The following is a 72089-nucleotide window of genomic DNA, read 5'->3' as shown; positions in this document are numbered from 1 at the left end:
TCTGGGAAGAAGTAGAGGCTGCCCTATTAGGCCTGGCTCTTGGCAAAGCTATGGGGCCTGATAGTATTCCACTCGAATGTTATCGTACCTTCAGGAAAGTACTTAAAAATGAGTTAACAGAAGTATGCCAACAATCTTTCCTGGGTATATCTCCAGATTCATGGTCAGAAGCATTTATTGTCATCTTCAAGAAAAAAGGGAAAAAGGATACTGAAATGGGGTCTTATAGACCTATTTCTCTGCTTAATACAGATAGCCAGATTTATTCAAAGATAATCGCCAATAGGTTGAATGATCTCATGCCAAGTTTAGTTTCCAAAAGACAGCATGGGTTCATTAAGAATAGAGGTACGACAGACCATGTTAAAAGAATCGTTTCCATGCTGGACTGGTCACAGGTTACTGATTACCCTGTCGCGGTGGCCCTGTTAGATGCAGAAAGAGCATTTGACAGGGTTTCCTGGAGGTTTTTGTGGTCAGTCCTAGCATGGAAGGGATTTGCTCTGGATTTCATTAAGGCTAAACAGGCATTATATGTTCAGCCAAGAGCCTCAATACGTATTTCGGGTAGACTCTCAGGGAATATAGCAATAACAAGGGGGACGAGACAAGGTTGTCCTTGTTCCCCCCTGTTATTTGCCCTTTATATTGAGACTTTTTTAAATACCCTAGAAAATAATGCCGAAATTAAACCAGTAGTGATACATAATTGTGCGTGCAAGGTATTTGCGTACGCAGACGATACTGCAATTGTAACGTCTGATATCAGCATCGCCCTACCTAAGATTGTAGAAGCAGCTGACAAATTTGGGAGGTATTCGGGCTATAAATTAAATGTCACTAAGACACAACTGATCCACTCAGAAGCAGGTCGCCCAACTGTTATAAATTTTGAATCAGAAGCTATATACCTAGGTATTAAAATCTCAGCTAAAAGAGAGGATATTGTTCGCCTAAATTTGGATCCACTTATAGTTTCTGCAAATAAGACGCTAGAAAGGATCAACAATCTTCACTTATCCTTATACTGACGTAGCAATTTTTTAAAAATACTTATTTTTCCTAAGTTTTTATACATATTTCGGACAATCCCCCTACTCATCTCAACTCCTTTCTTTTCCCGAATTGACAGAATGTGTTCTAGGTTCCTGTGGAGTTATCGTCGGTCTAGGAGAGCTCTCAAATGGTGCATGCTACCTAGATCTAGAGGAGGATGGGGGATACCTAATTTCCGTTTATATCATTGGATAGCTTTATTGCAACATATGGGTGTGTTGCTTCTACAGGAGGATGTCACGGAAGAATTCGCTAGCCTGTCAATATATGAGATGTTATTGGGCGGAGAGCCCCGACAACGTTTAGTGCGTATACTCGAACCCAGTTATTATAAGAAAACAAAATTTAAAGTTATCTTGACTGCTTTTGAAATTTGGAGGAAAACAAAAAAGAGAATTGGCCTTTATTCTAAGTAAAATTTCTATACCCGCTTAAAAATTGCCCTCTATTGTCAAAGGTTTTTAGAGATCAGGTCTTAGCTAGATGGTATCGAGCCAGAATTTGTCAAGTGGGAGATTTATTTCAGGGGAACCAGTTAGCGTTGTTTCATTTTCTGCAACAGAAATGTAATCATAATTCTTTAAATATCTCCAGCTCCGTAGCTTTTTGGAACAGTAAATAACTCAAAACTTTATTATAACTAATAGGATTAAGGTTATAGAAGCAATCCGATTAAGATCCAGAATGGGTCCTCTATACCAACTATTTATTGAAAAATCGGGGGATGATCTCTCGGTCTGGGAGGCAAAATGGCAAAATAAATTAGGGATATATAAAATCAATATAGAGAAAATAATTGCATTATCTACATTTTATTCAATGGCCCTCTAAAGAGCCAACATTTCATGTCTATTTTTGATTCATATTATACCCCTCAAAAATTGGCAAAGTGGACTTCTATAAGAGGGAAGAAATGTAATCGATGCGGGGTAAATGCAGCAGATGCGTCTCACATGTTTTTTCAGTGTCCTAAACTTAGTCACTTTATTAAGGATGTGGAATATTTTTGGAATCATAGTTTAGATATCCGACTGCAATTATCCGCGGAATTGGTGATTTTTGGTCTACAAGAAAATGTGGACAGACTTAGGACTGAAGCCGAAGAAGGGTTTATTTTTATCTGTATGTCTATCTTTCGATTATGTATAACTACTCAATGGCTTGATGCAGAACCACCAATTTTTCATAGCTGGAAATCCAGATTATTGTCTACATATCATTTAGAGAACGCGGTCTACAAATCTAAGGGCAAAAGAAGGAAAATGCTGGGTCTGCAGCTGTGGTCACCTTTATCCAAATGGATATGAACACATGAACTTCTGCTGTACTGTATTTAAATGATATTATGTTGCCACAATGCGAGATTTGGTCATAGCGGTACAAATAAGATGGACTGTGTTCTATGATTGCTTATTTATATTGACTGTTTGCTGATACAAAATTTAATAAATAAATATTTTAAAAAAATTAATAAAATAGTAAATCCCAGGTTTCCAGTGGTCCCTAAAATTACTACTCCTTTGATAATGATTCCTTCCCACAGGTGATGTATTGGTGCAGTATGTTGACAACCTCCTTGTCACTTTAGATACTAAAGAGGGTTGTAGAGACAGTACTGTTAAATTGTTGTTGCATTTGGCCTAACATGGACATAAAGTGTCTCATTCTAAATGTCAGTATTGTTGGCAGGCGGCGAACTACTTAGGTCACCTATTGTTGAAGGAGGGTAGGAGACTGACCCTGAGCGCATTAGTACCACTGTTAAAATTCCCATCCCACAGACTCAGAAGGATGTGCGTGGATTCATGTGTATCACTTCCTCCTGTCGGCAGTGGAAACCTAACTACTTCTTTCTTATCAAATCCTTGCTTGCATTAACCACTAAAGACGTGCATGAACCTCTGCCTTGGAATACTGAATGTCAGAAGTCTTTTGAGCACTTGAAAACTGCGGTTTGTTCAGTACTTGGCACCTCTTACTTTAACAAACCATTTGTGTTGTTTGTCCATGTGATGGCTGGTTGCGCAATTTCTGTTTTAACACAAAAATTAGGAGATGAGCAACGTCCATGTTCTTATTTCTCTGCTGTTCTTGACCCTGTAGCAAGAGCCCTCCCGAGCTGTCTAAGAGCAGTCACAGCTGTGGCTGCCTGGATAGGACAATCGGCTGGACTTGTATTTGATACTGATCTCACAGTCATGTTACCCGATGCTGTGGATACCCTTTTAAATAAGACTAAGACACAGCACCTCGCCAGTGCACATCTGACTGGCTATGAATTAAAATTGTTTGCTAAACACATCACAATCAAACTATGTGCCAATCTGAATCCAAAGCAAACAAAAGGAGATGATGGACAGAGGGCTGAAACTTTTCAGATATTCAGCCCTACTCACAGATCTGGGATGAATCCATCATCATTCTTTAGCTCACTTTGCCCCTCATTACAGACCCAGCTATAAGCAAATCAGTCTTGACTCTGTGCCTCATAGGACCAGTCCAGCCTGAACTGCCAAGCCAGGTTTTCCCTGAACCGGAAACAAGTATAATGGGACTGGTTTCTGGGTAACACCCTTCATCAGGCAGGCTAGTTTGAAACCAGTGGCAAAGTAAGCAAGGGACCCATGTTGGGGCATTCACTGCCAACTTCAGGCGAACAAAGCATACAGAAGGATATGATGGACAGAGCGCTGAAACTTTTCAGACACTCACCCCCAGTCACAGATCTGGATTGAATCCATCATCATTTTTTAGCTCACTCCGCCACCTCAGTTCAGACCCAGCTATATAGAAATCAGTCTTGCCCCTGTGCCTCATGGAAACAGTCCAGCCTGAACTGCCAAGCCAGGTTTTCCCTGAACCGGAAACAAGTATCCTGGTACTGGTTTCTGGTTAACACCTTCATCAGCCAGGCTAGTTTGAAACCAGTGGCAAAGTAAGCAAGGGACCCACGTCTGGGCATACCCTGCCAACTTAGGCCAAACAAAGCAAACACAAGGAGATGATGGACGGACACATGACAATACATTTGTGCCATTCTGCACGTATGTACTCGTGCTAATGAAGATCGTTAAGATCCTTTTTAAATACTAATCAGCCAAGCATGTTTACAATTGTGGCAATTTAGTAAAACAAATGCTCCAGAAGGTGCTCAATGAGCAAAAATGTACAATTTGATAGTAGTTTGTCTCTCACTTTAATTTAACCCACACATTTCAAATCACTTGTTTGTTTTGAAGGGCAAAGTCGATTACAGTTGTTTTGCAGAGGTGGAGATGCTGTACAGCTGTCTCCTGCACAGTGTCTTCAACACGTTGCCAATGTAAAGATCACACATGGTTAAAGAATTACTGTAATGTGACTGGGCACACAATCAGAAATAGTTCACACTATTCTTGGTAGTCTGGAGGATAATGAAGCCTGTTTGAGATGTGCTCAATAGAAGCGACTGAATTTGGAAGTGGGACAAACTGGAGTCTTCAGTTGAATATATGAAATTGCTTTAAGTTCTGGTAGTTAAAATGAACTTTGTGTTAGTATATTTGGTAAAGGTATATTCAAGGCTGAGTGAAAAGTTGTTTCTAGAAGTGTATATTTGGTAATATAGCTTCTGAGTGGTAGAGATTTAAATGCAGAGAAATATCACAGTTTTGTATGTTGTATTAAAAAATGAAATGCTAAATTTGTACGTAATTCTAAGAAAAAGTGGCAGTGTATCTGAAATTACAGAAGAGAAAATCAGTCAAGACAAGGCCTAGTGAATTTCGGAACATAAGAGTACAAATATTTTACCTCTATGAGATGTTTGAGAAGAGCTATATAAACACTGTCCTCACTGTTAAAAAAGATGTGTAAAGAGGAATGTGTTTGTTTACAAACTGTTATTTAACCATATTTGAAGTCATGTTATAATTTAATGGATAGAAAATGTAGTGTAGGGTGTTACATTTTTTTAAAAAGGAATATAAAGTTAGTGGTACAGTACATATACATATGTTATTGCGGATAAAAAAGGTAGAAATCTTCAAAAGGTATAATGATGTATCTCTGTTATCAATTATTGATCAGTATGTAACTTTACATGTTTTGATTTTTTTTAGTATTAAATCTTTTATTGGAAAATTTCACAGCACATACGATAATTATACATACCTGTGGGACCTTCGTATCTTTGAACAAAGCTAAAGCCAGGACTCGAAAAGACAAGCTAAGATTATCAGTACTAGAACAGGCTTGTATCACAGCAAAGAAGCAATGCATTCGCTGTAAATATCTAAATAGAACAAAACCCCAAGAAAACCCCCTGCACCCTACCCTACCGCCCCCACCCCCCACCCGTGTGCCAAGTCCCCCACCCGTGTTCCAAGTCCACCACCCTTACTATCTAGGCCATTCGTGCCCGCTAGCCTTATGTCATCTGTTCCGTGTTAGAGAGACGCACTAAGCGGAGATAACGAGGGCAAGTGACTTCCCGGAATTTAGAGGCCAACAGGGACAAGAAGGGCTGCCACTGCTCAACATACTTAGATCCCTCCCACGCCAGAGTCAGTGTACGTTTTTCCATACCAAGCACCTGCCACTGACAGTGGAGCCAGCCATTGAATGTCGGGACGTGGTTTGTCCGCCAATGTCTTAGTATATTCTGCGACCCTGAGCCCAGCGCCATTGCTATCAGGCGGCCTCAGCGGGAGCACAATGGATAGGTTAAAGGATTTGGGGTCCATTGTGTGGATACGTTCAGGAGTGTAGTATCAGTAGGTTGCAATCTTTTTGAGGGTGCAGAATGTCGCTCCCTATCGTATATTCCTTCCCACTCTTTATGACTGAGTGTCCTGCCCAGCTCCCTTTCCCAGAGTGCCCTCCCGGAGCTGTAGGTGTGAACAAATCTGACCTGCAGCATCTTGTATAAACCGGATATCAGCTTTTTGTCTGTCTTGCGTGTGATAAGCCAGCGTTCATAGGGAAGGAGGTGTCTATCAGCAACAGGCTGGACCTGGTCACTAAGTGCCCAGTGTCGCGCTTGCAAATATCATAGTCTGTCTGACTCAGGCATCCCGTATTCTTGCCTGAATTGGGCAAAAGGGATAACTCCTGCCATGGTATACATGTGATAGAGGAATCGGCAGCCAGCGAGCCGCCACCTCTCAAAAGCCGTTGTGTCTGTACCCGGGGTAATATCCGGGTTGTCCAAAAATGGAGTGAGTGGAGACGGGAAGGTGGGAAGTTTGTGTTTAATATTCGTTTATTCCCAAATCTCCATGCGGACCCTTGTGATACGTAAAGCGTATAAGTTAGGGGGTCTGTGTTGTTTGCGAAGAAAAGGGATTTCCTGCAAAGGTCTGCCTGCCACCGCCTGGTCCTGGAATAGCCAGTGCTTCTCCGACTCCCAGCGGCTCCACTCCACCAGGAGACGCAGATGAGCAGCTGGGAAATATAGTTTGGTAACCCAAGTCCTCCACTCTCCGGGGAAGCGTTGCTAGCCTCTTTTGCAGACGTGGTTTCCGACCGTTCTATATGAACTGAGCCAAGTCTGATTGTGTTTGCTGAATCCAGCCTGCGGGTGGTCTCAGAGGGATGGTACGAAAAAGGTACAAGATCTTTGGGAGAATAGTCATCTTGACCGCGGCCACTTTGCCTAACCACAATAGAGGGTAATGTTTCCAACGCCCCAGTTCCTGCCCCTTTTTTGCCGTAGTAGGGCGTAGTTAGTGACTACTGTTTCCGTGAGGGAGGGGGCTAACTGGATCCCCAAATATGGTATTGTACTCGCCGCCCATTGAATAGGGAGCAAACTCTGTAGATATTCCAGAGTGGGTATCTCTAACGACAAGTCCAGAGCCACCGACTTGTCCATATTCACCTTGAACCCTGAAGCTCGTGCAAAAAAGTTGAGATCCTCTAGGCATGCTGGCAGCGTGCGTCGCGGGCTAGATAACGAGATCAAACGTCATCAGTGTAAAGGCTAATCGTATGGACATAACCGCCAAATTTAATCCCCGTAACCAATAGGTTGAGTCACAACCTCTGAACCAATGGCTCCAAATAAAGAGCGAAAAGGAGGGGTGATAAAGGGCACCCTTGTCTGGTACCTCTTTCAATTGTGAACCGTGGAGATGTAAATTCGTTAACTCGGACCGTGGCCCTTGGAAATTTGTAGCAATTTAACACATATGTGCGAAATTTCATGCCCATCCCCACCCTTTCCAGGACGATTTCCAGGTAAGGCCAGTGAACTCGGTCAAACGCCTTTTCGGCGTCAATAGCCAGCATCATGTATTCTCCCCATGTGCGTGTGGCTTTTTCAATGAGATGCAAAGCGTGCTTAGTGTTGTCAGAGGTTTGGCGTTCCGGGATGAAACCTGCTTGGTCCGGATCAACTAGGCCAGGCATGTGCGGTGCGAGACGGGAAGCCAAAATTATTATTATTATTAATCTTTATTTCGGCACATTACGGCCATAAAAGATACATAAAAAGAGAATGCATTTCACATTGCAAAGGGACAATTTACATGATGATGAAATGGGTTTTGCAGAGTACAATAAAAACCTTAAATTAGTTAAAAAGGCATATATAAACAATATATAAAACAGTTGTGCATAACCATACAATTGATTACTAGGAGCATTTCATTAGTACAAAAAATAAACATATGGATACAAAACAACCTTTCCCATCATGGGTATATAAACACAGATCTAACCAATTATAGATCGAAGGCCATTTTTTTTCGAGTATAACATACCGACAGTAGAAATCTGCTTACACAGAAAACAACCATTTGTCTAGAGTCGGTTTTGATAATCCTGTATGCTTCGACATAGGAACAAACACCATTAAAATTAAACAATGGTCTTATCCATTTTTTCCTTGCCAATAAATACGCACTGCAGAAAAGTAAGATATGGACATCATCCTCTTTTAAGCTGGACGAACAACACGTACAGCTCGTGTTTTTTGGAGGCATCATCATAGACGACCAGCTAGCAATCATTACATTAGTTTTGAGTATTCCATATCTGAATTTCAAATAACGAATTTTTGCAAGTGAAGGTTGAACCTCATCAAGGAAATCCTCAAAGTATGGTAAGTCCTTAAATACTAAAAAGTTCCTAGTGATGGAGCCCCCTGTATGGCTATTTGGGAGATTTTGTACTATATATGCCCAAAATTTGGTTTTGACCACTTTTTTGCAACTATATGAGAGGCATTGAGGTTCCTCCCAGTAGTGTGACAACCCAATCCTACATAGCCAGGTTTGAACGTGCTTTAACCAAGGATTCGAGTTATAGTGGTCCAGCCTCTTTAATTCAAGGAGTCCATCTCTATAATCACCAAGATCTTCTGTGCACCAAAGTCTCACCCAGTAAGAAAGTGGATGTAAGAGCACAAAGGGATCTGTACGTTTTACACTTAGATCTAACAATAGTGGTAAAAGTGGGGTACGTTTGGGTAGTCATAGTAAACTTCTGTAAAAATTGTTTTCACTCTTTACCAAAAGGTTCCCAGCTTTCGGACCCCAAATTTCAGCCCCAAAAAGAGCTGCAGACTGGGTCTTAAATTGAAATACTTCTAGTGCTGGTGATATAGATTTGTTGAGGCTCGCCCCATGTTTCTTTAAAATTGGTAGGGTGTTCTGTGTTAAGATGGTTTTACTTTTTTCGGTTTGAGTAGTCCATGAATTTTTTGTATCTAAGGAAACTCCCAGGTAAGTAAAATTGGACACAAGTTCTAGTTTTTTGTTGTTCAATAAAAAGTTCCCCGAAAATGATTTGTGGGGTTTTAGGGCCATACATTTGGTTTTTTTCACATTTATCTCGAGCCCTTTCTCATTACAATACAATTGAAATGTGCTTAAAAGGGTTTGAAGACTTTTGGGCGTCTGCGAGATCAGAATGGTATCGTCCGCAAATAAGAGTGCGGGGACCCTTATGCCATTCAGTTTTGGTGAATCGTTGTTACAATCATCCAGATAAGCTGGTATGTCATTGACGAATAGAGAAAAGAGTGTCGGCGCCAGCACGCAACCTTGGCGTACTCCCCGCTTAATGGGTATGTCCTTTCCTTAATAAAACATATTTCCAATAAAGACAACAAAATCTAAAAACTTGGTCAATTGTGCTAATATTGTACCTGAACCCAGCCTGAAACTTTGTAAGGATAGCATTATCAACCAACCAGGAGTTCAAACGCGTTAAAATATGCCATGCAAATAATTTTTGTAAAATATCCATTAAAATTGTCGGACGATAGTTAGATGGATCATTTCTGGTGCCCTTTTTAAAAATTAAAATAATCTCCGCACCCCTCCAGCTACCAGGTAAATCTGCCCCGTTTGCTAGAAAGTTAAAAAGCCGATTTATGTATGGTGACCAGACTTGGAACTCATGTTTATAGAGATCGCCAGGGATTTTATCTGGGCCTGGAGCTTTATCGTTTTTGACTAGGTTGATAGCTAGCTCTGTTTCCTCTAGAGAGAACATTAGGTCTTCTGCACTGTTTGTATACCGGGAATACTCTAATACATTCCCCTCAATAGTATCAGGAATTTCATATAGGTGGGTAAAGTGTTTGACCCAGGCCTGTTCGTCAATGAACACATCCTGGGCCAATCTTCCTGCATGGTTCCCATTGGCTACTAGTCTCCAGAATCCTACGTTATCCTTGGCCTTTGCTGCCAATAACATGTACTCCCAGCATTCCTCATCCCAATTGGCTCTTGCTGTCGCCTGGATTTTCTTGTAGTCCTAATTGCTTCAAGAATTTTGGTTTTAATTGCCTCGACCAATAGATCCTTACTTATATGACAGTCTTGATTTTACTTGGGATCCTTTTTTTTGGCATTTTAGACACACAGGGCAATAAGGATCTGAAAAACCCCTTGTGTAAATCAATAAAATCATTGCCAACTGCCAATTTACTTGTATCACTGGCAAACGTGTCAGCAAACAGCTTATAGATACCCATTATTAATTCCCTATTGTCTAATAAGTGGGCCCATTTTAAAGAGCGTCTATTATTGCTTTCTAGTGGTAGATCATTAGTGCCAATGGCCAGAGAACAACGCTCCTTCTCTAGGCCATCACTAAGCAACAAACTATGATCTATTGATAGTTTGAGCGGATGATGATCGCTTTCAATCCGGGGCATAATCTCAAGATCAACTATATGAGGCCAGACGTCAAAGGATGCTAGAATATAGTCTATCCTGCTTTTGCCATTGTTATTGACGAAGGTTACAGCTTTAGGAGAGTCGGATGGAAGACAACCGTTACAGACCCTCAACCCAAATGTGGTGGTCAACTTCAGTATTTGAAGTGCTAGGGTAGTACAACGGACTGTTTCCGTATAGCTCAGAGATGGTATGTTATTTGCCATGTCCTTGTCACCAAAGACACCTTCAAATACAATGATGGGCTCGAAATTGCAATTCAAGTCCCCTCCTATTATCATGCTTGGAGATTCGTCCTCGTTATTTAAAAAAGACCCAGTTTTTCCAGGATAGGGGACTCTTTCGAAGAGCTACCTGGACAGTTATATACATTGAATAGAAGTAGACACCTCCCATACTTCGTTTTTACCTTCAGCCCTAGTATGTCAACTGAATCAATAACTAGTTGGGTGACAGTGATTTCCAGTGATACTTTTACCCATACAGTTAAGCCTCCTGATGGTCTATCTCTAACTGAGGGAACAGCCTCTATATTAAAAGTCTTATATCCAACTCTATATGGCGTTTCTAAGGCCCATGTTTCTTGTAGCAAGCAAATATCGCATGTATCTATGAATCTTGACCAATCAGGGTCACAAAGGTTTTTAAGCAATCCCGCGATATTTCAAGATATCAGAGTTAGATTAGTTGGAATATACCCATTGCTACCAGCTTGCGTACCCGCCAAAGAAGCACCATGGTTGCCAACCCTGTGAACAGAAGTTGGCCCCACAGAAAAATCACTAACAGCCCCCGGCCTGGAGTAATTTTACATCCCACCTGGGTATCCGGCCTCCCCAAACTTGGTCCGTCTGGCAACTTCGCCTGAGGATCCTTTCTCAAAAATGAGATTAGACCAGCTACCTCATTCGCAACATCCAAAAGTGGTGTGAATGGCATTCGTACCTCAGTGCTCGTATGGCAAGTGCTTGGGTTTAATGAATTAATGTAGCCCCGTGGCAATCCAACAATTGCAGCCCTCGACTGTTCCCAATAGTGCATAGCAAAACGGCCCCTAGGTATCGAAATGGGGAGTCAATCAACTCCCTCCAGACCAGAAAAGGCAGCATAGCGATTGTAGGTGGGGATGTTAAAGCTAGGGCCTTCTGTGTGACACATATACGGTATCCGGGGCTTTAAAGGGGTTGACAGCAGAGCCCGGGGACAGAAGTAACTTAGGTCATGTGCCATGATTCCACCCCTACCTCTCTCTGCATACCAGTCGACAATATGTGTGGTTGCCCTGCAGTCCCTAAAATGAATAATAATTATGTCCCCCTGGGTGTCCTAAGGTCTATTGCCCACCCAACCAAGGCGTCCTACATGAAGGATTTCCCCATTGATGTAAGGGGGAAGTGGCCTATTGTGTTTTAACCAGTATACAACTTTGTTCTTAAGGTCATGGTAGCCTTCTGTTTTCCCATCCCCTAGTTCCGGGACTCCAGTAAGTACTACCACGTACGGAGCCGCCTCTGGGGGCAGATCTATTTGCTGTCTGTTTCCCCTTGAGGACTTACCCAGGGCGTATGTATTAGCAGTAGTGGCCTGAATACTGTTGGAATTGTGTAGTTGCCCTCATACCCCTTCCCCCCTGTGATCTATCTTCATTTTATCTTTTAACTGGGGTGCCAAAATATTACCATTGGGTACGATAAAAAGGGGTCCCTGTTATCCACTGTATTAGTTGGGTTTGCCTCTGTGGTTAAATCTGGTTCTAGTGGAATAACACTAGCAGAAGGTTGTATACTATTGGTGGACAGTTCTTTGACTAAGTCAGTATTATTTGCAACGGCTTTTTCAAGAGACCCCAATTGTTCAGCTACTCTTTTCACCCTCTCAATAAGTGGTAGTAGGAGAGATCTGACTAATTGCTCTATACTCCCCAGTAAGTCCTTAGTTGATTGGTCTTTTGGGGCATAATCAATTTTCTTAGACGTTGTACTAAGGTCATATAGAGGACTCAAGGAGGTTTCGGATGTTTTGGCACGTTTACCATTGTGACTGGTCCCCCGCACTTTCTTTTTTTTGTTGTGGGTCCTTGGGCTGCTTTTGCAACATGGGGCTTCTGTGTTGGCGTTTGGGGGAGCGCTACTGTCGGTGTGTGGTTCCCTAAGCTAACTTCCAATAATGAGGCTGGATTTGTATTGTCAGTGATAGAGTTAATAAGTAACTTAATTGATGATATAATGTCTTGTAACAGTAAAGGAATACTATTATCACCTGTGGACTCATTGTCGGGGCAAACCGTTCGAGGTGTGGTGGCTAACTGGATAGAACCCAGAGACGAGCGCTTTTATAAAGGTGCTCAGCAGACAAACGCCGCTCCGTAATAGCGATTTCCCTTTCTAGTACGGAGACAGCCCTAGTGAAAAAGTTATCCAGAGTCCCTCTAGCTGACCCTTCCACTAGGGAGCTTGTGCCTTTAGTAATGCGAGAGACCATATTAGATAGATTATATTTCAAAGAGCAAAAACCAGCACAGCATGAAAATCAAAAGGAGCGCAAATAGTTGAAGGCAGTATGCCTGAGTCCTGCTAATATTAATGTAATAAGTAATAGCACCAATGGAGTGGCAGTTTCTTACTGAATATGTCCGAGTCAGCAAACTAAGGGGACATAGCCCAGCCCAGCCTGGGCTAGCCCCGGACGGACACAAACGGTCCCGCCCTTGTCCCGGGCTTATCCCACGCGCGTCCTGCGACGCGGAGGAAGTGACGATGGTTTTGGCGCCTCCAGGCGTGGAAGTGGGCGTGGGTGGGCGGGGCAAGAGTCTCCAGGAATTCTGGGGGTTGTAGTCCCCCCACTCGGCGGCTGCTTCAAGTGGGAACTACGATGCTCTGCTCCCTGGCTACTCACGACCCGCCCACTGTTACCAGGCCTCTCGACTCGGCCTCAGTGGTGCATCTGGGCTCCGTCACACTGTCTGGGGGATACTTCAGTCCGTTCTTTCCCTCTGCTCGCAGATGACCTCTCTGCAATGTCAGGCGGGAATCCCACGCTGGCTACCGGCTGACAGTGGCTTAAGAAAGCTAAGGAGCAGTGCTTTGACAGGCCATCGGCAGGAGCTCCAGAACTGTATGTCTGCTCACGCCGCTATCTTGGCCACGCCCCCTGATCTTTTTTTTAAAGAAAATGGAGAACAGAAGCTCTGAAAATCAGACTTCCAATGTCACAAGATATATAGAGGAGGAAAACAAAAATTGTTTACTTTGGAAGATGGAGGGACCAGTGAATGTGTGGAAAGTCAGGAAAAAAGTCATATTGAACAACTGGTGTTTTTCTTACTGCCTACTGACATGTGTACCTTTAGAGAAAAGCCTGCCCTGTGTAGCTCTACTTGTTTATCATGACAAAATGATATGCTTACTAAAACAGCAAAAAAATGGCTCAATTTAAAAAAGGAGGGTTATTATCAGCTTGAGGAGTATGTATACAGGACAAGGTGGTATCTGGCAGTTTAAAGAACACACAGGGAGCTAAGGAACAGTCAAGTTTGGCTGCACAAGCTAAGTTTGTCTTTGCTATCCTCTCAGTATGACTTCATCAACAATACTTCTACATTCCTGCAATGAATGTAAAACACACTGGTTGTTTCTTTATTCCCAGCAGAACTTATTTTTGCAAATTTTGTAAAACTACAATTTTGCATAGACTATTTTGCCATCCAGTCTGCACAAAAAAGACTATTAAAGGAGATTTTGTTTGGCAGGTTAAGGTGGGGGAAAGAAAGGACAGATCCAGTAGTCAAATAAAGCAAAAGGGGAGGAGATGTTGGTGCCTGCTGATGAGACTGTTGAAAATGTTTAATACATTAGTAAAGTTTCTTGTTTTGATTGTTTTTCAGTTGTTGATGTTAGTTTGTTAATGTATTTTTGTTTGTATTGTTAAGTTGTTTTTTAATAACAAGTTTAAAGTTACTACTGATTTCTTTCCCTAACAGCGTTTACAAATTTGAATATTGTTACAGTGTTGCAATGGAGACTTATTGTGGCAGTTCCATCTTCAAGACCTCTAACTGTGCTGCTGCATGTCTATGTAAGTGCACATTACTATAGACAGATGTGTGCTTCTTCACATTGTAGTATAAATATTTTTATACAGGAGATAGATTTTGGCACAGAAGTGACTGCATCATCATGGTATACTGTGCACTGCTGTAAGCTGGGACAATGGCAGTTCTTTTCCACATATTATTATATATGCTTGGTACTTTGGAGAGATATTTCAGCATAAATGTCTGTTTCTGTGTAACCCTTACTACACATGATTGTCTCCATAAGGAGATGAAGGTTAGTGTGTGTTTACAATCAAATATGCACAGCTGTTGTCCAAGACACCGTTGTCAACAGAGAGGATACTACATTTTATACTTTACTATTAGTATTCATCATCATGAAGAGAGGTATGAGCAGGGAGAGCAGTTTCCATCCATAACCTACTCTGGGTAGATGTATAAGCTGACTTAGCAGTCTATCTATATGCTAGACTGTATGCCTATCATCCTACAAAAACGTCTCAACATAGAGCTTATTTACGACCACACCATAGTTGTAGATCTATTATTCAAGAGACATGTCTCAGCAGAGAGGCCAGTCCATCTCCATACCATTGTACACATGCCCATTATCCAAGAGCGAGATCTAAGGATAGGGGTAAGTGATTTACTACACCATATATCACGCAGCTGTCATCCACGAGAGGTCTCAGTAGAGAGACCAGTGCCTCCCCACACCATAAAAAACATACCTGTAATATGATAGTCAGATGTCATGGAGAGGACAGTTCCTCCCTACATCCTACAAAAGACACCCTACAACAACACTGTGTCATCAGCGACAGAGACATTGGAAAAACAGGCCTCCTTTTCTCCCCACAATCTTCTATTCACACATGCCAACAGAGACAGTGGTCTCAGTGGAGAGGCTTGTCCCTATCCACATCCTATTATGACTCAGAGTCATGCAAGTGAGAGATGTTACCAAAGAGAGCAGTTTGTATGTATTTGTTAGCAGAGTGATCCATCAGCCCAGTGGGACATTTTGCAGAGAGGCCAGTGTCTCCCCATACCCTACGATGCAAGAGAGGGCTGTTGGCAGAGAGACCACTCCTTGCCAATACTGTACTGCACATCCATGTTGTCTTGCAGATAGGTGTTAGTGGAGAGGTGAATATTTCCCTACACACTACTGTACATGTCCTTCATCCTGGGGAGAGCTGTGACTGTACAGTGAAATCAATTCCCCCACCTGATATATATGGTTAGTATCCCTGAGGAGGGGGTCTCAGTGGAAAGGCCAGTAATTCTGTGCTTACTATGGTATAGTAAGGTCTTAAATGTGAGGTGTGCACCCTCCCCACCCTACTACACACATTACTGAGGCTGGGGAAAAGTGTGAGTGGAGAGGTGTTTCCTTATACCCTATAGTGCACTGTTGTCATACTGTGAAAAAGTTTAATTTGAGAGTCTAATTTATCCCCACATTCTACTAATGGGTACTATAAAGCATATGTACTGTAACAAAGAAAAGTGTAAATTCTTCCTCTAAAAAGAAATGTACAACCTTGCAAGACTCTTGTGAGATCATAAAAGAAGTAGATATTGAACGTTCGAACTAGGAAGCAGTCCCCCCTGTGTCTGCCTTGTGAGAGCCTAGTGAGAGGTTCGGAGAAGGGAAAAAAAGGAAACATAGCACAAGCAACACAGATCATGAAACTATAGGGTATCTCTGAAAAGAGCTATTTTTGTTTATAGTTTTAAACAACCATAAAACAATTTTTGTGTTTTCAAACATCAATATTTTGGGGTATTTGATTCTTTTTTAAAAGGGTAGGGAAAAACATAAAAATTGAGGTGTTGGACAAACATGCACAGCATCTCCTTAAAAAACATGGAGAAACACTACTGCCTACTATGGCACTTGAGCTCTTAGGTAACCTTGTCAGGGGCTTCCATGCTTGTCTCAGATGAAAAAAATGATCTGCTCACATAAGCAGAAAAACAGTGCTTTATTTAAAGAAAAGCCACATTATTGTCCATCTGTGCAGTTAGATCCTGTGAAGACACAGCACCTTTTTGGCCCCCTGCTCTCATTTTGATGAATTACCACACCAAGGATTCTTTGGGTGACTGTGGTGGCTGAAGTTGAGGAGAAGCACCTGGCTGTTCATGCACATTAGATGAAGACATCTTGATGCTCAAAGAGAAACAGGGTCAGAGAGCAAGCCAAACATGTCTGCTCTATCCAAAATCTAATGATGATAGAAAGCAAAAATGGTGTGATCTTCTTGTAAAAAAATACATCCTTATAAATCAATCACAATCCTTCATTAAGGTGTGGTTCTCCCACGAGCATCTCTCGAGATCGTAAAAATATTATTGCTTTATAAATTTTATGTTCAAATTCATAATCAATTTTTCCAAGTTAATCAACATCTCCAATGTATTAATTTGTTCAGAATTACAAGAAACCAATGTTATTAATCTAATCCCAAATGTACGATTTTGTGGGTACATAGCGAGAGATGGACAGGAAGTACATCCCCCTCGGAGTCCACGCAGAGGATTGTTTGTTCAACTCCCATGAACCTCTCGTAAAATAGTAAAAATATTATTGCTTTATATATTCAATTGAGCAAATCATAATTAATTTTATTGACATAATCAACCTCTGCAATCTGTTACTTTGTTCAGAATTACTGGAAAACACTTTTCTTAACTTAATCCTAAAGGTATGAGCTCGCAAGAGGGTTGTCAGAGGGAATTGATTGTTCAACTCACGTGAGCGTCTCGCGAAAGTCTGTGCCTTTTGATAAAAACATTATGTTACAACTAGTTTACGGAATCTGGGCAGAGTTCCTGAATTACACCTTCCAGGTGCGAAACTGAGGTTTTTTTTTATTCATGCTTGAGATTTGTTTATATTTTTGGGCTGCAAGCATGTGTGTGGGAGACTTCACTCCTGCTCATGGTCACGCACCACTTGAGTAGCTTTTGTGCGCAAGAGGAAGCTAATGAAGTGTTGGAGTTGTTTTTTTGTGCGAGAAGCTTGTTTTAAAAATATTTTTTTTCAAACCGGAAGTAGTGCCCCAGAGACTCCAACTTCCTGTTCCTGTCTAGCAGACTGCCCATCATGTTCCTCCAAGTGATTTGTCTACCTCCTGGTCACTTTTGATTTGGATTTGGAGCTGGAAGGATTACTCTCCTTGTCTACTGCATATATACCATTAGATTTAAAGACTTTGTATTTGAGATTTCATAAGCAAGTTAAAAAAACTCGTGTATAAGGGTGTTGTTTGTTTGCTAGAGGGCATTCATCAGTATTTATTTTTTACTTTCTTCAAATTTTCAAAGTTATTGTGGTGGGTGACCTGCTTCTTCAATAGGGGCCTAATTATATTATTGCATTTAATTGTTCATCTTTTACAAAGGAACAATGTTACCCAGTTTAGTAAATTTGCTCCATTTTAATATGTGTCCTAATCTACCATCTGCCATTTATACAAACATACCACAGGATGAAGCACTGCTGGTGATGGAACTAGTATTAGATCAGAGAAGTAGGCCACACCAGGTACCGACCAAATTCATCCTGGACCTGGCAAGACTTTGTCTAAAAAATAGTTTCTTTTCTTTCAAAGGGGTGCTATACTTACAACTTAAGGGGGTAGAAATGGGGTGTTGCTTTGCCCCCGAGATAGCTAACCTCGTTATGGACCAATTTGAGGGGAGATATGCCTTCGGTGAGGCGAACCCATTTTGGCAATACTTGTCGAGGTGGGTTCGTTTCATCGATGACATATTCCTAATTTGGGACGGCAATAGTGAAGAACTGGACCGTTTTCACGGATGGCTTAACACATGTACGCCTGATCTAAAGTTCACGATCAACTTTAGAAAAGATAAAATCAATTTTCTAGATCTTTGGATCTTTAATACCAATGGCCATTTGGAGGTGAGCCTCTTTACCAAACCGACCGATAGAAATACTCTATTTACCCGCGGCCACCCGAGGAGCCTCAAAGAGAACCTGCCCTCTGGGCAGTTTCTGCGAATCCGTTGTAACTGTTCAAACAAGTATGACTACTTCGACAAAGCAGAAATCCTCTTGAATAAATTATGCTCCAGAGGCTACCCCAGGAAATTGGTTAAAGCATCCCTAAAAAGAGCTTGGTACACGCCCCGTGAAACCTTGCTGACCCCGAAAGAAGAAAAAAATGAAAATACTTTAATGACTTGCGTTCTGACTTTTAATCCAAAAGCAAATAAAGTTAAGCAGATAATCCTAACAAATTGGAGGCTTATTGAGCACCTGAATATCGCCAAACCACTCTTTGCTTTTCGTAAAGGAAAAAACATAAAACAACATCTAGTTAGAGCGAGTAGAGAACCAGCAGTCAAAAAAGATACCAGGAGCCTGTTAGGCCTGCCAGCATTGATAGGGCATTACCGTTGCATGATTTGTGCGGTGTGTCCGAATTAAAAAGATTTGAAGAGCATTGTGATCAATGGCCAGACCCAGACGATGCATGCTTTTTCCAACTGCAACACAAAAAATGTTGTGTATGTAGTGCTTTGCCCCTGCAATTCAGCCTACATAGGCCAGACGACGCAAGCAGTTAAAATGCCGATTGGCCAACATAAGTCGCGCATTAGGTGCAAGACCATCAGGCCCCACTTGTACAAAATTACATTGATGCTGGGCATAGCGAGGATGACTTGACTTGGTCAGTACTGGTGGTAGTTGTGGCTAAGAATAAAGGATACCTAGAAATTAAATTGAACCACACAGAGGCTAGGCTAATTGTGAGCTACCACACCACCATGAATGGATTAAATGATCGTGATGAATTGTGGGCATTGATTTAGCTGACAGGATGACTACTTATCTCTGAAGAGTAGCCTTGGCTGGATGGATTTTTGTAACTAAGCTAACTGACAGGATGATTTCTTAGCTGCGAGGAGCAGCTTTGGATGGAAGTATTTAACGATAGGTTCCATGATTCATTGTTCCCTATTTTGGTGCTGAATTTTTATATCTTATGGGTATATTACTTTCTTTGAACCCGTGGGTGAGCCCCTTCACAGGTTGCTGTCCACTGTAGTAGAATACCCCCTTGGGTGTTAGGATATTGCTCTATAATATAAATAGAGGTGGGCAATTATGTATCCGACTGCCAGACCGTTCATCGTATGTTCTAAAAATACTGACAACAGAGTGTGAATCTAGATGTGAATATGCAGTGCCTTTAATAACTGTTTGCGCCGGTGTGGTGATGGGAGACTTTATTTCGTTTTTTCTTTTCTTTGTATCTCTTTCCCTATAAAAATAATCGGATTGTTTCTTTTTGTGTTATTGCAATTTATTATTGTTGCGATGTTGGGATATTTGTTGTGGGAGTGTAATTTCCCTTTACCTGTGGTTCTCTATGCACTTCGAATTAGACGCAGCGGTGAATTTGTCTGCTCCACTGGTCAGTTAACTGCAGAAGAAGTCCTTCCTCTGTTTCTTTGACTATGATTTGCATAGTCCTGTTGTAGTTCAGGCTAGTAGTCCTTTGTCTACCTCGTTCACCTGAGACGCACCACGTGTGACCTCACCGCGCTCTTAATGGAGCACCGAGTGAATCTAGTTTCACTCGACTACGCGGATGTTTGCTGCTGCGAGTGGACAGAGATGGAGTTTTGATTAGCCCTGACCCAAGAATAAGGTACTTTGTGAGCCTGGTTTATTGTTTAGTCATGGTGTATACCACTGGTCCTTGGGCCTCCGTGACTAATAGGGGTCCCCCTGTGTTGTTGTTTCTTTTCTTTCTTTGGCGACACCAGGAGTTTACAGGAGTTAATAAGTAGTGACTTTTTCGCCCTCTGCATCCCGACTACCAAGCGTACCTCTGGACATTTAAGTGGGCACCCTTATTATTTGAGGTATGTGGTATTGATGGCCCACCAGTCTATCTTGTGTGTCTTTGGAGGTGACTGGCTTTTATTAAGGATATCTTCACGTTTGCTTTTTCCCGAGGGCACGCCAAGTGTGCACCAGACGAGGAAGCTGTCTCGTCCCTTAGGAGTGTTTTATCCTTTGTGGTTTAATTTCTAAGGTACTTTTGTGATCTTTGGACATGAATTTTGGGAATTTTGGTTTTTCTTTAGTTCTTCTTGAGATTGCCTCTGCACAGTTCGTGTTCGGGTTGTTTAAACTACTGCATGTTGGAAGTACAAGTCACCTAGGGTTGTCTTTTGGGTGTGGTTACTTTTCTACCCCCTTTTTTTGCATTCCTTGAGTGGACTCTGAGATAACCAGCACTTGGTCCCTTTGTGTGGGCTCTATTGGCGCATGGAACTGCATTATCACAGACGGGTGAGCGTTGAGCCGGCATTTGTATTTTGTTTTAGTATATTTTTTGTTTTTAATATTATTTCAGTACCCTTGTCTGATGAAGCCAAAAGAGACAACTGGCGGAAACGCGACTGCATCTACACCATTGTGATAAGGAGTCCCAATAAATTGGCATTTTGCGTTTGATTTCAGGCGCCCAGATAAATATATTTTGTTTAAGAGAATCTAAAGCTCAGGCGCTGCGAGGATTCCTTTTTTGGATGTATATCGCTCTGAGGGGCCTATTACGATTGTGGATTTCCCGCATCCTCCGGGCCGGCGGAAGCCACCGCCGGCCCGGAGGATGCGGGAAAACCGCCGCGGAGGCTTGAAAGACCCACCGCCAAATTAGGATGGCTGGTAGGTCTTGCAATCTGTCCTCCGCTTTTCCGCCGCGGTCGCCTTCCGACCGCGGCGGAAAAGAATTAACATGGCTGGCGGTGTCTATCAGACACCGCCAGCCATATTAGGATGGAGTAGAAAGTATGCTTTTCCACGGCGGCTTTTCCGCCTTGGAAAAGCATACGGACATTCACTTCGGGGGCCCGTTGCGGGCCCCCTAGGTGAAGGGGTGGTGGAGGGTGCACATGGGGGGTACCTATGGTACCCCCTGCATTTGCGTGAACAAAGTGACAGGCACCGCGCAGTGCCTGCAGCTTTGTGCACGCAAATGCCGTGCATGCATTTTTAACATTGCGGCGGGTGCAGCTTGAAGCTGCACCCGCCGCAATGTTAAAGATAGAGGATGTGACCGCCACCCTGGCGGTCACATCCTAATCTGCACGGAGGGACCGCCGCTGCCCCTGCGGATGGTCCTTCTTACTCTATGGTGGCAGACGGACTCAGGTCCGTCCGCCATCATAATCGGCCCCTAAGTTAGGAGTGGATATTGTGAGAAGTTTATCTTTATTTTTCGTAGGGTACACTGTTGTATATGTAGTGTATATATTGTAAATGTGTGATGTATATACATTACATGTTTTATAATTCCATATAACTTTGTTCTTGTGTGCCACCCCAACCTGTGATGCGTATACATGTCCTTACAACTTGTGAAATTTGTTTCCATTGCAAATATTTGTAAATAACAGGATAATTAAATATATCTTGTTTAAGAATTAAATGTTGAATTGATCCCTCAGTACCTCTTTTTTCTACTTTTTCATCTTTTTGATGTCTCTTCCTCAGGTATGGGAGGGTGATTTGGGCGGAACCCCTTCATAATTTTCTAGCTAATCTGCCATGGGGCCATCCAGCTAATAGGTCCAGGCAAGTGTTAGTCATGAGTGCATGAAACCACTGTTTCTGTGGCACATGTTGTTTTAAAACACCATTTAGACCTTGGATGGAATTGGACTAAATTGAAAATGTGTTCCACTCATTTAATTGTTCTTTTTTTCATCGCCTAGAAGTGCTGCACCAGATGATTTAATCTACAAGACTGCCAAATTCCAAACTGTTGCTTGCATCAAGAGGATGCTTGGATTGGAACAGGTAATTATTGCACCAATGAGTGAAATATTATGGAGCGACTGTGATTGATGATTGATGATTCATGTGGTGGCAGACACTGAGAGAGGGCATTCAGTTGTAGTGTTCTAAACTTGATTGAGAAGATTTGGAATGTTTGGGGCCCGAATACTGGGAAATCATTTCTCCTGTAGGTGATTGGCCCTTTTACACATTCCTAGATTTACTTGCGGAGTCCACTCCTTCTTTTCTGGTTATTTAGAGCCCAAACAAATCACTTTAGTTAACAAACAACAACCTATACAAAATACTGCAATTCTGGTTTGTTTACTTGATCTTCAACTGCAGAGCACTACTCGTCTATCTTGCTCAGGTCAGGACTGGAAAGGAGGTACTTGGAGTCAGTAGGAGGATGGAAGTACTCAGGGCGGGACTACTTCATCAACAGCTAGAAAAGAGAAGCCTTGTACTCAGCTATGTGGAATGGAGAGAGGTGTGTTGATTTGGGAAATGCTACTGAGTGTATGTGTTGCACTGGTTGGAAAAGCAAAACTCCGAGTCCACTTGTTTTTTGTTTTGCCTTGGAGTCTTCTTGGTACACTCCTCTTGCAGCTTACATTCTTTCTTTCCTTAACCTAGACTCTACCATGCATTTTCTGTTTTACAGCCGTCAGGCCTTCTTATATCATGCATGAACGAAAGGCGAAAACTGAGCTCAACAGTCCTGTTTACCTACCGAACCAGTACAGATATGGACACATGAGGGATGGATATTCTCGAGGAGAATGCAGATGAACCACCCAATTTGTCTACATGGTATAATTTTTCTTTTAACAAGCATATTTTTAGAAATGGGCAGGTTCACTCCTCCACAATTTAATTTTTTCAAACCAAGAAGACAGAACATTTAGATAATTCGTAACTTGAGTCACAGGGGCAGAAGGACTGTTGCAATGCATTTAACCATACTGTGTCATACTCATTCCTTTGTTTCATTCCATAACAGATTGATGACGACGATGTGCTGTTCATTGCCAATACGAATATTGTCCTTGTGTAATGTTTGTGTTTGTCACGTCTTTCCCTAAATCCCCTTTCCCATCCATTCATCAAACCATTAACCCTCTTCACCCGGGCTGTGTGATTTATTGAGGTGTGTGACTTAATTTGCACCATTAATGGATCACACACTTTTTACTAAATAGTTGGCCCATCTTTTATACCTCTGGAACATATTTTCATGACTTAAGAATTCCTGTCTCAAGTTTGTCGACATTTCTATGTGCAAAATGAGACAATTAAAATCATTCACTCAAGATCAGCATCTTATTCTAGGAGCTCTCTGGGATCTGACACACCTTTCGTATCATATATCTTATGCATTTTGGAGGCCCTATCATCTATACTCCAAAAACAATTTCCAAACTAGCGTCACTTTCCATATTGATTATTATATATCTTAAAATGTAAAATATTTCAACTAACAAAAGAGCAAATAAAGACCCTCTATGTCTTTGAAATCCCTGCTCCTTGTTTGAATGGAATTGTTACTAACAAATGTTAGGGCACTCACGCTGTTCATGGAGAAGGCTAACAAACCTTGAACAAGAAATGGACTTTCATTTATAATAGAGTCAGTGGGGTGGAAAATCATGTTAATGATCTCCAGAACTCGAATTATAACATTTTCCAACTGCAATCAGAAATTTTGTTGCTGAAAAAACAGTCTGAAAATCTTGAAAACAGAAGGAGAATAAACAATCTTTGCATATATGGTATACTGGAAAGGTCAGAACACTCAAACCTGGTTTCTTTCTTTCAATCCTGCATTCCTAAAGTGCTGGGGACACCAGAGTTGATCTCATTAAGCATTCAGCGAGCTCATGGACTTGGAAACAGTCCATGTCCATGTCTACTTAGCAAAAACTCAGAGTTGTAATGCTCCTTTTTCAGGAATTTACAGATGTACTTTAAGTTCTTAAAATAGCAAAGACTAAAGGTTGCAATTTTTGGACAGGTAAAACTTTGTGTTTTCCAGGATCTTGCAAAATCTACTGTGGATGAACTAAAGATGATTTTGGATATTCACCGAACACTTCACAATCTCATTGCTTGATATGGACTTTTCTAGCTCTATGTATTTAAGTGCTCCTAGAAAAATAAGACTTCAAGTTATGGAGATCCAGTTGTATTGAATGAATACTTGGACAACTGCAGGGAGTAGGAGATGGACACATCATAATTCTATAATCTTTGATTGTCCAGTTGTTACTTTTATCTTATATATAGGTTGTGAAATATAAATTGTTGTCTCGTTAAACATTAAAATCCATTTAATGAATGCTACTCATCATATGATATACTAATTTCTATTTGCTCTCTCCTCTTTTGATCTTCTTTAATAGTCCCAAAAATGCAGTTGTTGTTATGTCCATAATCACCTCTGTTGTTCATCATCCCTATAAGTCCTGACCTGGAGTCCAATTGTGTTGTTTTCTCATTCTCCCTCTCTTGTATTCCATTATTTCGCTCTTGCATATTGTTATATCTGGCACATTTTCATGCCCTCCTTTATATTTCTCCTTCTGATGTGAGAAAGTTTAATATTGTACATTAATTCTTGGCCCAACTCTATTTCCATCTTGGTCTTGGGATCGTAAAAGCAATTTCCCATTGGTCTTTGCTGCATTTCAGTGTGCCAACCATGGAGAGATTTTGTGGTGGAAACATTACCCTAAACAAAAGAAGAATTAAACACCGAGAAGATGTGGTTCCAGGAGTGGATGTGAGAATGATGGAGCTTATTGAACATAGAGCTACTAGAGAGGATGTTACAATGGAAATTCTTCTTGGAACAGAAAGGTGGGCACTTGAAGATAAGCACTCTTTCGAAAAGCAAACCTTCAAAGAGATCTCAGAATCCCTTAACCCCTTCCATGCTAATGACAAGGTCAGCTCGTCATGCAGTGCACTGGAGCTGTGCTTATGACGAGCTGACCTTGTCATGAACAATGGAGTTTTCAATAAATCAGCACAGGAGGGGAAAAGCCTTAGCAGCCAAGGTGTTAAAAGAATAATTTGCAGCAGTACCTGAGGCAATTTTTGGCTCTGATAGGGGAAGACATTTTTTTTACTGAGTGTATGATTTTATTTTGGAAATGTATATGCAAATTTGCTTAGGCATTATAGGAATAAAGGTATGTGAATAACTGTGAGTGGGAGAACTTCTTGGGTTCTCCAACTCTTGAAGGTTTTAGTCCTTAGTTGTAATGGCTTCTGCTATAATTCAACATAATCCTGCTATTTTATATATATGACAAAAATGCATGTAACAATGTAATGTGTTTACAAAATTCTAATGACACCTTCTTTCTTATGAGTCACATTTATGACTAGATGACCAGATTCACTCCAAGTTCACAACAGCGAGTCTGACAAACACCAAAATATCTCTGAAAGTAAGCAGATCCCTGGGAACTTGTGGTACACCTATAACAATGTTTATATAATCCTCTTCCCTTTTTTCCCCATGTAATTCGTGCTGTTCAAGCTTTTCCTACCTTGATAGCTGTCTTCAAGAAGGGTATATGTAAGATCCAGTATTAGACAGCCTTATTTACTAGCTGGAATTATTGGCTAAGCATTTTGGAATGTTATTGTTACTATGCCAAAAGACTGGGTGGAAGAGAAAGGGCTCACATTAGTTAAAAAACATTTTTTGTCCTGTGGTGCATCCCACAGTTTCAAAGTTGAAAGAACTTTTATGTTTGCTTTATTGACTTATGCCCAGCATTCTACACAGTGGACCCTAGCGCTTTTGCCGATTCAGTTGGCCCTGAAAATTGAGTTTACAAAATAATAGCCATTAGAAGAAAAATTGACAAATTGCCTTAAACTCTCATCAATTGTGATGAGCTGTGTGATCATAATTTCAGCCTAGTACAAAATGAATGTTTTTAACAATGTTGTCGTGTATGGCATCACAAATGACAGAATTACATACATCACTGGTGATATCATATATAATTATAACATTCATGCAAGCTACCATATGGAAATTTCTTAAGTGTGGGCACTTGCACAGAATCTGGTTGCAAAAACAATACACATGGGGTATGGTTTTCCAGACTGAAGAAGAGGGCGGTGGATGATTTAGCTCTGTTTCAGTGTGGAGCTACTTTAATTTCTATAAGCCAATTCTTGCGTGCAACATTGCCCTAGTATTGCGTTGGAGGAGGCTATGCTTTGTCCATGCAGAGTTTTGAGTTGTTTTAAAGCAGTATTGGGGCATCATCTTGATCCTGGTGCTGCTGCTGTGAATCTCTGCCAGAAGCGAGCGGTCCTATCTGGTCAGTGTGCTGCTTGTGTTATTTACACCCAGCTGCCTCCTATTGTTGAATTTTCAACAGAGGCTCATGCTGCCCAGTAAGAATTCCTAAGTTCTTTATGAGGACTGCTGTCACATATTGCTTCTTTACAGTTGTGACCAAATATTTGAAATTAGAGGCCTCCAGTTTGTTTGAGTTCCACTCAGCACTCACAACTCTTTCCTCAATATGTTATCTTTTTTGTGAGCATGCCACTAATGTTCCATTATTTCAAATGATGCTTTACTTACTCTATATTATAATGGAATTGCTCTTTTCTGCGGCACCCTCCTCTTTTTTTTTCTTCTTATGACGCCTTCACCTTCCAGCACCAGACTTTATACTTTTAATGTGGAAATGAATGTCTCCCAAGTGTCTTCTTTGCCACTGTGGCTCAGTGTTTTAACTAAACTATGTCATTAATACTTACGGTTTGGAACTAATATTCTTTGCTATTCTATCAGTACTGTGTATGGGCAGTTAGACTACTTCAAAAGATTTCACATCACCCTATGCATTACGGCAAAATGGCCAGTGACATTCTAGCATCTTCAAAATCCTCCTCCTATGGCACAAAACCTAAAATGGCAAAAAAATGATCCTCCGTCTCCCATTCTGTCTTTTCATTAACCTGTTTTAGATACTTTACTTGATGAGGTGAGGGTTCTGAAACCTTTCACGAGTGGCACTAACGAAAAGCTTCAACAAACCGAATATCGATAAAGTGCTATGGAAATAAGATGTTTGACATGGAACAGCAAACAAGTGTTCTCTGAGATGCTGCCGCTCAGATTCATTTGCTGGAGCAGGAAATGCAAAAACGTACGTACATACTGAAGACGTAGAAAACAGTACCAGGCATAATAATCTTCATTTATATGGCCTACTAGAGAATTTGGAGGGGCCTGATCTTCTCGTCTTCTTGAAGAAATTCTTGGAGGAGCTTCTGGATCTTTAACATGCCCGCCTCTGAACCTTCAGTGAGCACACTACCTTGGTTAGCTTCAATCCCAGTCTACAAGAACTAGAGGCATTATACTGCTATTTTTGTAATATACCGATCTGATGCGTGTTTTGAAGGCAGCTAAAGAAAAATGATGCCTTGTCTGGTCCAGCCGTAATAGTTTCATATCTCAATGCCACAAATGGCAGATGAAACATTATTTCTTGCCCTTTGCCCTCAAATGAGACAGTTGATCATTCGCTATGGCATCTTCCATCCTTGTTTGTGAAAAATTCCTCATGAAGGCACTACCCAATCTTTTGATGTTCCTGTCAAGGTAAAATTGTTTACTCAATATATCTTATCTCATTCTATGGATACTACTCTTCAGTGGTCTTAAGTTTATTTGTGTATTCATATGTCCTTTCTATGTTATATCTTACTTTTCAATTAAACTTTTTGGCTGTCTTTTACATATATAGTATTTGTTAAGCTGCTGATATTCTTGAACTTGGTGCTGTTGCATCCCGTGCTCACTGGTCATCTCAGATCTCAATTTGTTTCCTTGATCTTTTTCTTGATCTTTCTTTTTCTTTGTTATCGCTTCTCCTTATTCTCTTGTTCATTTTATTATCTCCTAGTGAGCACCTTTTTGTCTTATATTGTTATTGTGTCTGTATTGATTATATGTTTAATTGTTGTTAATAAATGGTGTCTTTTTTCCCCTTTATGTTTATGCAGCTTATCACGCATATTCCTGTTTCCCTCCTCCCAATCCCTAATACGTTTAACGCTGTCTCATGGAACTTTCATGGTGTGGCACATCCTGTCAAAAAACAAAAGGTACTTTCTCATTTTTCAAAATGTATTTCACACATACATTTTTTATAGCAAACTTACTGCATTAATATTGAATCACTTAAGTTAAAACATGAATGAGTTGGACAGATTGTTTACTCACCAGCCATTAGACGTAAGGGTGGTGTTGCCATCATTTTTCATAAATCATTACATGCACAAATTGTATTGACTCAATGAGACTCCAATGGATGATAGGTACTGGTTATGGTAGTTATCCATAACACAAGGATCTCCCTATTTGATATATATGGTCTGGCTAAACCTGATTCTGAATTTTGGAACAGCATTAAAATTAAACTGGCTCATATTGATAATCCTAACATTGTTGTTATGTTATGTTAACTTAGTCTTCTATAGCGCCAACTCACCAACAGGTCTCTAGGCTGTTGTGGCAGGAGATGTGAACCACTACTTCAGCCTTTTTACTGATAGATAATCTAAATGTAAATTCAATTCTGATAAATCTCATAAGGCATTTCAATCCGCCATTGTCATTCATCCATTATTTGATGTTTGGAAAACTTGTAATCCTGATTTTTGTGAATTCAGATTTTTCTCTAATCATACAAGCTCTAGAATTGATTACATTTTGGATACTAAGCCCTTACTTATCTCCATTCAGTTCTCAGGAATTGGCCCCATTTTTATTTTAGATCATGCTCCTGTTTTCTCTTCTTTTGACTTAACTCTCACCACCTCTAAAACTGTCAGTTGGAAAAGTAATAATTTTCTCTTATCTGATAATTATTTTGCTACAGAAGCTACTGCACTCATCAATGTTTTTTTTTATTTCTATAAACATCCACTTCTAACAATTGTGATGCTTTCATGGCCTCTTTTCAAGTCTTCACTATAGCTTATCAGCCAAAAAGAAAAACATATTTCAAATGCCCAATACATTGCTTTATCAAAGCAAATCAAAACACTGGAACATACCTATTTTAACTCCAAATCTCTTTCAGTCTTACATAAATTGATCAAAGGCAAGTCTATCCTCAATACGCTTGCCACTATTGACGCATATAATATCCTCCTCAAAGTTAACTCAAAATATCACGGAGATCAAAATAAAACTGGCAAAATGTTGGTTAATTAAAAAAATTGAATCTGAATGTAAAAATATTAGCCCTATGTGAAATTACTTTAACAACAAAATTGCATGTTCAGATGCTATTTCAAAAAATTTCCAAGAATATTATAGCTCATTATATTCAGAAGACACCAAACCTTTGGAACATTATATGAATATTTTTTCAAATGTATCCCTAAACCTTCTTCCATTCCTGAAAAATATAAATCATGTGATTGTAAAATTTGTGCTACACTTTTAGCATCCAATCTTGAAAATATGGGGGCATACTAGCAAGAAGCTCATTAAAATTATCGTAGTATTAGCGGCAGGAAACTGCCGCTAAAACGGCGATAATGGGCTTGCTAATATGCGTTATAGAATTCCAATAGAAGCCCAGGTTAGATGTCTGCACACTGCCACTAAAACGGCGATAATTTTAACAAGCTTCTTGCTAATATGCTCCATAGTTCCCCTACTTGTCAAATCTGACCAATCTGGTTTCATTAAGGGTAAGCGTGCTGCAGACAATGCTAGAATGTTCTCCAATATTCTTGCATTTGATAAAAATATCATTCCCCCTTGCGGCATTGTCTCTTGACGCTGAAAAGGCTTTTGACTGCATCATTTTGCAATTCATGTTTACTCTATGCTCCATTGATTTGGTTTAGGTCCTAAACATATTTCTTTTATAAAACTTCTATATTCAGACCCTGGTGCTAGTGTTTTGTTAGTGGATGCTTTTCCCTTATTTTCATTCACATAGAGATTGTCCCCTTTCTCCTTTGCTTTTTATTCTTTGCCTATAACCTTTTCCTCAGGCATATTCATTGTAACACACTTATTTCAGGCTTTAAACATTATTTCCTTGAAACCAAATTGTCATCTTATGCTGATGTATATTCTCATATATATATATATATATATATGGAGATATATATATATATATCTCACTCTCTCCTCTTTAAACACTTTTTTTAACAAGCAATCAAAGTTATACTTGAATATTTCCATTTATAAACTAAACTGCTCCTAAACTGAAATTCTACCACTTAATCCCTTCTGCTATTAATATATGTTTGCTGACACTAAATTTACCTGGTGCCCTTCTAAAACCAAATACCCTGGTATTTGGTTTTCCTCTACTATTTCAAATACAATTAGCTATATTTTTAATAGTTTAACTTAAACTTCAGAAATTACTTTTGATGTGATTTCCACTTAATTCATCATGGTGTGGTAGGCTAGATACCATAAAGATGACGATTGTACCTCATGTCCTTTATATATTTTCTATGTTACATTTTAAAATACCCACTAACTATTTTTCTCAGATCAATGACATTTGTAGAAAATGTATTTGGAATAATAAACATTCACATATTGCTTTGTCTGAACTTAACCCCTTCACTGCGGGCTGTTTCCCCCGCTGTGCTGGGGGCGGGGGGCACGCAGAGCACCCCGGTGCTCATGACGAGCTCAGCTGGTCATGAGTCACGGCGCTCCGGTGCTCATGACGAGCTGAGCTCGTCATGGCCACACCCATTCCCATGGAACGTTCAGCACAGCAGGGGAATCAGCCCAGCGTGCGAGCGTTCCATTTAACGGACGCGGTCATGACGAGCTCAGCTCGTCATGAGCACCGGAGCACCAAGGCTCATGACGAGCTGAGCTCGTCATGAGCACAGGAGGGGTTAAACATCATGTGAAGGAAGGTGGTGTCCGTTTTCCTCATTTTAAGTTGTATCATTCAGCTTTTCTAATTCAAAAATGTTTTGCGTTAACTAATGATTTTCAAGATTCTCCCATGCCAATAAGTATTGTATTTGAACAAACTTTATTGAAGGATGTACTAATTTATGTGACAAATCATGCTTTTATCTCTACAAACACTATTCTAAAACATTTCAACGTCTGCTACATACAATATTTTCAACAGGTTTTGATTTGTATCAATGTTCTCTTTCTTGTATTTGGTATAACAATTGCATTTAGTTTCAATGAAAATCGTTTAAGTTTAAACTTTGGAAACAGAAAGATATTATGTTTGTTCATCAACTCATACAGCACAACTCTGTTATTCCTTTCCCTTACTAACAGACACAATTTAACCTGCCAAGCTCTTTTTACAGAAATATAATCTCATTTACTCTGCTCCTCAACCCTTTTTATCAACTAATAATATCCCTTATGGCATTATATCACTCCTATCCTCGACACTATTATATAATATTACCTGTGACTACAAACCTAAAGCTGCTTTTTTATATAACATGTTATTATCCCCTATTACTATAAGGTTCAAAATGGCTATTGAATTGCTATGGGAAAAAGGCGTTTCTATCTCATTCCCTATTTATATTTGGGATACAATATGGCTTAACATTTTTAAAACAAACAAAGCTGCTTGTACCACCTAGCCTTTATCTTTTGTTTATAATAGGACTGGTGTTACCCCTAAATGCATTTCTTAATTAGTTCCAACTTCCCCTCAATTATGCTGGCCTTGCTCTGCATCTACATGTACTTTATATAATTTACTTTACTATTGTTCTCGTGCGTTTAAGTTTTGGGAAATAGCTTGGTTAAAATGTTATCAATTCAAAATTTTTCTTTGGAACTATGGGCCTGATTATAATGTTGGTGAGTCCGTCGGCAGGCCCACCAACATTGGCTCCTTCGGTACGTCTGCCACATTACAATGCGGCAGCGGAGGCATCTGACAGAGGGACCATCTGTAATGCTTCTGATGGGCTCAAGGAAGCCCTTGGGGTGTTGGAGGGTCAGTAATACCTCCAATGAAGGCAATGCCTGCAGTTGACATGCCCCCTTGCTGCCTGGCCCTCCACAATGGAACTACTCAAACATCCGTGCACCATGTGGCAGGCGACGCATGGTGCCTGCAGTGGGACAGCCAACTTTCAGTTACCTGATTTTGTTTGCATTTCCCTAAAACCTCAGATATTTAATCTTTTTATTGCACTTGCGTTTTTTGATTTGCCAATATCTTTGGCATTGTTCGTCGAATATTCATTAAACTTTCAAACCTGATGGGGCGGTTGGGTCAGTTGCTGTGTTGAAGGTTTTGGGGTGATTCGTCAGGCGTGGGTTGAGGAAAAGGGGGTCCCAAAACGCTTTTTTCTTGATGTTAATTTCCATAGAAAACTGTTGATGCAGCTACAGCCCGAACGGCTGACCAGAATTACACCAAATTTGGAGCAATGTAGCTCTTGGTCCAGAGTGCACTTTCGTTGTTAAATGGTGTAACTTCATTCAGTAGTTCTTGAGAAATTTAAAGATTTCTCTGCTGTACAAATATGGCTGCGGAGGATCCACGAACGCTCCCGATTTCCAGCCTGCGATCTTATTGGCAGCCAACACTTCAAACCAGAAAGTGTTGGCAGTCATCTTGTGACTGGGTATAACTGAGTCACAAGAAAAAAGGTCAACACATGTTAACAAATAAGAAAAGGAGGCAGGGTAGAAACACCCTGACCCCTAGGCCTGCTCAGGGGGTCCCATAGGGAGAAATGTATATATATATATATATATATATATATATATATATATATATATATATATATATATATATATATACATATATATTACCTACTGGCGGTCGCCAGTAGGTAGTTAGGACCTAGTTTCCATAGGAAATCCGCAACATTCTATTGGGTGGAGGAATTTGCGTGTAATTTTCCCAAATTTTGGCCAGCTCCGCTCCGCTCCTTCCCTGAAAGTTTCCGGGGGAAACGTGAAGCGGGGGCCGAGAAAAAAGGGGGATCCCAAAATGTGTTTTCCCCAGCCCGAACGGTTGAACGGAATTACACCAAAGTTGGCAAAATGGTAGAGTCTGGTACGCAGATCACGCTTTTGGTTAAATAGTGTAAATCCCTCCAGTAGTGCCTGAGAAAATTAAAGTTAAAATCAATTATATATCTATAAGCGCGCACAGTGCGCGCACCTTCCCGTGCGCGAGGGGAATTCTGATTTGTTGTTGGACGTTTGTCAACATTCGATTTGGAGGAAATCAGGAAGTTTTGACCGCCATTTTGTCAGTGCGAGTCCACATATTGTAGATTACAAAGGGGCACAACATGGAAAAGGGGCAAGGTGGAGACTCCCTGACCCCCTAGGTATTGTCAGGGGGTCCATTAAGGACCCCCAGGGCCCAAAAAAATCTTTTTTTTTTTTTTTAAAGTTGCGTGGTGCGCGCACCCGGTCGCGCACCTCGATTTACAAGACTATTAAAAACTATAGCGGAGATCTTGGAAAGGGGGCAGGGTGGAGACTCCCTGACCCCCTAGGTTTTCTCAGGGGGTCCATTAAGGACCCCCAAAACCCAAAAGAAACTTTTTTTTGTTTTCTTCTCGCCCAAAAAAAAAAAAAAATTGAGTTGATTTATAAGTTTGAGTGTTTAGATGTTAGATGGCTCTAAAAAGAGCCGTTGTGTTTATTGGGTGTTTTTGGTACTTACAAGTAAGTACCGATGCAGAGTCTTATGTTACAGAGGAAGACTCTATTCCACTCATCGGTGAAATGTACACCATCTCTCCTATAGATGCCTTGCATGTTGTAACGCAAGTTGTTGTGGTATATACTACCCATTCCATAGTCTCTCATGTACGCAGAAACAGATTTATTTACATGTTTCCTTGCTTTCTCAATCTGAGGACAAAATTGGTTGGACCAGTTCCATTTTTGCCTTTGGCATATATTAGAAAATACCAAGGCAGTTTTGGGAAAAAGTGTCATCAATTGCCCAAAGATGTCCTTTAAAAGCATTTCCAGACCTACCCCAGTCAGAGTGCCCAAGTCATTGCCACCACAGTGCACAATTATAAGGTCAGGGTGTGGAAGATACATAAAGGATTTTATCAATGGTATCAATTGGTGACATCTCAATCCTCTCTGTCCAATCCATACAATGTTCACATTTGGTAAATCAAGGTTGTAATTACCTCTGTTAGCTGTGTATTTTTCTATTCCATACTGTTCTTCCCATAATGTTTTATTTCCTTTAACTCACTAACCTACCTTTAAACATCTTGGGGCACATTTACAAGCCCTTTGGGCATCTTTTGCGCCACTGTTGCGTCACTTTTGTGACACAGCGGCGGTGCACAAGATGCACCATGGTGCATGTTATTTACAACGTGACGCATCTGGTAGATGCGTCACGTTGTAAAGCCCTTTGCCTTAAGGAGGCGTTATGGTGCAGGGGGGGGCCTCCCTGCACAGGAACGCCTGCTAAAAGTGGCTAAGTGAAATCTACAAGATTTCACTCAACCACTTTTAGGCCAATGTTATGTCAAAACCCTGCGTCTGATGGAAGCAGGCGTAAGGCTTGACGCAGCATTAGTTGAATGGGCCCCCCAGGAGCATGGCTGGAGCTGCATCGCGCATGCGACGCAACTCTAGGAATGCGACATCTTTACGGTACAGATGTGTCACGCATCTGTGGCGTTTTTGTCCCATGGAGTGCCACATTATAAATGTGGAACATCAGTGGTGGCGCTTGGGTGGTTTTACTTGTCGTAGGTTACTTGGCGCATGCCCTTTTGTATCGCTTTGTTCGCCCCAAGTGTGGCAGGGTATGCTCAGACGTGAGTTCCTTGTTCACTTGGCCACTGGATTCAAGATAGCCTGGCTGATGAGGATTATGAATCCGAAACCGGTCCCAGGATGCTTGTTTCCGGTCCAGGGAGACATGGCTTGGCAGTTCGTGCTGGACTGTTCCCATGAGGCACAGGGTCAGACTGATTTGCATATAGCCATGTCTGAACTGGGGTGGCTGAGTGAACTAAAGAATGGTGATGGATTAAACCCAGATCAGTTGACTGGGGGTGAGTGTTTGATTTGTTCAAGCGCTCCGTCCATCATCCCCTTTTGTATCGCTTTGTTCTCCCCAAGTGTGGCAGGGTATGCTCAGACATGAGTCACTTGTTCATTTGGCCACTGGATTCAAGACAGCCTCTCTGATGAGGATTATGAATCCGAAACCGGTCCCAGGATGCTTGTTTCCGGTCCAGGGACGATATGGCTTGGCAGTTCGAGCTGGACTGTTCCCATGAGGCACAGGGTCAGACTGATTTGCATATAGCCATGTCTGAACTGGGGTGGCTGAGTGAACTAAAGAATGGTGATGGATTAAACCCAGATCAGTTGACTGGGGGTGAGTGTTTGATTTGTTCAAGCGCTCCGTCCATCATCCCCTTTTGTATCGCTTTGTTCGCCCCAAGTGTGGCAGGGTATGCTCAGACGTGAGTCCCTTGTTCACTTGGCCACTGGATTCAAGATAGCCTCGCTGATGAGGATTATGAATCCGAAACCGGTCCCAGGATGCTTGTTTCCGGTCCAGGGAAGATATGGCTTGGCAGTTCGGGCTGGACTGTTCCCATGAGGCACAGGGTCAGACTGATTTGCATATAGCCATGTCTGAACTGGGGTGGCTGAGTGAACTAAAGAATGGTGATGGATTAAACCCAGATCAGTTGACTGGGGGTGAGTGTTTGATTTGTTTAAGCGCTCCGTCCATCATCCCCTTTTGTATTGCTTTGTTCGCCCCAAGTGTGGCAGGGTATGCTCAGACGTGAGTCCCTTGTTCACTTGGCCACTGGATTCAAGATAGCCTGGCTGATGAGGATTATGAATCCGAAACCGGTCCCAGGATGCTTGTTTCCGGTCCAGGGAAGACATGGCTTGGCAGTTGGGGCTGGACTGTTCCCATGAGGCACAGGGTCAGACTGATGTCATTTGAGATGTCATCAGTGATGTCATGAGTGATGTCACTGACTATGTCATGAGTGATGTAATATGTGACGTCATTAGCAGTGCTTTGCGGGCGCGCCAGTTATAGTGAGTACAACTAACTATAACGTGGGAATTTCAATGGTTTTGTATGAGTAAATTGTCCAGCTAACTATAACTGTTAAAAAACCTATGTTTTTTTCAATGAATTTGCTAGGTTTTCTAAATGCTAATTCCTAACTATAACGTGTGTAAAACTTATGGTTTTTTCAGTGAATATATATATACATATTACCTACTGGTGGTCGCCAGTAGGTAGATATAGTTAGGACCTAGTTTCCATAGGAAATCTACAACATTCTATCTGGAATACCTTTAGTGCCGGTTGATGAATCTTCGCGAATTTCTCAAAGAAGATGGCCCGCTCCACTCCGCTCCTTCCTTGAAAGTTTTGGGGGGATTCGTCAAGTGAGAAAAAAGGGGGGTCCCAAAACGTGTTTTCCTCCATGTTATTTTCCATAGGACGTTTAGACACGGCTACAGCCCGAACGGCTGAACGGAATTACAAGAAATTTGGCAAAATGGTAGAGTCTGATTCGCAGATCACGCTTTTGCTTGAATGGTGTAAATCCCTCCAGTAGTTCCTGAGAAAATCAAAAGAGAAAAAAAATATATATCTATAAGCGCGCACTGTGCGCGCACCGTACGCGTACCGTACTCTTACGGTACGCGTACGGTACGCGTACCCTGGGATTTAAAAAAAAATTAAAATCGGGGGGACCTTGGGGGTCCTTGTGGGACCCCCTGAGCAGGCCTAGGGGGTCAGGGTGCTTCTGCCCTGCCCCCTTTTTGAGTTCTACACGTTTGTTTTTCTGCTTTCTTGTGCCTCAGTCTACTGAGGCACAAGACGGCTGCCAACAATTTCTGTTTTGGAGTGTTGACAGACAGTGGCAGCCAATCAGCATGAGCTGCATGCTCATTGGCATTCAACACTTCAAACCAGGAAGTGTTGGCAGCCAAGAAATCAGAAAAACAAACGTGTAGAACACAAAAAGGGGGCAGGGTAGAAACACCCTGACCCCCAAGGCCCCAAAAATGTTTTTTAAATACCCGGTCTGTTTTTTTTCAAATTACCCCCCGGGGGGACCAAATCACGGGGGCATAGTGATAAAGAAGTGGGGGGGCCCAATCCCCCCCACACTGCCCCGGGGCCCGCCATACCCGGGGCAAACCAACGCAGCAGAGAGGTGTAAAAAGGGGCATAGCCTCATTACACCTCTCTGCAATGCAGCCCCCTGGCGCATACTGGAGGTTGCAGGTGGGCTAGTTGGCCCCCAGGAACCCCCAGTATGCAAGGGGTATTAGTTCCCCCTCTGCAAACGCGCCCGGGGCTGCGTTGCAGAGAGGTGTAAAAAAGGGTGTGGCCTCATTACAGCTCTCTGCAATGCAGCACCCTGGTGCATACTGGAGGTTCCAGGTGGGCTAGTTGGCCCACAGGGACCCCCAGTATGCAAGGGGAATTAGTTCCCCCTCTGCAAACGCGCCAGGGGGATGCGTTGCAGAGAGGTGTAAAAACATTTTTTTTTCAATTTATATTAAAAATATGCAATGTAATTTAAAAATAAAATATCTAAAAATAAATAATTTAAAATAATGTAGTAAATCAGTATAAAAAATATAACAATTAATACATTTAAAGATTATCATTTACAAAACCATTGAAATTCACTGAAAAAACCATAGGTTTCAGCCACGTTATAGTTAGGAATTACCATTTAAAAAACCTTTGAAATTCACTGAAAAAACCATAGGTTTCAGCCACGTTATAGTTAGGAATTAGCATTTAAAAAACCTTGCAAATTCACTGAAAAAACCATAGGTTTCACACACGTTATAGTTAGGACTTAGCATTTTAAAAACCTTTGAAATTTACTGAAAAACCATAGGTTTCACACATGTTATAGTTAGGAATTAGCATTTTAAAAACCTTTGAAATTCACTGAAAAAACCATAGGTTTCACACCAGTTATAGTTAGCTGGTCATTTTACTCATACAAAACCTTTGAAATTCCCCTTTTATAGTTAGTTGTACTCACTATAACTCGTGCGCCCGCAATCCACTGCTGATGACCTCACACATTACATCATTCATGACATGGTCAGTGACATCACTGATGACATCACTGATGACATCTCAAATGACATCACTGATGACATAATCCTTGTGAAAGAGTGGTAGACCTCCTCTCAGCGTAATATAACCCTTGATACACACATTCAAAAATAGAAACTAAAATTTTCAAAAAATTGGAGATACCAATTCCAGTTAGAACAACCTATTCAGTAATTCCAAAATCTACATATACATCCAGTCATTCACTAACAGTTCTATATGGGCACTCCTACACGTACTCACTCATCATATGTACTCATACACCGATACATCTTATTACACACGGACACTCATCTATAGAGTTACTCACACACAAACTCAAAAGAATCCTGTGGCTGCTGTTCTGCCATTTTGATATGAAAAAAGCTGGAACAAAGCAGAGATCCTTCTCTCAGGAAACCAAAAGAGATAGTGAGGGAAGTGGGTGGGGTTTTTCAAGATTCTGGAAAAGAAACTACTATAAACCAATCAAAAGTGTTGTTTTCATGTCACATGACTTTACGTGCGCGCAACGTGCGAGCACGCATGCGTGCACGTTGCGCGACCGTCGCATATAAATTACGTTTTACCCGATTTTCGTAAAATGTATTACAAACGTGAAAAGGAGGCAGGAAGAGACTCCCAGACCCTCTAGGCCTTTTCATGGCGTCTCTGAAGGACCCCGAAGGGCTAAAATAACATTTTTTTTTAAATCACGAGGTGCGCGCACGTTGCTCGCACCCTCGAGGCAGAACTGAGTCAAAAACAATAGTGGAGAACGTGAAAAGGGGTCAGGGTAGAGACTTCCTGACCCCCTAGGCCTTCTCAGGGGGTGTTTAAAAAACACGAGGCGCGTGCACGTTGCGCGCACGTTGAAAAAAAAATTTTCATTGACAAATTTGACTGTTTATATTTTGATTGAAGATGTAGACAATACTGTTTAACTTTATCCAAATCATAAAAACTAGCTTTGCAGTTGCATATTACAGGATACAGTCAATGTATTACAATATACAAAGGCAGTTTGTTGGAAAATAAATATGTAACAAATATAAAAATTGACACAAAAATTAGCATTTTAAAAACCTTGGAAATTCACTGAAAAATCCGTAGGTTTCACACACGTTATATTTAGTAATTAGCACTTAAAAAACTTTGTAAAATCACAGAAAAAATCATAGATTTCACACACGTTATAGTTAGGAATTAGCATTGAAAAAACCTTAGAAATTCACAGAAAAACCATAGGTTTCACACACATAATAATTAGGAATTAGCATTTAAAAAACCTTGCAAGTTCACTGAAAAAAACCATAGGTTTCAGGCCTGATATAGTTCGGAATTAGCATTTAAAAAGCCTTTGAAATTCACTGAAAAAACATAGGTTTCAGGCCTGATATAGTAAGGAATTAGCATTTAAAAAAACCTTAGAAATTCACTGAAAAAACTGTAGATTTTAGGGGTGTTATAGCTAGCTGGACATTTCACTCATGCAAAACCATTGAAATTCCTCCGATATAGTTAGTTGTACTAACTATATCTTGCGCCCCCGCAATCCACTGCTGATGATGTCACATATTACAGCATTCATGACATGGTCAGTGACATCACTGATGACATCTCAAATGACATCACTGATGACATCATCCATGTGACGATACACCTCATCATACACTAGTATAACCTTTCGTCACTCACTGTAAAATACAGAGTACCATATTTAAATCCATTGACACACCGATACAAGTTTCTAAAAATCCACTCAGTGATTCCTAGATTTATACACACATCTAATCACTTACCTCCAGATTCACTCATACATGCAGTCAATGATTAATAGAATACTATCAAATATACTTATACACCTATATCGACATTACACACCAGCACACATCCTATTCACTTATGCAAACAATGGATCATACTTACATTTACTTAGCTATACACTTATACAAACACCACTTTATCTATTCATATAGATATTAAATTATACTTAGTGTGTTATAAAATCACTATTACAGTAATACAGTTATCTATACAGTCACGCATACAATCACTGAGTCTTACGTATACTTATTTATAAACAACAACTGACACATACATTGCCTTTTAATTTTCTACTTTGTTGGACATGTACCATTAAGGAAGGTATTTGCTCATCACCACACCCATAAAGATATTCACTCACCCAAACAACTGTTATAACATGTAGTCTTAACGTCATATACCTACTAAATCAACTATTCACACATCTTTGGGCAGTCACACACCTCCCACCGAACCACACACACATTCACTCTCCCATACAAGTACTCAGTTAACTAATCAATAACTAATATAGGCTTTCAAATAGCTAGTAACCAACTGGAGAAGTAGTTTTTACAACAACTGACAAAGTGATACTGATGTTCACACAGTTTAGTCACTATCCAATATATTTAGAGAGACACTTTAAATTATTCAAGTAAACAGTCAATCACACTGCTACTAAATCCTCCATCCAGATATTTATATTTATATATCCACTCATTCTTCAATGCAAATTGCTATATATATAATACATATTTAAATAACAAAGCAAACCACATTCACTGGATGATGTCATCAGTGATGTCATTTGAGATGTCATCAGTGATGTCACTGACCATGTCATGAATGATGTAATATGTGACATCATCAGCTGTGGATTGCGGCGCGCGAGATATAGTTAGTACAACTAAATATATCGGTATATGGTTTTGTATGAGTGAAATGTCCAGCTAACTATAACACCCCTAAAATCTATAGTTTTTTCAGTGAATGTCTAAGGTTTTTTAAATGCTAATTCCTAACTATATCAGGCCTGAAACCTATGTTTTTTTCAGTGAATATATATATATATATATATCCAAGACCACTTCCTCCATATACACTGGGACCCAAAACTGCGGTGCAAAGCCAGGGATAGAGGTCACCCTGTAAAGTTATTCGATTCTCACCCAGCACAGCAGCCGCTGTGCGAATGCACTCCCAATCCAGCATTGTCAAAATATCACATCCAAATTAGTGCGTGTGCTCAAGTGAAATTTTATTCATTTCGGTTCCAGCATGTCTCAAAACGGAATCATGAAGCAAACCCAACGCGTTTTGGCGAAAAACACTCACCTTGGTCACGGGTGGTTAGTTTGTTTGAAATGAATTCATTAAATAAAGTTACCACTATACAAACTGCACATGTGATTTCCTCAATGTGAAAATAAACGTAGGACGTGAAACCTCTACATTGGCGGCCATCTTGTAGTGGTGTGGATTACAGGTAACCTATATACATTGTTATATACACAATAGATATATACTCTTATCCCACATTATTGCACCATAATGCGGAGCACATTTGTATCCCATTCCCAGTGGAACATGTCCGCGTATTTAAGCATACAGTATGCAGAGAATATTGACTTATTATGACTTCCCCTCAGGGTTTAACCATACTGCGGGGCATATAGTCCCCTTCCAACCGGAATAAGTTCGCAAAGTCCCGTAGACCTCATTTAGGGTTCCCCTGTATTGTGTCAATAAACGCATAGCCTCATGAAATCCCAATTTCTGAATTAGGTATTCAATATCAACTGACCAACCATAATACACCAAGCAGTTACACGCCAGTGCGTCCAGTAATACAACTAAAGCCCAAGTGGGAGATAATCGTCACTCAGTAAATAAAATAACAATAATGATAAAGAAAATCACAAATTTGTACGTCCAAAATAGTATCAAGAGTTGCATCCTACTTCCCCAGTGGGAGGATGAGACAGCTTCTCAGAGGATCTAATTATTGCCAATCAGATAGGGTGCCACACAGGAAGTTGCTCCTCCGCAGGCCTGTGCATAAAGGGGGAGAGAGAAGAGAAAGAATGCGGACCTGTCAGAATTTAAAATTGGATACTTTGTTCCACTCACTTCATGCCACTGGTATTTGTTCCATGAAAGTGCCCCTATTTCCCAAAAAACATAAATCAAATATGATAGACAAAACATTAAACATTAAAATTTAAAAACAATAAATTGTCTCGCAGGAGGCTCACCCATTCTAAATGATCGTAGGCAAAATTTTAGGCAAAGTTACATAAGTTAAAACATCATGAGAAGGTCCTACATATGGAGCATAGTGTCTATGGTACATCAGAAGTCGTTCACCAAGGTGCCATATCATTTCCTCCTCAGAATTGAGGCCACCAGGAATCAGAGTATCCAGGTCAATATTATACCTGTTTTCTAGCTGTCGCAGCTTACGAATCTTATCACCTCCTCTTTTCATAGGAGGTAGTTTGTCTATCACAAAGAATTTGAGGAGGTTGCGATTGCTACTGTGGTGTTCCTCGAAGTGAAGGGCAACAGGTGAGGTTTGATCTTTGTTTTGAATTGCCCTCATATGCTGTAAAACCCGTGTTTTTGCAGGGAACATCGTGCTCCCCACATACTTCTTAGGGCAGGGACAGACCAAAATGTACACACAATATTTTGACAGGTATGTTAAATGTTTCCCAATATTTTTATCCTTGTCCTCTATCGGGTAGTGTACCTTCTTCACATTTGCGCTGTACTTGCATGCTTTACATTTCATACATGTAAAGAAACCCTGGATGTTATTGGTTCTTGGTCTGATCGTACTAACCTCATTGTGACTGACCTTATTCCTTAATGAGTCTGCCCTATGATATGTCATACTTGGCCTGTCTCCCAAAACGTCAATCAAAGTAGATTCCGTCCTGAGGACCTTCCAATGTTTACTAAGGCTCTTTTGGACTTCCCATGATTTCGAATGAAATCTGATTGTTTCCTTCTCTTCACTTATTCCTTTGTATTCCGGGTTCAATAATGAGGCATGGCTGATCTTACTAGCCTTTTGAAAGGCCTCCTCTATAACAGTGTCATGATAACCTCTCTCCCTGAAACGATCTTTCATGCACTCACCCTCCAGGACAAAATCTTGATCCTGGCTACAGTTCCTCCGGGCCCGGAGGAACTCTCCAAAAGGAATACTTCGGATCAATGCCTTGGGGTGACCACTCTCTGCATGAAGCAGTGTCTTCCCTGCAGTTTCTTTGCTATACAGTTTCATCGCTAACTTACATTCAGAGACTTCAACTGACAGATCAAGGAATACTGCCTTAGATTCACTGATCTTCCCTTCTTAGGTCAGGTTGAGGTTGTTCCTATTAAGATCTTGAATAAATAGTTTGGCAAGGTCGCTAGGACCATCCCAGATAATAAATAGGTCATCTATGTACCGCAGCCATACTCTCACATGGCTGCGGTACAGATTATGGGTCCTAGCCACTTGTCGCTCCCAGCCTGCCATAAATAACATATATATATATACATGTGTATATATTACCTACTGGTGGTCGCCAGTAGGTAGTTATAGTTAGGACCAATTTTCCATAGGAAAATTGCAACATTCTATTCACAATAACTTTGGCGCCGGTTGACGAATCTTCACCAAATTTTCAAAACTTATGTCGCGCTCCGGTCCGCTCCTACCTAACGTGTTTTCCCCATGCAATTTCCCATAGGAAACTTTAGACACGGCTACAGCCCAAACTGCTGAATGGAATTACACTAAATTTGGCAAAAAGGTAGCCCTTGGTTCAGAAAAAACTCTTTTTTTGTTAAACGGTGTAAATCTGTTCAGTAGTTGCTGAGAAAATCAAAATGTGAAACTTGATATCTATGGCCGCACAGGATCCGCGCATCCTCCCGATAATAATTTTTATGCTAATTGGCTGTCAACACTCAAAATGTTGGCCAACTAGCTCAACAGGTACCTCCAGTAAGCACCACGGAGCTGCGTTGCGGAGTGTTGTAAAAAGGGGCGTGGCCTCTGAACACCTACCTGCAACGCAGCTCTCTAGCACATACTGGGTGTACCTGGTGGGCTAGTTGGCCCCCAGTGACCCTCAGGATTGAAGAGGAGTGAATTCCCCAACTTAAAACGCGCCACAGGGCGTTTGCAGACATGCCATCTCAGGTCCCGTCCCCTTCCTTCACCATTGTGCAAACAAGCTCCCTGGCATGTTGTAAGTTGGGGAATTAATTCCCCTTCAATACTGAGGGTCCCTGAGGGCCAACTAGCCTACCAGGTACCTCCAGTATGCGCCAGGGAGCTGCATGGCAGAGAGGTGTTCAGAGGCCACGCACCTTTTTATACCTCACTGTAACGCAGCTCAGTGGTGCTTACTGGAGGTACCTAGTGGGTTAGTTTGACCCTAGGGACCCTCAGGATTCAAGGGGACTTAATCTCCCAACGTAAAACGGCCACATGGCACGTTTATACAGTGGTGAAGGGAGGGGGCGGGCCTGAGGTGATGTGTGCCAACACCCCTGTGGCACGTTTTAAGTTGGGGAAATAATTCCCCTTCAATCCTGAGGGACTCTGGGGCCAACTAGCCCACCAGGTGCTTCCAGTAAGCGACACTGCGCTACTTTGCAGAGAGGTGGTGCAAGACGTGCTCCTTTTTACACCTCTCTGCAATGGTGCTTACTGGAGGTATCCAGTGGGCTAATTTGACCCTAGGGACCCTTAGGATTCAAGGGGACTTAATCACCCAACTTAAAACGGCCTCAGGGCATGTTTACACAGTGGGGAAGGGAGGGGACGGGGCCTGAGGTGACTTGTGCAAACACGCCCTATGGCACGTTTTAAGTTGGGGAAATAATTCCCCTTCAATCCTGAGGGCCCCTGGGGGCTAAACAATTGTAAAGAGGTGTAAAAAGTGGCACGGCCTGGACCACCTCTCTGCAACGCAGCGCAGTGGCGCTTACTGGAAGCACCTGGTGGGCTAGTTGGACCCTAGAGACCCTCAGGATTCAAATGGGCGTAATCTCCCAACTTAAAACGGCCACAAGGCATGTTTACACAGTGAGGAAGGGAGGGGACAGGGCCTGAGGTGACGTGTGCAAACACGCCCTGTGGCGCGTATTAAGATGAGGAAATAATTCCCCTTCAATCCTGAGGGCCGTCAGTAAGCACCACTGCGCTGCGTTGCAGAAAGGTGTTCCAGGCTGTGCCCCTTTTTACACCTCTCTGCAACGCAGCTCTGTGACACTAACTGGAGATACCTGGTGGGCTAGTTGTACCCAAGGGACACTCAGGATTCAAGGGGACTTTATCCACCAAATTAAAACGCCACATGGCGTTTGCACAAGTCAACTCAGCACCCCCTTCCTTGGCCAGTGTGCAAACGCGCCCTGTGGCGCGTTTTAAGAGGTAGTTTTAATCCCCTTGCCCTATTATGTACTAGGGTCTTACAGAGGAGGCCACAGGGGTACCCCAATGCATTGTGTTCCCTACTGTATGCAGGTGTTTTAACTGTATTCTAAGTGTCTTTTAGCATAGCACTGGCTCTAGGACTGGTTAGTCAGATTCAGTTATCACCAGTACCCATCTAAAAAAGTTGAGGGTACAGGATGATTTTGCAACAAGGCCTATTTCTGCTCCTCTGTTTGTTCTTTTTGCACGTCTTTCTTCTTCCTGCACTTTTCTTCGTCTTTGAGGACTTCTGCTGCTTCTTTCTGCATTTCTTTTTCTTCTTTCGATGTGTTTTTCTTCTTTCTTCATATCTCCTACCTCTGTAGGCATAGTTAACATTTAAAAAACCTTAGAAATTAATTGAAAAAAACATAGGTTTCAGGCAAATTATAGTTACAAATTAGCATTTAAAAAACCTTTGAAATTAGATTTCTGGCACGTTATAGTTAGGAATAAGCATTTAAAAAAACTTACAAATTCACTGAAAAAAACCATAGGTTTTAAGGGCGTTATAAATAGTTGGACATTTCACTTGTACAAAATCCTTGAAATTCCCCTGTTATATTTAGTTCAGCTAACTATAACCCGCGCGCCCGCAATGCACTGCTGATGACGTCACATATTACATCACTCATGACATGGTCAGTAACATCACTCATGACATCACTGATGACATCTCAAATGACATTACTGATGACATCATCCTTGTGATAGTGACAGACCTCCTCTCACCCTAATATAACATTTGATACACACACTCAAAAATAGAAACTAACATTTTCAAAACAATGGAAATACCAATACCACTTACAACACACCTATTCAGTAATTCCAAGATCTACACACACATCCACTCATTCACCAACAGTCCTATACAGTCAATCATACATGTACTCACTCATCATATGTACTCATACACCTATACATCCTGTTACACAATGACACTCATCCATAGAGTTAGTCACACATGCAAACATCCATTAAATTGCATATACAGTTATGCACACACCACCAAACTTACTGGTACAGAAACTTATACATACTTACTCTCTTAAGCAATCCCTTATAGAAACACAGACACATTTATACAGGAACTCTTCAATCCCTCACTCTCACATATGCTCACTTATATACACCAATACTAACATATCCTAGTTTAAAACATATGTAGTTACACATAAAAAACACTATTGAGACAGTCATTCATTCACTAACACACCTATAAACACACTCATCCACCCATACAGTCCTGCATACATGCTGTCTTCAACACCTACAAACAGTGAGTCACTCATTCATGCATCTATGCACTATGTAATACCACCACCGAACCATCAGACATTCTTACTGATACTCAAAAAAACAACTAATAACCTATATAGACACTCATGTAGCTACTCAACAACCCATGCAGCCGCTTATACACAAAGTGAGAGACTGATACAGATATTTATATATTTTAACATTACTCACTAACCCATGTATTCACTAACATACACTTAATCAGTCAGTTATACAATCAATGTTTCACAAAAAAAATCATCCATTTAGACACTTATATACCCATTTATTCTTCCATCGACCTTGAGATATACATATATGAACCATATATAATTTTCAGAAAAACACACATTCACTGAATGATGTCCTCAGTGATGTCAGCTCAGCAGTGATGTCATTTGAGATGTCATCAAGTGATATCATGAGTGATGTCACTGACCATGTCATGAGTGATGTAATATGTGACATCATCAGCAGTGCATTGCGGGAGCGCAAGTTATAGTTAGCTGAACTGAAATTAAATGAAATGAAAAGTGAGTCTTATATAGCGCAACTGTCACTCCTAACAGAGTCTCCTGGTGCTGTAAATGACAAGGATCAGTGTATAGAATAAGTCCTAGATTAGGTCTAGGCAGCAGGCATCAGATATTCCAAAGATCCATGTCTTTAATGCCTTTCTAAACTGCCCCTCCCGTTCAATTACTCTAAGTTCCTTTGGCACGCAGCCCCCCCCCGCCTCAACCCAGGGGACCACCATATCCCCAGGGCTCTTAATTTAATAAAAAACAAATGTGTGGGGTGGGGGGGCTCTATCTGCCACACACACCCCAAGGACCACCACCTCCCTGAGGTTTTTCAAATTTAACATGGGAGTTCGCTGCCCTGCCGCAGCCCCAGGGATTGCCATCTCCACGGGTCTCAGTTTTAAAACAAGAATTAAATGTGTGGGGATGGCATGAGCCCCCCACACGCCCCGGGGACCACCACCTCCCCGGGGCACTGTCTATTTAAATTTGGGGGTCCGTTATGGACCACCAAGACCCGGGGACCACCACCTCCCCTTCAAACACATTGGGAGGGGGGCCACGCGGCCCCCTCCTGGAGCCCTTGATGGCCCTGGGGACCGCCACCCCTAAGGGCCGGCTCCTGCAGTGTCCTGGGGTGACCACCCCGGGACACTGCAGTTTGCTATGGCAGGGCGGGAGCCTTGGAGCTCACAGCCCTGCCATAGCAAACACTGGTTTAGATTTTGGAAGCAATGGTGTTGCGTGAAGTTGCGTTACAGAGAGGTGCAAAAAGGGGCGTGGCCTCTGACCACCTATCCGCAATGCAGCAATGTGGCACTTACTGGAGTCACCTGGTGGGCTGGTTGGCCCGCAGGGACCCTCAGCATTCAAGGGCACTTAATCCCCTAACTTAAAACACGCATTGCGGTGAGTTTGCACACTTCTCACATCAGGCCCCTCCCTCCCTGCACCATTGTGCAAACGCGCCCACTGGCGCGTTTTTAGTTGGGGCATTAATTCCCCTTCAATTCTGAGGGTCCCTGTGGGTCAACTAGCCCACCAGGTACCTCCAGTAAGTAATGTTTTTTAAGTAAAATTTTAAAACACCTGTATACTTCTTATTGTGAAAACTAACTTAACAGTAGTCTTTTGTAACTTATAATTATGGCTCCTGGTTTTATGGTATTTATTTTTGGGGCATTTCCGTCTGTATTTATCCATATTTTTTTTAAATATTTGTATCTGTATTTACCCATATATATTTTGGATTATGTGAAAAAATGAAACCGAAATGAGTATATTTCCACATTTATTTGTCTGATAAATATGCACTCTGCCTGAAGGACTGACCATTTTCAGTCATATAAACACTCTCAGATGATGAAATATACACAACCTTGATATTAAAATGTGCATGTTTTCTTATACGAGCATATATTTTGCTCCTTGAGGCTCTTTACTAAAATTATTTCATTGTTTTACCCCTTTTACTTTTAGAACAACAGACCTATTGGCCTGGTAGTCATCATTGACAGCATTTGGAATCGCTCCAAAAATAATCCAATTCCCGTTTTTATCTACATTTTAAAATAAATACAGAGAGGAAAATAAATACTTTTCTGTCTGTATTTATCTGTAAAAATCAGTAAAAATGGAAAACAAGGAGCCCTACTTATAATTTAACAATGTTTTCAACTTAATTAGCAGTAATTAACATATAAGTGTAGTAAAAGTATGATGCATCACCTATAATACCTGACTTCGAACAACAGCGTTCACAGTTCGACTCCCAACTCCAGCAGCATCTTAGCCCACCACTATCCCACTGTGGGTAACACCTTGCTTAATCTTCCCAACGCCCATGAGCGCCTGCACACCTTTCCGGGGGTACTTCTACGTTTTACAAATGCTGGTACTTTTTTAATTTAACAGCATAGTGACGACAAATATTAGAAGGTTTTTTTTTTCTTCTATTGTGAACAATATTTTTTTTATGTCTTCTATTTAGATGTTTTTAAACATGAGAATGCAAATGACACAGTTTACCGGGTAACACTTTTTAAACTCTCCAAAGTATGTACATATTAGGCATCTTATACGTCTTACGATGGGAATCGAAACCTTTGCAGCTTCACAGTTTGTAACTTTTCCCAACACTTGCACAAGTTAAACAGTTAAAACGTGAGCACATGAAACTGTAAAACATGACATCTAAATGGGTGGGCTGCATCTTCCTTCCATAGACATTCCTAAATAACCCAAAAATATATAAACCAAACCTGTTGTTTGATTAGTTTCGTTTTTGCAAGTTATTTCTCAGTGTCCATTCTGTGATGCAGGTTCCATTTTCTGGCGTTGGATTCTTGTTTTGTGGCAACAAAACACATTCCAGAGTTGTAAGTTGTTTAATTATGGAATAGTAGATATTTATAATACATAGCCATTTGTCAATATTTAAACATTTATATCTAAAAAAAGTGTTATTGCATATTTTTGCCTTTTTTTCTGTAACGTCAGCAGCTTGTTTTCAGAAACAGACAGATTACAGCAAACATTGCTCCTTTTCTGGCTCCTTTGAGCTTATATGTTGTGAATTTCTATATTATAATATTGACACTGTACTTCGATTCACAGCTGTTGGTGACCCGTCGGCGCAAACCCTAAACATTTAACATTAACGTCACCACCTTCCAGTTGTTAGTCTGTTTTCCCCTAAGGATCATATACTGTTAACCCCTTAAGTGCTGCCGTCGGCCAACGGTCGTCACGGGCACTACCTCCCCAGTGCTGCGTGCGACCGCTGGACGTCCAGTTCAGCACCGGATAATGGACAGCGCAGCACTGGGGAGGTTTGTTTACTAGCTCCCAAGTGGTTAATATGTTTATTATAATATGAACAGTCATGGTGATCTCAGAGGAGTTCAGGACCCGTTGGCGCAAAGAGTAAAGATATATAAGCAACATCACCAGCTTCTGGCTTTTAGTCTGTCCCCCCCTTTTGATCATATACTGTGAATATGTATATTCCAATTTTCAGAATATAATGATCTCATAGGAGTTTATGACCTCTCACCACGAAGATCAAACTTTTCGGGGTCTTGGAGAAAAGAAGCTCTGAAAATAATTACCGCTGGAAAGTATTTCGTTATTGATCTTCTGTCCTATTCATAACTTTCTTTTCCTTTTCTTTTCACTGTAACAATGGTGTCATTTGTTATATTGTAATAGACTGTCCTCTTGTTACAGAAGAGAAATTGGAGATTTGTCAGCGCCATCTGTAATACAGTTTACATAACATTATAACGTACTTATTTGATAAACCCTATATTTCTGAATGTTATTTTCTAATTTCTATTGTGCTCAGTTGCGGTTCCTATTCACGTTCTCCCTATGGAATGTATAGGACCAGTACTGTATGTTATAATAGTACTATCCTATATATTCTTAAACGAGTATGTAATTTGTTAGCAGAACAGTGTGCAACCTCTAAACACTATGACAGAACGTTCCGGAATTCTACAAAATACAAATTTGAAAAATAATAATGCATACATTTCTATCTAATATGAAGTCATTGGTGTTTAACAGTTTTTTACTTGTTCTTCTGACCTCAGATAATGTAGTGAAGGAGTGTTTGAGGTAAATGTAAATGTACAAACTATAGCAGAAAAAAGGAGGGTGTCACCACGCTTAACTGATATTTTATGAAAACCCATTTTTATTTGTCACCCCTTTGATATATACAGCGTCAGTTTCCGAAGAAAGTTTATTTGTAATTTCTAAATAAAAACTGTGAAACCTATACTGAAATGTTTGCTGCACAACCTCCCCATCAGAAAAGTAAATACCACATTATAAGTAAATAGGGCTCCTGGGAAGTATCACACCCGCAAGCTTGATAAAAAGAAGACTGCTAGACAATCAGAGTTAATAGTGTTCCCACCCTCCCCTCTACTACTTTGTTTTCCCGTACTCCTTTGAAGTGCGTCACAAAATGGCTGACAACAGTGAACCATTCCAACCTAATAAGGATCAGACTTGCACTGGGTACACTGTAGCCAATAAAATGTCCTTGTTGTACCGCATAGGAGGAGGGAATGGCTGCCAACCTTCTACTTTAATGCTTCACAGCCAATAGACATTAAGCTTGGGAATTTCTCACTTGGAACACATTACCCAATGAAATGTCCCTAATACTCCGTGGAGAGGGAAGGAATCACTGACAACACTTCTACTTTCAATGGTTTAAAGCCAATCAACATTTAGCTTGGGAAAGTCCTCCTTGGAACACGTCAGTCAATCAGATATCTCTCCTACTCCATAGAAGGAAAGTGAATGGCTTCTACACTTCTACTTTCAATAGTTCGCAACCAACCAACATGAAGCTCTGGAAGCTCATCCCTAGAACACGTTAGCCAAACAGATGTCCCTCCTACTCCGCGGAGGAGAACAGAATACCAAGCAACAATTCTACTTTCAGTAGTTCGCAACCAAACAACATTAAGCTCAGGAAGGTCCTCCTTACAACATGTGAGCCAATTAGATGTCCTTGCTATTCTGCGGAGGGGAAAGTGAATGGCAAGAAACATTTCTACTCTTGATGGTTCGCAGCCAATGAACATTAAGCTTGTTGTTGGAACACCTCAGCCAATTAAACGTTAAGTTTGTTCCGCGCACAGATACAGAACATGCCCTCCCACATAATAATACATTTCCTGTAACAAGTGAACACTGCATAATAAATAAAAAAACTCTACACATTATATTAAAGGAAGGCCACAATACGGCACATTGTTGTTTTCCCTATATAATTTCCACAGCCTACTGCACCCCCCTCCCAACATGAGTGAAGCCCGGGGCTGTGGAGGCCCCAATGAGCCCCCACTATTATATTTTAAGAAATGCCGCTGGGATAGAGAACACTCCCTACCACATATTAATACATTTCCTGTAACAAAGTTACTCTATCTGTGATAACAATGAACACTGCATAATAAGTACACATTATTCCACATTACATTAAAGGAAGATCGTAATACGATGCATTGTTGTTTTCCCATTATAATTTCCACAGCCTACAAATACCCCCGGGACCTATTTCCACACTCTACTGAACACCCCTCCCAACATATGTGAAGCCTCCACTATTATTTTTTTAACAAATACCCCAGGGACCAAGCCCAACCAGGGGCCTCATTAAAACAAAACGCGGGAACACGCGACCCCAGCGCCGATTGCGCCGATTTTTTTTAAATGTTTTTTTTGGCCCTGGGGGTCCTTCTGGGACCCCCTGAGCAGGCCTAGTGGGTCCGGGTGTTTCTACCCTGCCCCCTTCCCTTGTTTTATATATTTGTTTTTCAGTTTTCTGGTGACTCGCTTCTACTGAGTCACAAGATGGCTGCCAACACTTCCTGGTTTGGAGTGTTGGCAGCCAATCACAGTGAAGCTCGTGCTCGGGTCTAAGGCTCCGCTCAGATATTGAAACGTTTATTTTTCATTTTTCTCAGCAAATACTGAACGGATTTACACCATTTAAAAATAATTTGCTTTCTGATCTAAGCACTACTTTTCTGCCAAATTTGGGGTAATTCCGTTGAGTAATTTCGGCTGTAGCCTTGCACAAAGTTTCCTTTGGGAAAATAAATTTTGTTACTCTTATTTTTTGAATTTCTCAAAAACTACTGAACGGATTTACACCATTTAAAAAAAGTTCGCTTTCTGAACCAAGCTCTACCTTTGTGCCAAATTTGGGGTAATTCCGTTCAGCAGATCAGGCTGTAGCTAGTCGCAAAATTTCCTATGGAGAAAACACGTTTTGGGACCCCCCTTTTTTCTCTGCCCCCGCTTGATGAATCACCACCAAACTTTCAGGATAGGAGCTGACCTGGATAGACTTTTTTGGGGATCATTTCAGGAGAAGTCATCAAATGACGCCAAAGTTATTAGCAAATCAAAAAATGCTTTTCCTACGGAATCTAGGTTGTAACTATGACTACCTACTCGGCACAATAACTCCTCATACCAGAACACGACACCGCAATCCAAGCTTGAGGTATAATTATGATTTATTCCAAAATTCGGGCTATGACGCGTTTTGGCAGGTTGTCATAACTCAATTTTAAATGCATTGTTACCATCATGTCGTAACATGAACATAGACAAAGTACCACAAAATGACAATAAAGTTCATATTTTACATTACAAATATCGTGTTTTTTGAAACAAGCAAAAATCTTTTAATTTATTTTTACATTTATACACTTTTATCTTTCATTTTATATCCCTATTTTTCTACAATCGCCTTTTCTTTTTTTGTCTGTCTGAATGAACTTTATTGTACCAGGCAATCAAGCCCTTCCAGATTGTTGATATAGCGAGTGTCACCCCACCTAATGTATCAACTATTGCAATTTTCCAACTGGGTCTACACATCCATTTAATATATTGCAACATTGTAGATCCAACATGGCATCTTTCATGGGTTGTTCAGCGTGTGATCCACGCCAATCCATCTAAATTAAGACCGCACAACTGAACTACGGTAAAAAGAGCAAGTGCTGCATTCTACCGCACAACATACTTGTAGACTGCGTTTGCTGACGTTCTTTACCTGTTCTCTGACTTAAAGTGCAAGGGCAAATTTCAAGCAATCTCATTATGACATGTATGCGCCTATGGAATTTGAAAAAGTCAGATAGATTTCATATACAGTGAATAGACCTCTTATTACTCATTGATACCAGTCCTAATTAATTCCATGTCTTGTAGAAGTTTTAATTCATGAACATATACTGCACATGTATACCAGATCCTACCAATTCTCTATTTGAGAATAACTCTTTAATCTAATAAAGTGCTACAGGCAATTTCCTACTTTTAAGGTGCCTAATTCGAATTAGCACTATTCTCAAACTAACAGCCAAGGGTACCACAAAGATTATCCTATCCCTCAAGTACAAAATTGCAACTACAGCTGCCTGTTGAAAAAAGTGCCTGTGCTCAAATAGGATCTTAATGTCACTAAGGTGCAAATTGCGCATTACTGGTATCTGTGTATTTTTATACACTGTCCTCAATCATCATAGATGGTATCTTATCTAAGTATCCCAGTTTGAATATCTATCTATATATGCGAACCCAGTGTACTGTTTCGGAAGTAGTGGGGAACATATGACCAAGCGAAATGTTGCGCATTGCAACAAGTTTACTCTACGCCCTGCTCCTGGAAGACGTCCATTTTCATTGAGTCCTTGAGGAGATGGTACAGAGCAGAAAGCCTGAGTGCAGAGCCTGACTAGAGGTCTAGCCCTGTATGCGGTGAGTTAGCACACAATGTTTTAATGGGGAAATTGTTCTATACGCTATGCCCAAATTAAGACCAATCTCTGTAAGAGTTCCAAAGGTGTATGGCTGAATGCCATGTATATTGTGACCAGGGAGTGGGGTTGCTTAGTGCATACAAATCACACTGAACCAGCCAAAGGATGTATCAGTTGACTCTTAGATTAGGGACGTGAAGGGTAGGACATGTCTGAAGGTCAGACCCATTAGCACAGAAAATGCAGGCTCTGTACTAACATTCTTCCACTATCATCCTAGGCGCTGGCCAACGATTTAGTACGCAGAGCTCAGTACTACAGTAATTTCATTTTATGTTACTGATAAAATCAGTGGTGATGTTATGTAATTTCACCAGTCATGCCATCAATAATGTAATTTATGATGTCAGCTGTGATAATAAACGTGAGATCATGAAAAAGTGCATTGGAAATTTGAGGTTATGTATATCAAAAACATCTGGCAAATTAGATCTAGATTTATGGAAATAAAAGTTTGGGAATGAAACTGCAAGGAAAACACACATTTTGTTAAAATAGCATTTTCAACTGATGAATATGTGTGTAGAAAATTAAAAAAAAAATTCTAACATAAATGATATTAACTTAAAAGCCAACAACTCTGCATAAAGGCATCCTGAAGTACTCTTGGGTGGTTGTCATAGCAACCCGCATTTTGAGATGTGCTTGAACATTTGTATCGTCCATCACTGTCAGGTTACAGATCCCAGATCAGCCGTGGACGTGCAGACAGGCCTGCTGTCTGACAACGACCATCCACTTTATACCTGCCAGCCAATTACGTGTGCGCATAATTACAAGAACATCCCTTGTTCTTGTTCTTATATTCAACCCAAACAGATGTTATCAAGTAGCTGCTGATATACACTACTCAAAAATGAAAATATTTGTTTTTATTTTAGTAAAAATCTATTTTCAGTTGTTCCAAGTGTACTGTTGACAAAAAGCGCACCTGTTTTATATGATTTTTCAATATATGTCGTGTTTATATTTTGCCGAATTAGTCAAGCAGAAACCAGCAGCACGTCGTACTATTTTTAATTATTAGTATTAACATTCGTTCATAAGATCTTGCTGTCATTGCTTGCACTCTGATTTCTACATACAATTATGAAATTAAATTAAATTAGAGTAGTACTGGACGTTAAGAGTATAATCAAACTTTTTATGAGATTTGAAATCTAAACTGTAATCCCTCCGTACCCCATAATGATCTCCCACGTTAGAGGATTATATCTCCATACAATTATTTCAAAGCTATACGGTCCATGAAAATTTAGTATATTTTAGCCGAGCAAAATCTCGTTAAAGCACTGCTTATTAAAGTTGGCACATCACACATAATTTATGTTTTCATTGCTTTTTAACGGCAAGCAACTGCTTTATGTTTCATTTGCATTTTTAAACATTGTAAAAACTTAAAATAGTGTCTTGCTATTACCGGTTACATTCAATTGTGGTATTTAACCCTGATGTAAGGCCAAAGAAAGTATTTACCTAAATAGGAAAAGAAGAAAAAGGCAATAGTTGATAAAATTACAACAGAACTACAATATCAGTATCAACTTACATAACAGGGTAGGCTTATGAGGCACACACCGAGTCAATAACATTATCAATCGCTTGGAAGGATGGCCAGACTTCAGTATTGTTTCGGGTACCACATCCATGGGTAAGCTTCAGATGTAGGAATAAATAAGTCTTCAAATGTCGTGTGGTCAGACAGCACGGTGTAGGAGACAAGTATTTGTTTCAACGGGATTGTTACAAATGAGACAGTCGGTTGTGTTTGGTATAGGACCCCCCATCCAGGATTTGGCAAGAAATATCTCTGCAAGTAGCAGCAGTATGGTGATTAATGTACTAGAGCACTTAAGCCTTGATTATGAGTTTGATGATTATCACCACCAAATCTGCAGGTAGAGTAAATACAGATTCCCCGGGGTTCACAAAATAACAAGTGTTAAATAAAATGAGATTTACTGGGTACAGTGAAGTCGTTATTTAGTGCATGCATTAAATAGCCCATGTGGACTATATACATGTGGTATGTAGCACACGTGCTAATTAACACATGCAATTTTTAGGTCAAGTCTGAGCCAGCGAGCAAGCGCTGCTCTGGCGAACTCATGTAGTAGAGTACTGAAGAGTAGCCCCGCCCCACTCTCTGCCCATATTTTTCATTGGCTTGTGTCTTTGTTCTTCCTAAATGGTGGCTTCTGATTCCTTAATAGGCTTGTTGTTAGTCCCTCCTTCGTACTGCCTTGACATCATTTGTACCCTCCCATGGTTACCGGCCGCTTTACTTCTGTTCTTACGCGGTATGTAATATTTTAGTATTGTAAGCAGTTACCATAGGCATAACTCGCGGGTGGGGGCACGGGGGTCAGGTGGGGCGAGGGGTCATGCTGGGAGGGGGGATTTAATTTAATATTAATTAATTAAAAACATTTTTTTAAAGTTTTACTTACCTTTGCCAGCCTGGTTTTGCATCTTGTCTGCTCCTTTCCTGGAAACAGGAAGCCTGCCTTCCCTCCCCTAAGCGAATCACAATGCTGGAATGGCAGTGTTGTGATTGGTCAGGACGCCGACCAGCGAGGCGTCTATGGGGAGGTCATTTTTTCACGTAGACTGCATGCAGCCTCAATAGAGAAAAGGCAGAGTGCGCATGGCTGGTTTGGGTCACCACCCTTAACAGTGGGCAAGCGACTCCTCCCCTGCCTTAGAGCAGAACTGCCCGCCCCAACCAAACCCTTCTGCTTTCTTGCAGTGCTAGAAGCAGAAACATAAAATGGTATTTATAATACATTTTATGTTTCTGCTTCTTGCACTGCGAGAAAGCAGTGGGGCGACGCTCCTCCGCCCACATGGAGGAGCCGCCCCTGGTTGTAATCACAATTTTCTTTATTGAGTTTGTCTTACTTCAGGCACAACGACGAGCTTTGTTTACATTCAGTACGATGTGCGCCCTTTCACTTTCGAAGCTGCCGGGACAATCGTGACCACTTGTTGCCTGTAGACATTGATGAGGGAGGGTAGTGCTGTCATTCCTGTGCTTTTTTTTGCTTTTGTAGGTTGCTCTTTGATCTGGCCTGCTGTTCTTTGGCAGCGTTTTCACGCCATGGTGTTTGTGATTTGTGAGTTTCTATTTCCGTGTTTTTGTTGCTTTTATTGTGGGTTTTCTACGCTCCTCCACCCCACCATCTCTGCTTTCCTTTCCGCTTGGTCCCAGAGCAGGGGTTGTGCCGCAGTATGAGGTCTGTCTATCAGCGCAATGCCCTTTCATGAGCGCTGTGCTGGTTTTGCTATTATTCTCATATTTCACCTGCTCCTCAAACCATCTGCTCCCTCTCCCCCCTTTTAATCAGTCACGGGGCTCCAGCTTGTGACTGCATCACAGTGGAGCCACGTGGCCTGGAATAGAGGGCTGTGCAGGTAGTCTCCAATGCCCAGCTATAAGGCTGAAGATCTAGCAACAGAGACCGGTGTACCTGCCTCGCCTGTTGCTGGATTTTACCACTCGCAATGCTTGTCAGACAGGGTAGAAGGGATGTAGCTGTGCTGGAGACTGAAAGCCTCTCAGCCAGGAACAGCAGCACAGTTAAGGGACAGTGAAGGGCAGACTCCCTAACAACATAGCAAGCACCTCGAAACTTGCTGTGGAAAGCGCATTTGTAATTTGCATTCAAAGGATTGTTTGTGGAGCCTGTTTTCAAGATGCTGTAGTGCTTTAATTGGTGGAGTCAGCAAAGACGAGGAGGGTATCTCTACACCTGCCGTACTGGGTGCTGCTCTGTTGGACCTGTTGTTCCCCAAATGAGTGTGAGACATTGGAGTGGCCTTACATGTGACCAGACATGTCAGCAATAAGGATCCCAACACAGTCCTGCATACCCAGCAGTTGCAGCACTCTCAATAGCATCACGCCCTAAGGGGCCCCCTATCAATCAATCAATATGGGTTTTGTAGAGGGCACTACTCACCCGTGAGGGTCTCAAGGTGCTGGGGGGAGGGGGGATTTCAGGAAGCTCCGGATCATCCAAAGAGCCAGGTCTTGAGGCTCTTTGTGAATGCTTGCAGTGTGGGGGTTCGTCTGATTCTGAGGGGGAGTTTGTTCCGGGTCTTGGCTGTGATGTAGAAGAAGGATTTTCCTCCCATTCTGGCTCTGTGGATGTGTGGGATTTCAGTCAGGGCAAGGCCTGTGGGGCAGAAGTTCCTCTTGGGGAGTATAAGGAGATTCTTTTGTTGAGGTATTGGGGTCCAGTGTTGTGGAGGGCTTTATAGGTGTGTGTGAGCAGTTTGAAAGTCACTCTCTTTTCAACAGGGAGCCACTGGAGGTCTTGTAAGTGCTGTGTGATGTGGTTTTGTCATTGGATCTTGAGGACGAGTATGGCTGCGGCCCTCTGAATATTCTGGAGTTTGTGAAGTAGAGAATTGTTGATTCTGGCATAGAGGGTGTTCCTGTAATCCAGATATAGCGTTGATCTGTCGGTTCATGGTAAGAGAGGAGCTGAGTATAATGCCAAGATTGTGGGCGTGGTCCATGGTGGGTGTGCGATGGTTGCAGAGGGTGGGGGGCCACCAGGTGTCCTCCCATGTGGGGGGGGGGGGTTGATCTGAGGACAACGACTTCCATTTTCACTGAGTTGAGCTTCAGGCATCTGCTGCTCATCCAGGATGTGACATCCTTCATTCTTTCCTAAAAACTCCGTCTGGTAATGTCAGGTTCCTTGGTAAGGGAGAAGATGAGCTGGATGTCATTGGCGTAGCATACTATGCTGAGTCCATGCTTTCTGATTATGGTTGTGAGTGGGGCCATGTAGATTTTGAAGAGTGTGGGGATGAGGGAGGATTATTGGGGTACTCCGCATCTGATATGTGTAGGTTTGGGGAGGAAGGGTGAGAGTCTGATTCTTTGAGTTCGGCCGGTGAAGAAGGAGTGGATCCAGTCTATGGCAGTTCCCTGAATGCCGGAATCATGGGAGTCTGGCGGCTAGTGTGCGGTGGGAGACAGTGTTGAAGGCTGCTGCGAAGTCTAGTAGAATGAGAGCTGCTGTGTGGCCTTGGTCGAGGAAAGTATGGATGTCGTCCTTTGCAGCTAGGAGGGCAGTCTCGGTGACGCAGAATCCAGATTGAGAAGTGTTGATTAGCAAGTTGGATTCTATGAAGTTTTTTTTAGCTGGGTGTTGATGATAAGTATGGCTTGTAAAGTCATAAAGCTCAGGCAGGGATCCTTGCATGGGTCAGTTGATATTGCACATCAGAAGTTGCGCAGGGCAGAGGTGAGGCTCCCCCTCAGAAGCTGTAGCAGTCCTTTCACGCTTCCCAAATCATCCGAGCGGGGGACAGTCCCCTTTGCAGCACAAGGTCTCATGACATAATGCCCAGCAATGTGCAGGTTTCCCCCGGGGAGGCCCCCATACCAGTCCAGTTAGGTGGGTCTTCCACAACCAAGGACACACAGCCGTCGTTTGGATTCCAGCTTCCCCGAGGGAGGTGGATCAGCTATTACCAGCAGATACTGCACCCCAGTGGAAAGACAGGTAGTGCTGTGTCAGGCTTCAGTGGAAGGGGTTGCAGTGTGTCTCAGTACGTCAGGTCTCTTCTCTCACCCAGACAGTCCCTGGGCATCCCATTGGCCACACCTCCAGGAAACTGTGGCCCTCCGGCTGGTGGATCGTCGGGTCAGGAAGCATCAGGTAAGTATGGGGTTCCTACTGGGAAGCAGCAGCCAGCCCTGTCGAGTGCCCCTCAACTGATTCCCACCACCCAGCGATCCTTGAGAGGCAGAGGGAATTTAATTATGATTTTCAGGTCCCAGTTTCCATGTGGGGGCAGGCCGCTCCATTTCTGGCTGCAAAGACTAAGGTCTAGTATGGCGTGGGTCAACAGACCCTGCTGGGTGCGCCCGGCAACCCGGTCTCCACCAGTAGGGAAGCAGTCTATGCCGGCAGGTTACTTCCTTAGGGAAGGGCCGAAGTCACTTTGTGGCCGGCCCTGGAGGTGGGGTCCCAGTGTAGTGTAAACCACGGGGCTCCGCCACAACCTGCCACCAGCCACGGCACTCCCACAAAGGGGATCAAATGGCCCCATCCCAGGCCTCAGCTGGAGGTTTGGCTGCAGGGGCAAAAGTTCAGCATGGCGTAGTTCAACAAACCCCACCGTCTGTGCCAGGCAGCCCGGTCCCAGCCTTGGGGGTACAATCTATTCCTGCCGTTTACTCCCTCGGTCGAAGGTCAAGCCACTTTGCAGCTGGCTCTAGAAGTGGGGGCCCAGTGCCATGTAGGTCAATTGTCCCGCCACGTTCACCTATTAGCCAGCGCACTCCTACCAAGGGGCCGCTGGTCCGCTCTCCAGGCCCCAGTCGATAAACTCCTTGGTGTATCAATGTGCACCACAGTCGGATTTCAGACGGTGTCACCACCACAGGCATGGAGTCACGGGTCAGTACAGTCCAAGTGCACCACTCTCCTCAGCACCCCTTGTCGAAGGCACCTCCATGTTCCAGTGTTCGTCATAGTGGATCTTGGGCCGTGCCACAGTAGCCGGCCCTGGTCTGTGACCCAGCGCTGGTCGCCGTGGATTAGTCACACCACTCTGCTCCATTCTGGGTGAGTCTTGGGTCAGGATATTTATGACCCAGGGTGTTCCGGGCATGCTCAGACCTGCATTAGTGGTTAGTGAAGGGATATCAAACTAACATACAACAAAATACAGGTTGGGTATGAACTTCAAGTTCCTTTCAGGACAGATTTGTTTTTGGATATAAAGACATGCTTTTGGGACCTCTCAATGAATCTTGAAAATAATCTCTACATCTTTTGATTCAGGAATATCAAGAACTTGCCATTCTGGACTTTGTTCCCTTAGTGCAAAAAAACACAATTTTCTAGTGTGAACGGTAAAAGCAATTCTTTGTGAGTATACGACTAAGAATTGTTAACTAATTATTTTCCTTCTGGGTCTCATTCGCTGCAGGACCCACCTTAATTTCCCTTCCCCCCATTTGGCCACATCAAAACTCTGGTGAAATTTAAAAGTCAGAGTTAGTCCTGCCAGAATGAGGGCATTTTGAGGGCATCATTTCAGAAAAACCATTTCTGGCCCTAAATCTGCCATAGAAACTGCAATGAAATAGGCAACAGTGATCACAGTGACTAACAGCGACCTGCAAGTCACACATAAAACATAGGGCCTGATTTAGATTGTCTGGTGGTGTCTTCTCAGCAGAGTACTGATGGGGGCAGGCTTGGTGGTAAGTGAGAATTTTATTTTTACATAAAACACATATAAGTTGTGTATCTGTACAAAATGTGCATGTAGGTTATGTGTAGTGAACATATAATGTACATTTAGCATTGCAACCCAGCAACATACACACATCATGCATTGCATACACGCACACACCTCAAACAACTACCTTCTATTCTGTCAAACGGGGTGCCAGTCTGTCATGGTCAAGGTGCAGAAGGACAATGGAAAAGAAGAAGAAATCGCAGCCTGTACCCCATGAAGGGTGAGTTTTTACCGTGTTTTCTCCAATTTCCCCGACTCAAAGTAGGAAGGATTACCACCAGAATTTTCCTCCACCGCCTGCTGAAGCCAATTCCACCATAGGGGTGGGGAGCGAATTCCCAGCAAAGTCGGTGTGACTGAGGTGGTCTTTACTTCATTTCTCTGCCCGCCCATCTAAATTGGGCTGGGACACCGCCCGATTAGCGGGTGGGTAGACCTTAAAAAAAGCCACTCCATTGTAGTGGTCACACCAAAATCTACATAAGGCCCATAGTCTTCAAAGTGTTTAGACAATGACACTAAATGCAGATGTGTCTTAAATATATAGATGATCAAGAAAATTAATCAATAATATGATAAAAATATGTGACCTTACAAGTAATTTTTTGGCCAATACTCAACTGCCTTGTGTATATGTTTGTGTTTGCAGGGAAGCATACATATGTGTTTGTGTGTGTGTGCATTCACTATTGGGTTGTCTGGGCATCTGTGTCAAGAGGTCAGGAACCCTTACAGAGAGCTCTGCAAGCACTAAAAAATTCAATAGAGTTGACATAGTTTGAACCTCGCTGTTAAATCAGATACTGGCAAGGAGTGTTACTTTCTTAGTTTGGTTTGTGAGAAATGTCTAGCTTAGCAGTTAAGCTAGCATACATGTTATGCATGTTCACTTACACTGCTCTCTCCTATCAGAATTGATTTGGTTTCCTTTCAGATGGATTCAAAGAGAAGAGTGGATAGTGAAAATGCAGCTGGTGCTGTAATAGTGAGAGTATGTAACTGGTCCATCCTCTGTATGCATTCAAAGATTCATATATATGTTTGAAGTGATATTTACACAAGACATGCAGCAAGATGAGATCACTGTAGTAGACATTGCAAAAATATTACAATGCATTGTTTCTAAAATGATTTGTTTCTACTGCTGACAAAAAAGAACAGTTGTTAAGTCACAAAGAAGAAAGCAGACTCAGATTTTCTTGAGATTAATATGGCCAGGTGTTCTTAGATGTCTATGACTAGGGTCTTGGATAATTGGATTATGACTGCTTTCTCCTCATGGAACTGTGGCAGGAGCGTCTCTAGACCACTCTATGATACAGCCTATGAAACTACTTTCACACCGATTTAGAAATGTTTGATACCTTTTAGTGCACAGCCCACAGTCAGAAAATCGCATTGTAAAGTTTTGATTCTTATTCAGAATAACCTAGAATGTTCAGCAAAATATGAATTGTTTCCTTTCAGTGGCAATCGTAGATACTGTGTCCTTGTCAAGGGAGGTTGTGGATAATACCTGCCTTCTCTCTCATGGTAGCTCTCACTTCTCTCCACTGCTGATACCTCCAATATAGAAAAGGGTGTCTCTAGTTGGCAGAGGTAGGTACCTTTGTCCAAACAGGGACCCTTGCTTCTAGTCATGGTAAGGGGGATACCCTCTTAAAATAACCCCTGCTCCCCCCCTTGGTAGCTTGGCACGAGCAGACAGGCTTATCTCAAAAGCAGTGTGTGAAGCATTTGTGAACACATGCAGTAATACAGTGAAAACACTACAAATGGACACCACAACAGTTTAGAAAAATAAATAGTCTTTATCTAAACCAAAACAAGGGTAGGGTAGGCGATACGTCTGTTCCTTACCGGAGAGGAGAGGATGCACCTGTTTCTTACTGCGTTCCTTTTACAATGCGACAAGATGGGGCATCGATGAGTTGCGACGATCCGGTGCGATGCCACAAAATGGCAGTTCGATGCGATGCGATAATCCTGTACGATGCGTGATCGTTTGCAGCCTCATGGCAGGTGCTGCAACAGTTTTCTCTTCGATGAGTCGGGACCTGGTGTGGATGTGGCGCGCTTCTTCCTGGTTGCTCGGCAAGGCGCCGGAACAAAGTGCAGATGCGGCACGCTTCTTCCTCGTTGTGTCGATATTCCAGCACCCAGCGACAAACAGTCTCTAGAGGTCCTAAACAGCAGCAGGCACCTCTTTGCAGGTTGTAATTCCCAGCAAGGAAATTCAGGGGAGCTGGTAATGAAGTCTTTGTGTCCATGAGACTTCAGAACAGGAGGCAAGCTCAGTTTCAAGCCCTTGGAGAGCTTTTCTTCAAGTAGATGACAAAGCAAACAGCAAAGTCCTTTTTCTCCTTCCTTGGCAGCAAGCAGCCACTGCAGGCCAACCCCAGACAGCAAACAGCACAGGGGCAGTATTCCTCCTCGTCCTCCCCGGCTCTTCTCCTTGGAAAATGTTCCTCTTGATTCCCAGAAGTGATTTTAAGTTCTGCAGTCTGGGTCCCACTTTTTATACACACACATCCTTTGTTCTCTCAAGGCAGACAGTGTCTGTACACAGCCAAAACCAGTTCTGTACTCTCTGGTACAGCTTCCTGGCAGGAGGTGGAGACAGCATTGTTGAAAACCGACCAGGCACAGGCAGGTGAAAGGAAATCTCCTCCTCCTACTCTTAATTCAACCCAGGTCCATTCAGCCCAGCCCATACTCATCAGACTGCCGGAGCCGCTGCCTTCCTCCAGCCCCTGTCACTCACAAGCCAGACTTGCAATACGCAAACCTAGCAGAGGCATACTGGATGATTAGGCAAGAAAATATCTACTTTCTAAAAGTGGTATTTTCAAACACAGAATGTAGAAATCACCCTCACTAAAAGATGCACTTTAATATTGTGAGTTCAGGCATACTAAACTTTATCAGCCTGATTCATGTACGGGCCGTTTTGCGTGGCCCTAATAGCGAATCATAGCGATTCGCTATTGAGGACACGCAAAACGGCATTCATGTAGGAATTGCTAATGAAATAGCGATTCCTACATGTTCTTTATTTGCGAGTAGCAATTTGCTACTCGCAAATACTCCCCATTCATTCCTATGGGCCAAGAGGCCCATAGGAATGAAGGGGAGTATCCCTCATTTGCGAGTAGCAATTTGCTACTCGCAAATGAGATAGCGATTTTAAGGGTGCCAGGGGTGTCCAAAGGAAGCCCTGTAGCACCCCTAAAATGCACATTTGAACAGGTGTTGCGCACACACATGTCCAAAGGACATGTGTGTGTGCAACATGCAACTTAGAAAAATGCTTTTAAAAGCATTTTTCTGAGTTTTTGCTATTTACCGACAGGTCTGACCTCTCGGTAAATAGCGTCCCCAAAAGTCCAAAATCGCTATTTTGTTTTGTGTCATGAATAGCATTTGAGGAATCTCTATTAGAGATTCCTTAAATGCCATTCCACGCAAATATGCGAATTCTTACATAGCGATTTTTGCATTTGGGATTGTGAATACCAAATGCAAAAATCGCACTCGCAAAGGGCCAGATTCTCAGAATCTGGCCCTTTTGCGAGCGCTATTGCCTACATGAATCAGGCTGTAAGTTCCTATCATGTTGCAAGGGTCAGTTATGTTTATAACATGTTATAAGCAAACTGCCCATTCTGGCATATGGGAACATATAGCCTTGTAATATAGAAAATATAGAAAAACGAAATTGGCAGTGTTTCACTATCAGGACATGTCACACACATCAGGGCATTTCCTACCTTTGGCATACACTGCACCCTGCCCACAAGGTTACCTTGGGCCTACCTTAGGGGTGACTATCATGTAGTAAAGAGAAGGTTTAGGGACTGGCAAGTGTGTGCACTTGCCAAGTCGACATGGCAGTCCCAGACTGAACACAGGCCCTGCAATGGCAGGCCTGAGCCACAATTTACAAGATGCTTTTGTGGGTGGCACAATCAGTGCTGCAGCCCACTAGTAGCATTTGATTTACAGGCCCTGGGCACACACAGTGCACTATAGTAGGGTCTCATAAGTAAATCAAATATGACAATCATGGAATCACTAATCCATAAACACAATTTACACAGAGAGCATATCCCCTGTAGCACTGATCATCAGGGGTAAAGTGCACAGTTGTAAATTAAACAAAAACAGATCAGAATATATACCGGAGGAAGGCAAAAAGTTCTGGGATGACCCTGCAAAAAAGACCAAGTCCAACAGGTACTATTCTGGAGCTGGTGAAACCATGAGTGCTCCATGCTTCTGGGAGGAGATGCGAATGTATGAGTTTGTTGAGCTATTTTGCATTCGGTAGAGATATGATTGGTTTTAGCTCTCTGGTCCTGTATGTGATCAGTGCAGTTGCTTCAAGTGAGTATCTGGCTATCTGGTTCTGCACACAGATTCCTCAGTAGCTAAGAGAATCCTTTATTAATCCTTTATTAATCTAACCCAAGTAATCCAAGCGCCTGTCAAACTAGATGTACCTTCAATGTGCTTGATTTCATAAAGTCTGTAATGAGACCGAGGGGGTAGTGAGTTTGATATCTAACGGAAGTAATTTTGCCCGAAAAGAACACCAAACCTCAAGTGGAGATTTACGTGTTTCATTCCGGGTTCGGGTACCCGGCAAGAGTCAATGACTTTCACAGACTGCACTCAGCGATAAGACAAACATTTGAAAAGAGGCTGCATGATACTGTCTGTACTTCAAAACTCGCGCACGTGCTATTTGGTTTGAACTAGGGCCTACACAGAATTAGTGGAATTTAACTTCTCCCTTTAACTTGAAAAGTAAAATTCCATTTTCATACCTTGCTCACGTTTGAAAAGGTAATCATAGGAAAAGAAGTGTATTTTCAAGTACAAACATCCCTATCATCTAACCTATCAAAATTCTGCTAAAACTCAATTAACCCAGACACCACTAAAAAGTAAATTGTCCTACCATAGAAAATCGCTGGTCTACCATAATGGTTTACCTTATCTGCTCATGTTGTTTACATTGACTTACTTCCTTCGGTTATTGTGTTTGCTCTCAGAAATGGTATGAACTCAACTCATTTCACTTATGATAACAGAATCGCAAAAGTGTCACTTTTGCTAAGGAGTTATGTAAGTCAAACTTAATGCTTTCCAATTCCTGCAGTCATATTGGAATGTTTAAAATGTCAGCCTCGTAAGTCATTAGACTCCGGAAAGGGTGAACATCTTGAGACAGAAGATCACTTTATTCCTGATAATATACAGCTGGTTTAGCCTAGGGAACTAAACACTAATTAGAAGCTATGTATTATCAGTACATGTAAATCATATCAAATGTGCTTGATGGTATGCTAATAGCACATTTTAAATTAAGTGTAACTTACTGTTAATTAAGTCTGTAATGAAATCCCGCAGAAGTCATGTGTTTTAGCATTGGATTTATAGGTGGGGGGGGGGGGATGCATAGCAGAATTTTTTTCAAAGCATTGCTCGCAAAGCTATATTTTGTTCCAAAAATATATATTATGTCCTCGGGTCATTGTATTGTGGTATGCCCTACAGCTGACATTACAATTTGATGCTGTCACAGAAATAGTGAGAACGGTAGAACAACGACGAGGACTTTTTATTCAAATGAAATGTCTATCAAAGAAAAACAAAAGCATCATGCTGAGAGCAGGGACCGCAGCCATTTGGTTGTGCCTAATAGAGTTTTTCTGCGGTCTCAGGACAAAAGGGATGCCGTTTCAACGTTTTGAAAAGAAGGGTGCTGTATCATAATCTTTAAATAGTCTTGTTGAATGATAGCATAGCTGAGAACATGAAACTACAATTTTATGAATTACTCTCGGATTAGCGGCCCCTAATTCCCCCTTACAAAGACCTGCAACCTCTTACAAAAGTATTTGATCTATATCCGTAGAGAATTAACATATAGGTTAAAAATTGGAAATTCTATATGCCTCAAAATGCGGATATCCTAGCAAAAAACGACATACGTGACCATTTACAACGTCCCCATTTAGCAAGAAGGAAAAACTAAATATGAAAGCTGGGTAAAACAGCAAGAGAAAACCATCCACGTAATAACGGAATTATTTTTTGCGTCAAATAGTTGTGACTCAGTTACAATTCTAACCGTTAACAGAGCCAATAATTCTGAACATTTTAGTGCAAGTTCCAAGGCAGAAACATACAAAACATCCATGTGCACATTGACAAGAGTGGTGCATACATCAAATAAGCAGGGTACAGTGCCTATTCAAATGCTTGCACACACAGACCAACATGCCTACAGGCACAGACACACATAAAACAGCAGACTCCCTTAAGACCTACAGTTACCTATAAACTCTGACTATCTGTTGTGCGGTCATTCATACACTTCGAGTTGAGAGTTTTATGTCAAAGCACCACAGGGTAAATTTGTTTGCACAAGCTCATTTTGTCCACAGTAGAAGTGCCATAGAGAGTGATGCTAATGACCACTCAGTATCAACTTAAGTTTCCTGTCCTGACAACTCCTCCTTGTTCTTTATTGAGTGAAAGCAACATTTGATGTTTGAGGGAGGGCAGGCACCACCAATTTTCAGTATTTTAAAAGGTTTTTGTTGCTGGATGATGAACTAGGAGATCCAGGAAGACTCATGTGGCTTTTAAGAGAGACATAAGAATGGAAGGGTGGTGGAGTCCTGAGGTTGAATTTTCCCCTTTATGGACTATGGATGGTCTTAAATGACAACGTTATGTTATAGTTTGTATGCATGTGTCTTTGGGCGGCTGGAAGGGTGGATTTGGGAATCCATGCCCATGCAGCTAGCCATTTTCCATCGCTCTCAGTACTTCTCGATGTGCTTGTCTACCAATGAGTGTGTGTATGTTTGTGTTTGTGCAAAAGATTGTAAGAGTACTGTGAAGTTTCACCAACTTTTGAAAGTCTTTAGGTAACTGTTGCCTATGATTGCTTATGTTTAAAATGTGTTTTCATTATTTTTTGTCAATTTGAAGGCCAAGCTAAGTTGCATGTGATTTTTGGTTGTGAGAGCTGGGGGAGAGGGACTCGAGGATCTTCAGCCACTTTCACTTTGTCCTCCATGCCTGTTCTTTCCATACCATGCGCTCATCCACCACTTTGTGAAACCAGTGTGGGTTTTGTAGCTTACTGTTAGAAATGTGATTCCTAGTTTAATGAGGTAACCACCCAGGCCAGACATTAACCACCACTCTAGTCAGGTTAAGCAAGATCTGCATTAAAACATAACTTGTGATCACCCTCTGGTAGCTTGGCACAGAGCAGTCAGGCTTATCTAAAGCAGCAATGTGTAAAGTATTTGTGCGACACACATATACAGTAACCCAATGAAAACACCACAAAATGACTCTACACATATTAAAAAATATATAGAATATGTATCTGAGCAAAATAAGACCAAAATAACAACAATCCAATTAGTAGAAGTTAAGATATGAATGATTAAAGATCAAATAAAAAATAGTGCTTAGAAGTAATTAGTGGTCAAAAGGTAACTTGAGGTCACGAGGGGCCTGCACATATCCAAAGTTTAGGCCGACTGCGAACGACGGCATGCCAGCTACAGGACCCACACAGATTCTGCTCAAGAAATACCGTGGATGGAGCTTTTGTCGACGTCTAAGATCTACTGAGTCGTCGTCGAACCATGCAATGGGGATCCTTTGTCATTGTCGAGCTCCATTGACGTGAATGCAATATGTCATTGTTCAGCCATGCAGAGTGTCGCTGCTGATCCTCGCAGTGTGTGGAACCACTGTCATCGGACAGCCTCTGTGTTGAAGGGTGATGCAGCAGAATTTCTCACACAGTCGATGTAATGCATCTGTTTTTTCTGAAAACACCTGCAGAACTCACTTCTGAGGCCCAAAGCTTGAAAGGGGCACCTCAGGCAAGCATAGAACTGAGCCTGGGCGGTGAAATTTGTTTGGTTTGCGGAGTTTTCAGAGTTCTCTGCACTCCGCAGAGCTCGATGAGTGAAGAAAACTCCACTTCGGGATGTGCAGTGGAGTTTTTTTTCCGCTGGCAATCACAAACCTACTGTTCACGATCACCAATGGTAAGTTTGCGAGCGCAAGCTGCCGCTCGGGTAGAATTTCTACCCGAGCGGCAGAAATGCCAGCACAAACTGCAGTTCGGACTGCACTCCGCCACTCGCGGAACTTCACAGAGTTTTTGTGTAACTTTAAGGAGTTTTGCTTAGCAAAACCCCGCAAACTACACCCAGGCATACATAGGACTCACAGAGGACAGAGTCCAACAGCAACAGCAGAAATGTAGGAAGTATTTTGTGACCCTGATACTTCAGAAAACGGGATGCAAGCCATCAAGGCCCAGAGATCACTTGGAGGGGGAGGCAGAGTCCTTCAAGCAGAGTCAGGGATGAGAAAGAGCAACAAGAAGAAAAACAGTCCTTCTAGATAAGTAATCACGTTGAGTCATTTAAGCAGCACAGTAGTCCTTCTGACAGAGGCGCAGTTCAAGATACAAAGTGTCTGATCTTAGGGGGTCAGTGGCCCAGTACTTACACACAAACGTGTCTTTTATGTAAGGGGTGACTTCAAAAGATCTCTCTGAAGTACTCAAGGATCCCTTTCAACCCAAACCTGTCTGCAGGCTATATGTGGGGGGTAAATCAGTGGTTTGTGAGTGGACAGGACACTACCTATTAAAGTGTAAGTTTCAGCCCCTCCAATTCCTCCCTGCTCAGGAAGACCCAGCAGAATGCAACTGAATGCAGATGAGTGCTCAGAATGGATATGAGCCCCACCTTCCTGTGTTTGTGGCTGTCTAGAGGAAATGCACAAACTGTAGCTGTCACACAACCCATATGTATATTGTATTGGAGACAGGCTGTCAGGCAAAAAGAGCAGTCAGTACAGAGAAATGTCTACTTTCTAAAAGTGGCAATTCTAAAACAGTAATGTTAAATCCGACCTCATCAGAAAGGAGGATTTATCATTACCATTCAAAACATATTAAACATGAAAAAGCTACTCCTCTCTGATCAGCAATTACGTCTTAAGAGTGTATTTAGGCATTCCCCATACTGGCCTATGAGAGTGGTAGCCTCAAAGTAGTGAAAAACTATATAGTCTGTTTGTCACTACCAGGACAGGCAAAACATACAAGTACAAGTCCTACCTTTTACTTACATGGTACCTTGCACTTTGGGTTACTTTGGCCATACCATAAGTGTAACATGTGCAATAAAAGGGGAGTTTCAGGCTTGGCAAGTAGTTTTAAATGCCAAATCGAAGTGGCAGTAAGCTGCACCCACAGGCACTGCGGTGGCAGGTCAGAGAGAGGGTTAAAAGGCTACTTCAGAGGGTGGCACAATCAGTGCTGCAGCCCACTAGTAGCATTTGAAGTACAGCGCCTGAGTATCTGGTATGTCACTTTACAAAGGATTTACCAATACAACGAATATGCAAATCAGGTATGCACCCATGTCATCTTATTTAGTGGAGAAGCACATGCACCTTAGGACGGGCTAGCAATGGCAAAGTGCTCAGAGTCCTAAGGTGAACTAAAAAGAATAGGCAAAAATGAGAGGCAACAGGCCTAATGGGGTAAAGACCACACCCATAAGGATGACAGGTCTAACAGGGACTGTTTTATCTTTGCTCTTCATCCATTCTTTTCCAAGCTGTCTGTCCAGCCGCTATTTTATGAAACTATTTTGTTTCAGATAGGTGAAAATGTTGTCTCTGTTTCCCAGCATATCTTCCTTGCAAAGCTATATGTTTGGCCATAATTTTGTGAAACCAGTGTGTATTTTATAGACAGTCATATTTTTATTGGTTCTCCATACCTACTTCCTTGCTAAGTTATTTTCGTATGCACTATTCAATAACGGCACTGTGTGTCTGTAAGTAAGCCTGTCTTCTTTGTTCACATTGCCTTTCTTGCTCAGCCAAGTTTTGTCAAAGCAGTGAGTGTGTCTGATGGTCGATTTTTAGCCATTTACTGCCACTTTTGTATATTACGGCCATTTTCGGAACCCACAGATATTTTGTACATTTTTCATTTTTATATATGTTGCTTCTAAATGTACTTCTTGGCTGGGTGTA

The sequence above is a fragment of the Lissotriton helveticus genome, chromosome 6 (assembly GCF_964261635.1).
Source record: "Lissotriton helveticus chromosome 6, aLisHel1.1, whole genome shotgun sequence".
Lineage (NCBI taxonomy): Eukaryota > Metazoa > Chordata > Amphibia > Caudata > Salamandridae > Lissotriton > Lissotriton helveticus.
The sequence above is the reverse complement of the archived record's forward strand: the minus strand, read 5'-3'. Positions refer to the sequence as shown.